A 72,089-nucleotide genomic window follows, 5' to 3' on the forward strand; every position below is an offset into this window, starting at 1 on the left:
ACAGTCATGTCAACAGCCAGGTCAAAGGTCGTTCTCATAACGTACTCCTGCTTTCTACAGCAGCCTGTAAAGGCTCCCCTCTTGGACCACTAGCCCCCCAATACACGTCAGACCTGGGTCAAATACATGTGTCAAACACTTGAGATGATTTAACTTGAGCTGGCAGTTTATGAGACTGTTCCGTTGGTTCCATTGTACAGGGCAAGCTAAGTCAAGTGCACCTCCAAAGTCTTTGACATAGGTACATCACCCAGGTCTGATATACTTTAATTGACTGCAATGCAATGTAGATTTTCCTAAAACAGAATGTTAATTTTCTACTCCTGTGTGGCCTTTTCCAAAGGCTTGTATCCAGTAGTCTCTTGTAGAAAGACACAAGTTATGTAAATACTCACTGTATAGTTGGTGTGAGCGTGTATTAAATACACGTTGTCTGTATGTCTTTGTAAACCCAATGTAAATATGAATTCTATATAGTGTCTGTATGTCTTTGTAAACCTAATGTAAATATGAATTATATATAGTGTCTTTATGTCTTTGTAAACCTAGTGTAAATATGAATTCTATATAGTGTCTGTATGTGTACTCTGGTTGTGTTTCACCCAGCCTTTTCTGTCATTATTATAATACTGTGCTTACTCATTATTTCATATTAAATATGTATTTTTTTTCTATAACTTCTGATTTGTTTGTCTTTATTCCAACCATCATGATATACTGTGTAGATAGATTGTTGGACAACAGATGATGTCCATTAGATTGACCTAAAACTGCATAACACAAGAATGGCATAACACCTTTCATATACAGTACCAGTCAAAAAATTTGGACACACCTACTCATTCAAGGGTTTTTTCTTTATTTGTACTATTTTCTACATTGTAGAATAATAGTGAAGACATCAAAACTATGAAATAACACATATGGAATCATGTAGTAACCAAAAAAGTGTTAAACAAATCAAAATATATTTTATATTTGAGATTCTTCAAAGTAGCCTCCTGAAGCTCAGTTGGTAGAGCATGGCACTTGCAACGCCAGGGTTTCAGGTTCGATTCCCACGGGGGGCCAGTATGAACTTTTTTTATGCACTCACTAACTGTAAGTCGCTCTGGATAAGAGCGTCTGGTAAATGTAAAAATGTAGCCACCCTTTGCCTTGATGACAGCTTTGCACACTCTTGGCATTCTCTCAACCAGCGTCATGAGGTAGTCACCTGGAATGCATTTCAATTAACAGGTGTGCCTAGTTAAAAGTTCAATTGTGGAATTTCTTTCCTTCTTAATGCGTTTGAGCCAATCAGTTGTGTTGTGACAAGGTAGGGGTGGTATACAGAAGATAGCACTATTTGGTAAAAGACCAAGTCCATATTATGGCAAGAACAGCTCAAATAAGCAAAGAGAAACGACAGTCCATCGTTACTTTAAGACATGAAAGGTCAGTCTTAAATGTCAGTGAAAATGTCAAGAACTTTGAAAGTTTCTTCAAGTACGGTCGCAAAAACCATCAAGCGCTATGATGAAACTGGCTCTCATGAGGACCGCCACAGGAATGGAAGACCCAGAGTTATCTCTGCTGCAGAGGTTCATTAGAGTTACCAGCCTCAGAAATTGCAGCCCAAATAAATGCTTCACAGAGTTCAAGTAACAGACACATCTCAACATCAACTGCTCAGAGGAAACTGCGTGAATCAGGCCTTCATGGTCGAATTGCTGCAAAGAAACCACTACTAAAGGACACCAACAAGAAGAAGAGACTTGCTTGGGCCAAGAAACACGATGAGTCCAAATTTGAGATGTTTGGTTCCAACTGCCGTGTCTTTGTGAGACACAGAATAGGTGAACGGATTAACTCTGCATGTGTGGTTCCCACCGTGAAGCATGGAGGAGGAGGTGTGATGGTGTGGGGGTGCTTTGCTGGTGACATTGTCTGTGATTTATTTAGAATTCAAGGCACACTTAACCAGCATGGCTACCACAGCATTCTGCAGCGATACACCATCCCATCTGGTTTGCACTTAGTGGGACTATCATTTGTTTTTCAACAGGACAATGACCCAACACACCTCCAGGCTGTGTAAGGGCTATTTGACCAAGAAGGAGAGTGATGGAGTGCTGCATCAGACGACCTGGCCTCCACAATCACCCGCCCTCAACCCAATTGAGATGGTTTGGGATTAGTTGGACCGCAGAGTGAAGGAAAGGCAGCCAACAAGTGCTCAGCATATGTGGGAACTCCTTCAAGACTGTTTGAAAAGCATTCCTCATGAAGCTGGTTGAGAGAATGCCAAGAGTGTGCAAAGCTGTCATCAAGGCAAAGGGGGGCTACTTTGAAGAATCTCAAATATAAAATATATTTTGATTTGTTTAACACTTTTTTGGTTACAACATGATTCCATATGTGTTATTTGATAGTTTTAATGTCTTCACTATTATTCTACAATGTAGAAAATAGTAAAAATAAAGAAAAACCCTTAAATGAGTAGGTGTGTCCACATTTTTGACTGGTACTGTAGGTTAATGCATAGCTTAGAGATAACCCGTCTAATGTATGTGACATAGCATGCTTTATGACCATTAGGCAGAGATTATGGTGTGCTCTAACTTCCAACACTCGTTCTTTACAAATTACTGAATGCGCAAAGCTCTCCCAGAGCTGGTGCAAAAAATCACTATCCAACAAACAGCGACACCTTGTGGAATATTTAAGAAGTGCAGCGAAGTATAAGGACACACGACTTCTATTGTTATTTCTATAAGGAGTAAAAGTCAGCCACGGCCATCACTGCAGTGTCCCTGGTCTGCAGTGTCTGGTCCTAGTGATCTGTAGAGCTAATTTGGAAAAGTACAGCACGTTACACTTCAGCTCCACTGGAAGTGTCGCGTTGCTTTGCCATCCGCGTTGTGTCAATGTGACGTTCTACCTGCTACACAGAGCGCGTTGGTTTGAGAGCAGAGAATAGCAGACGAAAAGAGAGTCTTTGTTCTATTTTCCCCTACTGGACTTTACCTTGTTAATCCATTATGCATAAGTCCAATAACTGTTGGTCCAGTTTTTCGCAAGTACTCATTCTATTGTTACTAGTGGTTGTACTAAATGATAGTCAAGTTGCTTTTGTTTACATTGTGAACCTAGCTAGTCAGTATAGCTAGCTAGCTAGTAGTAGCTTCTTGACTTTAAAAAGCTTAGTAAAATAACCAGTGGTGTATAGTCGAGGCCAAATGCAACCTTAATTAAATGTATTTCAATTCGCAAGCTAGAATGAACACGCGCATGTCAGCCATCAAGAATTGACCCACTGTGGCCTCCGGAGTGGCGCAGCGCTTGAGGCGTCACTACAGACCCGGGTTCGATCCCAGGCTGTGTCACAGCCGGCCGTGACCGGGAGACCCATGAGGCGGTGCACAATTGGCCCAGCGTCGTCCGGGTTAGGGGAGGGTTTGGCCGGCTGGGATTTCCTTTTCCCATTGCGCTCTAGCGACTCCTTGTGGCGGGCCGGGCGCCTGCAAACTGACTTCGGTCACCAGCTGGACGGTGTTTCCTCCGACACATTGGTGCTTCTGGGTTAAGCGAGCAGTGCGGCTTGGCAGGGTCGTGTTTCGGGGGACGCATGGCTCTCGACCTTCGCCTCTCCCGAGTCCGTAGGGGAGTTGCAGTGATGGGACAAGACTAACGACCAATTGGGAAGAAAAAGGGATTATTGAGCTTGGACGATGCCATTGCCCTCAACACCGGCAGTGAACTTTGATTTCAAAGGAAGCCATTAGTATGAGTGACCGTTCATAAACAGGGAGAGCTTCCCAAATAGCCCCCCTATTCCTTATATAATCACTATGGGCCTTGCTCCAAAGTAGTGCACTATGGCAACGTTTACACAGGCAGCCTAATTCTGAACTTTTTTTTCTCCACAAAATTGGTCTTTTGACCAATCAGATCACCTCTGTAAAAGATCTGATGTGATTGGTCGAAAGACCAATTAGTGGGGGGGGGGAAATATTGATCAGAATTGAGCTGCCTGTGTAAACGCTGCCTATGTAGGGGATAGGGTTCCGTTTGGGACGTACAGAGGGTGTCCAGTCATTTACCTGCATCCAGCTGGTGGAATATATTTTCTCTCGTCTCTCTCACTCAGAGATAAAGCACTGAGAAAACGACAGTATGTCATCACCGTAGTGTTGAGACAGACTGGTGTTTGCAGTGTAATCAGATATGTGGCCCATTGAATCAGACCAGATGCACGTCCTAGATTTCTTTCTCGGAAGAATCTTGTAGGTAGGCATTTCTGTAGTGTAGACTACAAGTTAGAAGCCTATCTCTTGCCATTACAGCCTGTCACTACACCCATTTACACAAACACACATTTATTGCTGAAATTAAATCTCCCAACTACAGGAACAGGCTTTTTTTGATTGATTATGTTTTTGATTTGATGATCACATCAATGCTAATATTGCTAGCATTACAGTTTTTTTTCCAACTGCTTACACACGTTTTCAAAACTATGTCTCCTTTTCTCAAAACTCTACACACAATTCCCAAAACTGCACACGCAAAATGCCTCACATCTCCTTCAAAATGTAACCCTAACATTCAAAATGCCATAAACACATGTCAGAATGAAGCATTTGCATCAAATGGCAAACACTTCCTTCATAATAGTACATTTGTGGATATACCATGTAAACACTGTTGTTCTAAATCTAAAGCTCTTTGGTCTTTCATAGGCTTATATCTACATTTCAATACAATGTTCTACAGTGAAAGTAATCTGCTGAGAGGGGTAACAAGTACACTGTAAACACCAATGCAATGTAGAAACAGAAAATATTTATTAGGCCAAACATTACTGTTGTATACAGTAGCATACAACAAAACCATAAACATATGTAAACCAAAAGTATATTCTTTAGAATACAGTAAAGAACACAATTGTGTGTGGGGTCCCATGGGGGGCAGTCCAGGAATTGGTAGGGGGGGGGGGGGGGGGGGGCAGTCACCAGTGCTAAGCTACGCTTCATCTCTTCTCCGGGCTGGGTCTGGCCACAATACTTCGTCCACATCACAAGATACGTTTTCTCTTGCCAAACATCAAGGGAAGTATCTCCTAGCATGGCGTATCCAACCTTGGACAGAGGCAACCTCTATGTCCCCACACGCGTCCTCCATTGCCTGGAGAAGCGGCATGCGGGCATAGGGTTGGCGATCATACACTTTCCAGCGCCAGGCTGAGAAGAATTCCTCTATGGGATTTAGAAAAGGTTAATATGGGGGTAGGTACAAAACTACAAATTGTGGATGGGTGGCAAACCAGTTTTGGACCAGAACAGCCCGGTGAAAACTAACATTGTCCCATATAACCACAAATCTAGCAGGCTCCTGATATGGATCAGGGACAAGCATTGTGTAAATTGCATCCAGAAAAGGGAGCATATGGCCGGTGTTGTACGGACCCAGTGTGGCATTGTGATGGAGGACCCCGTTTTGAGTGTTGGCAGCACACATAGTTATAATACCCCCACGCTGTCCAGGGACATTGGTAATTGCCCTCTGTCCTATTACATTTCCTCCGCGGCGCCTGGTTTTGGTGAGGTTGAAGCCAACCTCATCCACATAAATAAATTCATGGCGAATTACATGGGCATCCATCTCCAATACTCTCTGTAACAGACAAAAGGATATACAGATGAGTAAATATGGTATGTCTGAAGTACTGGAAGTAGTGTTGCATACATACCTCTACAAAGTCATGTCGCAGATTCTTGACTCTGACAGTTTCTCTCAAATGGCACCTTGTAAAGTTGTTTCATCGTCACTTGGTGCCGTTGGAGGATGCGTTGTATGGTCGACAGGCTTACAGCATTGATGTTGTTAAATATGGTGTCATTATTCAAGATATGCTCTCATCTCTCAAATCCTAATTGCATTGTTGGCCAAAACCATATTTATAATTGCAGTCTCTTGTACATCTGTAAACAAGCGTCCTCGTCCTCCATGATGTCTTTGCCTTTCCACTCTGTACAGAATTCAAACACAGTATGTGTTCAGCATAGGAACTGTAAACAATGTACAACAAAAATTTAGTACAGCATGATAACCAACCTCATTCATTCAATGCAGTCCAGTAAATGGATGGCTTAGAGTTACCAATGTTTATGCAATACTATGCAGTCATACGTATTTTACAGTACATTACTGCAATGCTAAAATAGTCATTAGATAGTTGCATACCTGTTCTCATTTCTGAAGGTTCGAATTATGGACGCCACTGTAAATCGACTCAAGTTGGGCTGGACTCTCAGTCCAGCCTCTCTCATGGTCAAACCGTGGTTGATCACATGATCAACAAGTGTTGCCCTAATCTCATCAGAGATGGCTCTCCTTCCTTCCTTCTCTTCTTTGCCCTCGTCCTCTTCTTCCTCTTCCTCTTCCTCCTCCAACTCTTCGTCTTTGAATTTGTCCTCGTTGTTGTCCCCTGCCTCTCCCTCCTACTCCTCTTGCTCTCTGTCCATTGTTGGCATCCATTGTTCAAAACAGGTAATCTGACCTTTGACCAAGATTTGAGTGAGAGGTTTCAAAAATCGTGTGACATGAAAATAATTTGTGTGTAAGCAGTTGGAAACAACTGTAATCAAACCAACAATGGTGAGCAGCAATGACCTCTGGACAGACGAGGTAGTACAAAAGGTTTATTGTATTGAAATATCAGGACTCTACATTAGGCATAAATAAGTTGATCACACAAGTGTCCGGTACATGTTTAAAAGGATATCAACACTACAGGTTCAGTACAGTACAGACAGAGCTTATTATTAATACTCTCAGCCATCACCAGCAAGACATTCATCAGAAACATCACACATACAACAACACACACAGCATCACATCATCAATACAAGTAACACAAATAAGGCAATTCAATTCATGCTTGTTAATCACAAAAAAAACAAAAATGGTCAGGAAATTTGTTACGTTACAGAGGAACAGAACAGCCATTAATAAACATTAGAATAATAAACGTGGTAAAACAAACACGACATATTCAAAATATACACCAGACCATCAGAGCTGTGGTGAAGACAGGGGAGGGTAGACAGACAGACAGACAGTGGTTTAGATCTCACTCTCGTACGTGTGCATGTGAGTCTTCAGTGAGAGGATTTCTGGGTAACTCCGGCTGGTCCGGCGGTAGAAGTCCAGGCCCGTGAGGATCTCTACGTCTCGGACCCGGGCCGTGTGCAGCTTCATCAGATCCTCCACCCACTTAGACTCCTCCTCAGAGCTCTGGGGGACGAAGACAACATCACACAAGACAACATCAGCTACCTGCAAGTTTGATGATGCTCTGAGATCTCTCTCTCTCTCTTTCTCTGTCGCTCTCTGTCCTCTGTCTCTCTCACTCACAATTTATCTCTGTGTTTCTGTGTGTGTGTGTGTGTGTGTGTGTCTGTGTGTGTGTCTGTGTGTGTGTGTGTGTCTGTGTGTGTGTTTGTGTGTCTGTGTGTGTCTGTGAGTGTGTGTGTGTGTGTGTGTCTGTGTGTATGTGTCTGTGTGTCTGTGTGTCTGTGAGTGTGTGTGTGTGTGTGTGTCTGTGTGTGTGTTTGTGTGTCTGTGTGTGTGTGACAATGGCACCCTATTCCCTACATAATACACTACCTTTGATCAGAGCCTTATGTAGCAGCCTTATGTAGCTGCCCTATGTAGCAGCCCTATGTAGCAGCCTTATGTAGCAGCCCTATGTAGCAGCCCTATGTAGCAGCCCTATGTAGCAGCCCTATGTAGCAGCCCTATGTAGCAGCCCCATGTAGCAGCCCTATGTAGCAGCCCTATGTAGCAGCCCTATGTAGCAGCCCTATGTAGCAGCCCTATGTAGCAGCCTTATGTAGCAGCCCTATGTAGCAGCCTTATGTAGCAGCCCTATGTAGCAGCCCTATGTAGCAGCCCCATGTAGCAGCCCTATGTAGCAGCCCTATGTAGCAGCCCTATGTAGCAGCCCTATGTAGCAGCCCTATGTAGCAGCCCTATGTAGCAGCCCTATGTAGCAGCCCTATGTAGCAGCCCTATGTAGCAGCCCTATGTAGCAGCCTTATGTAGCCGCCCTATGTAGCAGCCCTATGTAGCAGCCCCATGTAGCAGCCCTATGTAGCAGCCCTATGTAGCAGCCCTATGTAGCAGCCCTATGTAGCAGCCCTATGTAGCAGCCTTATGTAGCAGCCCCATGTAGCAGCCCTATGTAGCAGCCCTATGTAGCAGCCCTTATGTAGCAGCCCTATGTAGCAGCCCTATGTAGCAGCCCTATGTAGCAGCCCTATGTAGCAGCCCTATGTAGCAGCCTTATGTAGCAGCCCTATGTAGCAGCCCTATGTAGCAGCCCTATGTAGCAGCCCTATGCAGCAGCCCTATGTAGCAGCCCTATGTAGCAGCCCTATGTAGCAGCCCTATGTAGCAGCCCTATGTAGCAGCCTTATGTAGCAGCCCTATGTAGCCGCCCTATGTAGCAGCCCTATGTAGCAGCCCTATGTAGCAGCCCTATGTAGCAGCCTTATGTAGCAGCCCTATGTAGCAGCCCTATGTAGCCGCCTTATGTAGCAGCCCTATGTAGCAGCCTTATGTAGCAGCCCTATGTAGCAGCCCTATGTAGCCGCCTTATGTAGCAGCCCTATGTAGCAGCCCTATGTAGCAGCCCTATGTAGCAGCCTTATGGGGCTCTGGCCAAAAGTAGTGCTCTATATGGGGGTTAGGCTGCCATGTTGGACATAGCCAGGGACTCACATTGCAGCTCTCGTCGTTGTCTGAGCGGTGTGGTAGGATGAAGGCAGAGCTGCTAAGAGGTCCAGTACAGACGTCCTCAGCCTGAGTGAAGTCCAGACAACTGGTTATCACACAGTAGTAGTGGGTTGGGATAGATCCTGAACCACTTACGTACCTGTGGGAGACAGTAGAGAAACACACGTGAAGATCACCAGAGGTGGTTGAATATTTGTTCGTGGTAGACTATATGTAGCCAGAGGCCAGTCAGTAACTATGAGACAGCATAGTCCCACAGACAGAGAACACACATTCAATCACATAACGGCTCTATGTGAGGTTCAGTGACATTACGATGGTGGTGATTGAAAAGAGCCAGAAATACATATATTTGTAATGACAGATCTTAGCCACTAGGTGGCCCTAAAGCTGCATTTTACATTTAGCTGGATAATTTCTAGGACAATACACTAATTTGCCTCTTTGTGCTGAATGAGTAAAATACTAAATACAATATTGGCCTTGTGCAGGAAAGGAAAGAGAAACATTGACCGTTCCAAATCGTTAAGATGCTAAACAAGGTCGGGTTTGACTTCCCATTTACTTTCCATTGAGAAGTACAGTACTATGCAGTATTGTGGAGGCATCCCAAATGGCACCCTATTTCCTTTTGAAGTGCACTACTTTTGACCGGCCCTGGTCAAAAGTAGTGCACTATAAAGGGAATAGGGGCCCTGGTCAAAAGTAGTGCACTATAATTGTGGACTATAAATAGGGGGCTATTTGGGATACATGCAACCTGTATGTAAGTATTAGCAGTGAAGACCAAAAGCCCTTACTGTTTAATTTTCTCTGCCGAGTCTCTCAGGCCATCATAGTCGTAGTCAAATATGGGACCACAGATCAAGTTGACCCCATTTCTCTCCATGGCATACTTCTTCACAAGAGTCTTCTGGAAGTAGCTCCATATTCCTGAAGGAGAGACAGAGAAAGAGAGAGGGAGAGAGAGAGAGAAAGGCAACCTGTTACAAGAGCAGCAGGAAAACTTCACAACTTGGCAACAGACTTGATCAGCCCTTCACCCCTGTATGTTTAGGGCTGTGAGGACAGACTTGATCAGCCCTTCACCCCTGTATGTTTAGGGCTGTGAGGACAGACTTGATCAGCCCTTCACCCCTGTATGTTTAGGGCTGTGAGGACAGACTTGATCAGCCCTTCACCCCTGTATGTTTAGGGCTGTGAGGACAGACTTGATCAGCCCTTCACCCCTGTATGTTTAGGGCTGTGAGGACAGACTTGATCAGCCCTTCACCCCTGTATGTTTAGGGCTGTGAGGACAGACTTGATCTGCTCTACACCCCTGTCTTGAGGAGAGGTGGGAATATGATGCATCTTTCTTTACACTACAAGTCAGTCTCTCCTGGAATGGCCAGATCTTTCCATAGAAGAAGGTGATGACTGCTCACTGGTTGATGCTCCCACAAGCTTGATAAAGCTTTCAGTGATATCCAACAAACCTTGATAAAGCTTTCAGTGATATCCAACAAACCTTGATAAAGATTTCAGTGAGACCCAACAAACCTTGATAAAGCTTTCAGTGATAAACAACAAACCTTGATAAAGTTTTCAGTGATATCCAACAAACCTTGATAAAGCTTTCAGTGATACCCAACAAACCTTGATAAAGCTTTCAGTGATAAACAACAAACCTTGATAAAGATTTCAGTGATACCCAACAAACAACGCTTCAACAAACATTATTGGTCAGGTTTTTTGTCCAGCTGCTGTGCCAAGCTTGGATGTTGCGCAAAGAAAACCTATTTTCAGGAAGTTTCCATCTAGCACAACTAGCCTTATAGAACACAACTAGCCTTATAGAACACAACTAGCCTTATAGAACACAACTAGCCTTATAGAACACAACAAGCCTTATAGAACACAACTAGCCTTATAGAACACAACTAGCCATATAGAACACAACTAGCCTTATAGAACACAACTAGCCTTATAGAACACAACTAGCCTTATAGAACACAACTAGCCTTATAGAACACAACTAGCCTTATAGAACACAACTAGCCTTATAGAACACAACTAGCTTTATAGAACACAACTAGCCTTATAGAACACAACTAGCCTTATATAACACAACTAGCTTTATAGAACACAACTAGCCTTATAGAACACAACTAGCCTTATAGAACACAACTAGCCTTATAGAACACAACTAGCCTTATAGAACACAACTAGCCTTATAGAACACAACTAGCCTTATAGAACACAACTAGCCATATAGAACACAACTAGCCTTATAGAACACAACTAGCCTTATAGAACACAACTAGCCTTATAGAACACAACTAGCCTTATAGAACACAACTACACAACTAGCCTTATAGAACACAACTAGCTTTATAGAACACAACTAGCCTTATAGAACACAACAAGCCTTATAGAACATAACTAGCCATATATAACACAACTAGCCTTATAGAACACAACTAGCCTTATAGAACACAACTAGCTTTATAGAACACAACTAGCCATATAGAACACAACTAGCCTTATAGAACACAACTAGCCTTATAGAACACAACTAGCCATATAGAACACAACTAGCCTTATAGAACACAACTAGCCTTATAGAACACAACTAGCCTTATAGAACACAACTAGCCTTATAGAACACAACTACACAACTAGCCTTATAGAACACAACTAGCTTTATAGAACACAACTAGCCTTATAGAACACAACTAGCCTTATAGAACACAACTAGCCTTATAGAACACAACTAGCCTTATAGAACACAACTAGCCTTATAGAACACAACTAGCCTTATAGAACACAACTAGCCTTATAGAACACAACTAGCCTTATAGAACATAACTAGCCTTATAGAACACAACAAGCCTTATAGAACACAACTAGCCTTATAGAACACAACTACACAACTAGCCTTATAGAACACAACTACACAACTAGCCTTATAGAACATAACTAGCCATATAAAACACAACTAGCCTTATAGAACACAACTAGCCATATAGAACACAACTAGCCTTATAGAACACAACTAGCCTTATAGAACACAACTACACAACTAGCCTTATAGAACACAACTAGCCTTATAGAACACAACTAGCCTTATAGAACACAACTAGCCTTATAGAACACAACTAGCCTTATAGAACACAACTAGCCTTATAGAACACAACTAGCCTTATAGAACATAACTAGCCATATAGAACACAACTAGCCTTATAGAACACAACTAGCCTTATAGAACACAACTAGCCTTATAGAACACAACTAGCCTTATAGAACACAACTAGCCTTATAGAACACAACTAGCCTTATAGAACACAACTAGCCTTATAGAACACAACAAGCCTTATAGAACACAACTAGCCTTATAGAACACAACTAGCCTTATAGAACACAACTAGCTTTATAGAACACAACTAGCCTTATAGAACACAACTAGCCTTATAGAACACAACTAGCCTTATAGAACACAACTAGCCTTATAGAACACAACTACACAACTAGCCTTATAGAACATAACTAGCCATATAAAACACAACTAGCCTTATAGAACACAACTAGCCTTATAGAACACAACTAGCCTTATAGAACACAACTAGCCTTATAGAACACAACTAGCCTTATAGAACACAACTACACAACTAGCCTTATATAACACAACTAGCTTTATAGAACATAACTAGCCATATATAACAACTAGCCTTATAGAACACAACTAGCCTTATAGAACACAACTAGCCTTATAGAACACAACTAGCCTTATAGAACACAATTAGCCTTATAGAACACAACTAGCCTTATAGAACACAACTAGCCTTATAGAACACAACTAGCCTTATAGAACATAACTAGCCTTATAGAACACAACAAGCCTTATAGAACACAACTAGCCTTATAGAACACAACTACACAACTAGCCTTATAGAACACAACTACACAACTAGCCTTATAGAACATGACTAGCCATATAAAACACAACTAGCCTTATAGAACACAACTAGCCATATAGAACACAACTAGCCTTATAGAACACAACTAGCCTTATAGAACACAACTAGCCTTATAGAACACAACTAGCCTTATAGAACACAACAAGCCTTATAGAACACAACTAGCCTTATAGAACACAACTAGCCTTATAGAACACAACTAGCCATATAAAACACAACTAGCCTTATAGAACACAACTACACAACTAGCCTTATAGAACACAACTAGCTTTATAGAACACAACTAGCCTTATAGAACACAACTAGCCTTATAGAACACAACTAGCCTTATAGAACACAACTAGCCTTATAGAACACAACAAGCCTTATAGAACACAACAAGCCTTATAGAACACAACTAGCCTTATAGAACACAACTAGCCTTATAGAACACAACTAGCCTTATAGAACATAACTAGCCTTATATAACACAACTAGCCTTATAGAACACAACTAGCCTTATAGAACACAACTAGCCTTATAGAACACAACTAGCCTTATAGAACACAACTAGCCTTATAGAACACAACTAGCCTTATAGAACACAACTAGCCTTATAGAACACAACTAGCCTTATAGAACACAACTAGCCTTATAGAACACAACTAGCCTTATAGAACACAACTAGCCTTATAGAACACAACTAGCTTTATAGAACACAACTAGCCTTATAGAACACAACTAGCCTTATAGAACACAACTAGCCTTATAGAACACAACTAGCCTTATAGAACACAACAAGCCTTATAGAACACAACTAGCCTTATAGAACACAACTAGCCTTATAGAACACAACTAGCCTTATAGAACACAACTAGCCTTATAGAACACAACTAGCCTTATAGAACACAACTAGCCTTATAGAACACAACTAGCCTTATAGAACATAACTAGCCTTATATAACACAACTAGCCTTATAGAACACAACTAGCCTTATAGAACACAACTAGCCTTATAGAACACAACTAGCCTTATAGAACACAACTAGCCTTATAGAACACAACTAGCCTTATAGAACACAACTAGCCTTATAGAACACAACTAGCCTTATAGAACACAACAAGCCTTATAGAACACAACTAGCCTTATAGAACACAACTAGCCTTATAGAACACAACAAGCCTTATAGAACACAACTAGCCTTATAGAACACAACAAGCCTTATAGAACACAACTAGCCTTATAGAACACAACTACACAACTAGCCTTATAGAACACAACTACACAACTAGCCTTATAGAACACAACTAGCCTTATAGAACACAACTAGCCTTATAGAACACAACTAGCCTTATAGAACACAACAAGCCTTATAGAACACAACTAGCCTTATAGAACACAACTAGCCTTATAGAACACAACAAGCCTTATAGAACACAACTAGCCTTATAGAACACAACAAGCCTTATAGAACACAACTAGCCTTATAGAACACAACTACACAACTAGCCTTATAGAACACAACTACACAACTAGCCTTATAGAACACAACTAGCCTTATAGAACACAACTAGCCTTATAGAACATAACTAGCCTTATAGAACACAACTAGCCTTATAGAACACAACTAGCCATATAAAACACAACTAGCCTTATAGAACACAACTAGCCATATAAAACACAACTAGCCTTATAGAACACAACTAGCTTTATAGAACATAACTAGCCATATAGAACACAACTAGCCTTATAGAACACAACTAGCTTTATAGAACATAACTAGCCATATAGAACACAACTAGCCATATAGAACACAACTAGCCTTATAGAACACAACTAGCCTTATAGAACACAACTAGCCTTATAGAACACAACTAGCCTTATAGAACACAACTAGCCTTATAGAACACAACTAGCCTTATAGAACACAACTAGCCTTATAGAACACAACTAGCCTTATAGAACACAACTAGCCTTATAGAACACAACTAGCCATATAAAACACAACTAGCCTTATAGAACACAACTAGCCTTATAGAACACAACTACACAACTAGCCTTATAGAACACAACTAGCCATATAGAACACAACTAGCCTTATAGAACACAACTAGCCTTATATAACACAACTAGCCTTATAGAACACAACTACACAACTAGCCTTATAGAACACAACTAGCCTTATAGAACACAACTAGCCATATAAAACACAACTAGCCTTATAGAACACAACTACACAACTAGCCTTATAGAACACAACTAGCCATATAGAACACAACTAGCCTTATAGAACACAACTAGCCTTATAGAACACAACTAGCCTTATAGAACACAACTAGCCTTATAGAACACAACTAGCCTTATATAACACAACTAGCCTTATAGAACACAACTAGCCTTATAGAACACAACAAGCCTTATAGAACACAACTAGCCTTATAGAACACAACTAGCCTTATAGAACACAACTAGCCTTATAGAACACAACTAGCCTTATAGAACACAACTAGCCATATAAAACACAACTAGCCTTATAGAACACAACTAGCCTTATAGAACACAACTAGCTTTATAGAACACAACTAGCCTTATAGAACACAACTAGCCTTATAGAACACAACTAGCCTTATAGAACACAACTAGCCATATAAAACACAACTAGCCTTATAGAACACAACTAGCCTTATAGAACACAACTAGCTTTATAGAACACAACTAGCCTTATAGAACACAACTAGCCTTATAGAACACAACTAGCCTTATAGAACACAACTAGCCATATAAAACACAACTAGCCTTATAGAACACAACTAGCCTTATAGAACACAACTAGCTTTATAGAACACAACTAGCCTTATAGAACACAACTAGCCTTATAGAACACAACTAGCCTTATAGAACACAACTAGCCTTATAGAACACAACTAGCCTTATAGAACACAACTACACAACTAGCCTTATAGAACACAACTAGCCATATATAACACAACTAGCCTTATAGAACACAACTAGCCTTATAGAACACAACAAGCCTTATAGAACACAACTAGCCTTATAGAACACAACAAGCCTTATAAAACACAACTAGCCTTATAGAACACAACTAGCCTTATAGAACACAACTAGCCTTATAGAACACAACTAGCCTTATAGAACACAACAAGCCTTATAGAACACAACTAGCCTTATAGAACACAACTACACAACTAGCCTTATAGAACACAACTAGCCATATAGAACACAACTAGCCTTATAGAACATAACTAGCCATATAAAACACAACTAGCCTTATAGAACACAACTAGCCATATATAACACAACTAGCCTTATAGAACACAACTAGCCTTATAGAACACAACTAGCCTTATAGAACACAACTAGCCTTATAGAACACAACTAGCCTTATAGAACACAACTAGCCTTATAGAACACAACTAGCTTTATAGAACACAACTAGCCATATAGAACACAACTAGCCTTATAGAACACAACTAGCCTTATAGAACACAACTAGCCTTATAGAACACAACTACACAACTAGCCTTATAGAACACAACTAGCCTTATAGAACACAACTAGCCTTATAGAACACAACTAGCCTTATAGAACACAACTAGCCTTATAGAACACAACTAGCCTTATAGAACACAACTAGCCTTATAGAACACAACTAGCCTTATAGAACACAACTAGCCTTATAGAACACAACTAGCCTTATAGAACACAACAAGCCTTATAGAACACAACTAGCCTTATAGAACACAACTACACAACTAGCTTTATAGAACACAACTAGCCATATAGAACACAACTAGCCTTATAGAACATAACTAGCCATATAAAACACAACTAGCCTTATAGAACACAACTAGCCATATAGAACACAACTAGCCTTATAGAACACAACTAGCCTTATAGAACACAACTAGCCTTATAGAACACAACTAGCCTTATAGAACACAACTAGCCTTATAGAACACAACTAGCCTTATAGAACACAACTAGCCTTATAGAACACAACTAGCCTTATAGAACACAACTAGCCTTATAGAACACAACTAGCCTTATAGAACACAACTAGCCTTATAGAACACAACTAGCCTTATAGAACACAACTAGCCTTATAGAACACAACTAGCCTTATAGAACACAACTAGCTTTATAGAACACAACTAGCCTTATAGAACACAACTAGCCTTATAGAACACAACTAGCCTTATAGAACACAACTACACAACTAGCCTTATAGAACACAACTACACAACTAGCCTTATAGAACACAACTAGCCTTATAGAACACAACTAGCCATATAGAACACAACTACACAACTAGCCTTATAGAACACAACTAGCTTTATAGAACACAACTAGCCTTATAGAACACAACAAGCCTTATAGAACACAACTAGCTTTATAGAACATAACTAGCCATATAGAACACAACTAGCCATATAGAACACAACTAGCCTTATAGAACACAACTAGCCTTATAGAACACAACTAGCCTTATAGAACACAACTAGCCTTATAGAACACAACTAGCTTTATAGAACACAACTAGCCTTATAGAACACAACTAGCCTTATAGAACACAACTAGCCTTATAGAACACAACTACACAACTAGCCTTATAGAACACAACTACACAACTAGCCTTATAGAACACAACTAGCCTTATAGAACACAACTAGCCATATAGAACACAACTACACAACTAGCCTTATAGAACACAACTAGCTTTATAGAACACAACTAGCCTTATAGAACACAACAAGCCTTATAGAACACAACTAGCTTTATAGAACATAACTAGCCATATAGAACACAACTAGCCATATAGAACACAACTAGCCTTATAGAACACAACTAGCCTTATAGAACACAACTAGCCTTATAGAACACAACTAGCCTTATAGAACACAACTACACAACTAGCCTTATAGAACACAACTAGCTTTATAGAACACAACTAGCCTTATAGAACACAACTAGCCATATAGAACACAACTACACAACTAGCCTTATAGAACACAACTAGCTTTATAGAACACAACTAGCCTTATAGAACACAACAAGCCTTATAGAACACAACTAGCTTTATAGAACATAACTAGCCATATAGAACACAACTAGCCATATAGAACACAACTAGCCTTATAGAACACAACTAGCCTTATAGAACACAACTAGCCTTATAGAACACAACTAGCCTTATAGAACACAACTAGCCTTATAGAACACAACTAGCCTTATAGAACACAACTAGCCATATAACACAACTAGCCTTATAGAACACAACTAGCCTTATAGAACACAACTAGCCTTATAGAACACAACTAGCCTTATAGAACACAACTAGCCTTATAGAACACAACTAGCCTTATAGAACACAACTAGCCTTATAGAACACAACTAGCCTTATAGAACACAACTAGCCTTATAGAACACAACTACACAACTAGCCTTATAGAACACAACTAGCCATATAGAACACAACTAGCCTTATAGAACACAACTAGCCTTATAGAACACAACTACACAACTAGCCTTATAGAACACAACAAGCCTTATAGAACACAACAAGCCTTATAGAACACAACTAGTCTTATAGAACACAACTACACAACTAGCCTTATAGAACACATAACCCTCAAAGCCTTATGTCTAGTAATGACCTCAGGAGGAAGGTAAAGATGAGATCATCTGACAGCAGCCCTTGGCACAATAATGAGTTTGTCAGTAACAAGCTGTGGGCCCTCTGCCTGCCAATCAGTGGGCTGCCTGTCTGTCTTCAAAGACCAGACTAACCTACCAGCTCCCAGGAGAGAGAGCTGTGGGCCCTCTACCTGCCAATCAGTGGGCTGCCTGTCTGTCTTCAAAGACCAGACTAACCTACCAGCTCCCAGGAGAGAGAGCTGTGGGCCCTCTACCTGCCAATCAGTGGGCTGCCTGTCTGTCTTCAAAGACCAGACTAACCTACCAGCTCCCAGGAGAGAGAGCTGTGGGCCCTCTGCCTGCCACTCAGTGGGCTGCCTGTCTGTCTTCAAAGACATTACATTTTAGTCATTTAGCAGATGCTATTATCCAGAGCGACTTACAGTTAGTGAGTGCATACATTTTCATACTGTGCCCCCGTGGGAAACTAACCCACAACCCTGGCGTTGCAAGCGCCATGCTCTACCAACTGAGCTACAGGGGACTAACCTACCAGCTCCCAGGAGAGAAAGAGAGAGAGGGAGACCAGTGACTGTTTATACAGCAACACATGATACAATGTACTGGATGTGATGTGTTGCTGTACAATCTAAGGATTTAGCTCAGTTGGTAGAGCATGGTGCTTGCAATGCCAGGATAGTGGGTTCGATTCCTGGAACTGCCCGTATATAAAATGTAAGTCGCTTTGCTGCTAAATTGCATATTATTATATTTATGATAGGTTTAGTTTATAGCTGGTTACCCACTTCCTTCTGTTTGGTTCTGAAACTAAAGTATAAAGTGTAGTGCTAGTTGTTTCTGCCTATGTGATCTACCCAGTCAGGAAAACATCCCCTAACCATGAGGAAAAAACCAAGACCATGTGATCTACCCAGTCAGAAAAACATCCCCTAACCATGAGGAAACCATGACCATGTGATCTACCCAGTCAGGAAAACATCCCAGCCCTAACCATGAAGAAACCATGACCATGTGATCTACCCAGTCAGAAAAAAATCCCCAGCCCTAACCGTGAGGAAACATTCTTCCAGTACAGAGGCAGCCCTCACACACAGTGGCCCACTTCAACATCTGAGGTCATACAACTGACCACCCCTAAACTGTCAACCCACACGCTATCCATACACACTGACTCTTTACACACACACGCACACACACACACACACACACTGACTCTCACACACACTTTAACACTCACACGCACATTCACTCTCCCAGTCTTCCTTTTAAGTCTCTCTCGTTGTTGGGTCTGCAGGTCATTAGTTAAAAGTAATTACTTCCTCAAACATTCAATTTAGACTGAGTGAAAACAGGAGTAAACCAGGACCCAATTACATCAATTCATCTTGTCAGTGTGATTTCTGTTCACTGGTGATGACATATGAATGTGGCCATCTTGTCAGTGTGATTTCTGTTCACTGGTGATGACATATGAATGTGGCCATCTTGTCAGTGTGATTTCTGTTCACTGGTGATGACATATGAATGTGGCCATCTTGTCAGTGTGATTTCTGTTCACTGGTGATGACATATGAATGTGGCCATCTTGTCAGTGTGATTTCTGTTCACTGGTGATGACATATGAATGTGGCCATCTTGTCAGTGTGATTTCTGTTCACTGGTGATGACATATGAATGTGGCCATCTTGTCAGTGTGATTTCTGTTCACTGGTGATGACATATGAATGTGGCCTATGGATTACATTTGACATGCCATGTAGTTTAAAAAAAAGTTTGACTTACTTTTGAATGCTGGGTACATGGGTACGGTGTTAGTGATGAGGACTGCATCAAATTTGCCGTCTTGGGTCGGAGCCAGCTCTATAGATGAAACGAAATGGTGGAAAATCAATGCTTGAATGTACAGTACAATTTAGATTGCCTCATGTCTTATTACTACATTGTAAACTATAGTACATGGGCCGGTTGCATCAGCTGGGCGTTCCAAAGTTAGTCTTTAAATGCTAAGCCGAATGTAGTGTTAGAATCAGGCGTACGCCAAACTGGTGCAACCAGCCACTGGTAAACAATATGAGATCTGACAGGAGATAACACTGAGGACGTACGTGGAGGGTAGAGGAAGGCGTAGGAGATCTGTTTGTCAGCCTTGTAGTTGGAGCAGGATTGGCTGAAGGCCGGAGGGATACGGATGTCAGGTCTGACACAGTTAGTCAGATGCTCTGGTAGAGGTGTTACTTCCACCTGGAAAACACAACCACAACGTTAGACCACTGTAGACTGTAGTCAACGTTAGAACACTGTAGTCAACGTTAGAACACTGTAGTCAACGTTAGAACACTGTAGTCAACATTAGAACACTGTAGTCAACGTTAGAACACTGTAGACTGTAGTCAACGTTAGAACACTGTAGTCAACGTTAGAACACTGTAGACTGTAGTCAACATTTGAACACTGTAGTCAACGTTAGAACACTGTAGTCAACGTTAGAACACTGTAGTCAACGTTAGAACACTGTAGTCAACATTAGAACACTGTAGTCAACGTTAGAACACTGTAGACTGTAGTCAACGTTTGAACACTGTAGTCAACGTTAGAACACTGTAGTCAACGTTAGAACACTGTAGTCAACGTTAGAACACTGTAGTCAACGTTAGAACACTGTAGACTGTAGTCAACGTTTGAACACTGTAGTCAACATTAGAACACTGTAGACTGTAATCAACGTTAGAACACTGTAGACTGTAGTCAACATTAGAACACTGTAGTCAACGTTAGAACACTGTAGTCAACGTTAGAACACTGTAGTCAACGTTAGAACACTGTAGTCAACATTAGAACACTGTAGTCAACGTTAGAACACTGTAGACTGTAGTCAACGTTTGAACACTGTAGTCAACGTTAGAACACTGTAGTCAACGTTAGAACACTGTAGTCAACGTTAGAACACTGTAGTCAACGTTAGAACACTGTAGACTGTAGTCAACGTTTGAACACTGTAGTCAACATTAGAACACTGTAGACTGTAATCAACGTTAGAACACTGTAGACTGTAGTCAACATTAGAACACTGTAGACTGTAGTCAACGTTAGACCACTGTAGATTGTAGTCAACGTTAGAACACTGTAGTCAACATTAGAAAACTGTAGACTGTAATCAATGTTAGAACACTGTAGACTGTAGTCAACGTTAGACCACTGTAGTCAACATTAGAACACTGTAGACTGTAGTCAACATTAGAACACTGTAGTCAACATTTGAATACTGTAGTCAACATTAGAACACTGTAGACTGTAGTCAACGTTAGAACACTGTAGTCAACGTTAGAACACTGTAGTCAACGTTAGAACACTGTAGTCAACGTTAGAACACTGTAGACTGTAGTCAACGTTAGAACACTGTAGTCAACGTTAGAACACTGTAGACTGTAGTCAACGTTTGAACACTGTAGTCAACATTAGAACACTGTAGACTGTAATCAACGTTAGAACACTGTAGACTGTAGTCAACATTAGAACACTGTAGACTGTAGTCAACGTTAGACCACTGTAGACTGTAGTCAACGTTAGAACACTGTAGTCAACATTAGAACACTGTAATCAACGTTAGAACACTGTAGACTGTAGTCAACATTAGAACACTGTAGACTGTAGTCAACGTTAGACCACTGTAGTCAACATTAGAACACCGTAGACTGTAGTCAACGTTAGAACATTGTAGTCAACGTTAGAACACTGTAGTCAACGTTAGAACACTGTAGTCAACGTTAGAACACTGTAGACTGTAGTCAACATTTGAACACTGTAGTCAACGTTAGAACACTGTAGTCAACGTTAGAACACTGTAGTCAACGTTAGAACACTGTAGTCAACATTAGAACACTGTAGTCAACGTTAGAACACTGTAGACTGTAGTCAACGTTTGAACACTGTAGTCAACGTTAGAACACTGTAGTCAACGTTAGAACACTGTAGTCAACATTAGAACACTGTAGTCAACGTTAGAACACTGTAGACTGTAGTCAACGTTTGAACACTGTAGTCAACATTAGAACACTGTAGACTGTAATCAACGTTAGAACACTGTAGACTGTAGTCAACGTTAGACCACTGTAGATTGTAGTCAACGTTAGAACACTGTAGTCAACATTAGAACACTGTAGACTGTAGTCAACATTAGAACACTGTAGTCAACATTAGAATACTGTAGTCAACATTAGAACACTGTAGACTGTAGTCAACGTTAGAACACTGTAGACTGTAGTCAACGTTAGAACACTGTAGTCAACGTTAGAACACTGTAGACTGTAGTCAACGTTAGAACACTGTAGTCAACATTAGAACACTGTAGACTGTAGTCAACGTTAGAACACTGTAGACTGTAGTCAACGTTAGAACACTGTAGTCAACATTAGAACACTGTAGACTGTAGTCAACATTAGAACACTGTAGTCAACATTAGAATACTGTAGTCAACATTAGAACACTGTAGACTGTAGTCAACGTTAGAACACTGTAGACTGTAGTCAACGTTAGAACACTGTAGTCAACGTTAGACCACTGTAGACTGTAGTCAACGTTAGAACACTGTAGTCAACATTAGAACACTGTAGACTGTAGTCAACGTTAGAACACTGTAGACTGTAGTCAACGTTAGAACACTGTAGTCAACGTTAGACCACTGTAGACTGTAGTCAACATTAGAACACTGTAGACTGTAGTCAACATTAGACCACTGTAGACTGTAGTCAACGTTAGAACACCATAGACTGTGGTCAACATTAGACCACTGTAGACTGTAGTCAACATTAGAACACTGTAGACTGTAGTCAACGTTAGAACACTGTAGTCAACATTAGACCACTGTAGACTGTAGTCAACGTTAGAACACTATAGATTGTGGTCAACATTAGACCACTGTAGACTGTAGTCAACATTAGACCACTGTAGACTGTAGTCAACATTAGACCACTGTAGACTGTAGTCAACATTAGACCACTGTAGACTGTAGTCAACATTAGACCACTGTAGTCAACATTAGAACACTGTAGACTGTAGTCAACATTAGACCACTGTAGACTGTAGTCAACATTAGACCACTGTAGACTGTAGTCAACATTAGACCACTGTAGACTGTAGTCAACATTAGACCACTATAGACTGTAGTCAACATTAGAACACTGTAGACTGTAGTCAACGTTAGAACACTGTAGTCAACATTAGACCACTGTAGACTGTGGTCAACATTAGACCACTCTAGTCAACATTAGAACACTGTAGACTGTAGTCAACATTAGACCACTGTAGTCAACATTAGAACACTGTAGACTGTAGTCAACGTTAGAACACTGTAGACTGTAGTCAACATTAGACCACTGTAGACTGTAGTCAACATTAGACCACTGTAGACTGTAGTCAACATTAGACCACTGTAGACTGTAGTCAACATTAGAACACTGTAGACTGTAGTCAACATTAGAACACTGTAGACTGTAGTCAACGTTAGAACACTGTAGACTGTAGTCAACGTTAGACCACTGTAGACTGTAGTCAACATTAGACCACTGTAGACTGTAGTCAACATTAGAACACTGTAGACTGTAGTCAACATTAGACCACTGTAGACTGTAGTCACTGACAATACACTAGAGCAGGACTCTCCAACCCTGTTCCTGGAGAGACACCCTCCTGTAGGTTTTAACTCCAACCCTGTTCCTGGAGAGACACCCTCCTGTAGGTTTTAACTCCAACCCTGTTCCTGGAGAGACACCCTCCTGTAGGTTTTAACTCTAACCCTGTTCCTGGAGAGACACCCCCCTGTAGGTTTTAACTCCAACCCTGTTCCTGGAGAGATACAGTGCATTCAGAAAGTATTCAGAATCCTTCCCCTTTTCCACATTTTGTTACGTTACAGCCTTATTCTAAAATTGATTAAATTAATTTTGTTCTTCATCAAACTACACACAATACCCCATAATGAAAAAGCGAAAACAGATTTTTTGAAATGTTTGCAAATGTATTAAAAATAAAATACATACCTTATTTACTTAACCCTAATTGCTCCTGTAAGTCGCTCTGGATAAGAGCGTCTGCTAAATGACCAATTATTTATTTATTTATTTTTATTTAAGTATTCAGACCCTTTGCTATGAGACACAAAATTGAGCTCAGGTGCATCCTGTTTCCACTGATCATCCTTGAGATGTTTCTACAACTTGATTGGAGTCCACCTATGGTAAATTCAATTGATTGGACAGGATTTGGAAAGGCTCACACCTGTCTAAATAAGGTCCCACAGTTGACAGTGCAAAAACCAAGCCATGAGGTCGAAGGAATTGTCCGTAGAGCTCCGAGATAGGATTGTGTCGAGGCACAGATCTGGGGAAGGGTACCAAAAAATGTCTGCAGCATTGAAGGTCCCCAAGAACACAGTGGCCTCCATCATTCTTAAATGGAAGAAGTTTGGAACCACCAAGACTCTTCCTAGAGCTGGCCGCCCGGCCAAAGTGAGCAATTGGGGGAGAAGGGCCTTGGTCAGGGAGGTGACCAAGAACCCGATGGTCACTCTGACAGAGCTCCAGAGTTCCTCTGTGGAGATGGGAGAACCTTCCAGAAGGACAACCATCTCTGCAACACTTTATGGTAGAGTGGCCAGACGGAAGCCACTCCTCAGTAAACAGCACATGACAGCACGCTTGGAGTTTGCCAAAAGGCACCTAAAGACTCTCAAGACCATGAGAAACAAGATTATCTGGTCTGATGAAACCAAGATTGAACTCTTTGGCCTGAACGCCAAGCGTCACGTCTGGAGGAAACCTGGCACTATCCCTACGGTGAAGCATGGTGGTGGCAGCTTCATGCTGTGGGGATGTTTTTCAGCGGCAGGGACTGGAAGACTAGTCAGGATCGAGGGAAAGATTAACAGAGCAAAGTACTGAGAGATCCTTGATGAAAACTTGCTCCAGAGTGCTCAGTACCTCAGACTGGGGCGAAGGTTCACCTTCCAACAGGACAACGACCTTAAGCACACAGCCATGACAATACAGGAGTGGCTTCGGGACAAGTCTCTGAATGTCCTTGAGTTGCCCAGCAAGAGCCCGGACTTGAACCCGATCAAATATCTCTGGAGAGACCTGAAAATAGCTGTGCAGTGAAGCTCTCCATCCAACGTGACAGAGCTTGAGAGGATCTGCAGAGAAGAATGGAAGAAACTCCCCAAATACAGGTGTGCCAAGCTTGTAGCGTCAAACCCAAGAAGACTCCAGGCTGTAATCACTGCCAAAGGTGCTTCAACAAAGTACTGAGTAAAGGGTCTGAATACTTATGTAAATGTGATATCTGTTTTTTATTTGTACGAAATGTTCAAGAATTTCTAAAAACCTGTTTTTGCTTTGTCATTATGTGGTATTGTGTGTAGATTGATGAGGGAAAAAAAACAATTTAATCAATTTTAGAATAAGGCTGTAATGTAACAAAATGTGGAAAAAGTCAAGGGGTCTGAATACTTTCCGAATGCGCTGTACATATTACCTCAATGACCTCGACTAACCGGTGCCCCCCCACATTGACTCAGTACCGGTACCCCCTGTATATCGCCTCACTACTGTTATTATTATTATTATTATTATTATTATTATTATTATTATCATCATCATACTTTAAAAAAATATATTTTCTCTTAACACTTATTTTTCTTAAAACGTCATTGTTGGTTAAGGGCTTGTAAGTAAGCATTTCACGGTAAGGTCTACACCTGTTGTATTCTGCGCATGTGACAAATCAAATTTGATTTGATTGGATTTGAGTGAAAACCTACAGGGCGGTAAGCTCTCCAGGAACAGGATTGGAGTTAAAAACCTACAGGACGGTATCTCTCCAGGAACAGGGTTGGTTTTAAAACCTACAGGACGGTATCTCTCCAGGAACAGGGTTGGTGTTAAAACCTACAGGACGGTTTCTCTCCAGGAACAGGGTTGGAGAGCCCTACTCTAGACTATAATTAGACCACTGTTCAACTTAGTAGTCAACATAAAGTATTGACGATGTATGTACCAGTCCATGGGCTTATCTTGAGAGGATTCTTGAATTAGCTATTTTCCCTTGCATTCAAGTCAAAAGTCAAGTTATAAACTCAAGTGTGCAGTAAATAGCATATAGCTAATATCAACATAAACAATGTATGAAACTTGTAAGCTATGTCCTGTATGACATACCTGTTTGGAGACAGTATAGGACGTCCATAGGGGCATAGAGAGTGATTCACTGTACCCACTGATATAGTCACTGTGGTGTAGAATGCTATATTTAGCACGGAACAGAAGTGCAGGTCGACCATGAGGGAGGTTCTTGCTGTCTGGAGGAGAAGAGGACAACCCCAGAAGCTTGTAACAACACTCTGAAGATGATATTCAATAGTAATATGAGAAATAGGTCACGTTTCAACCCCTATGTAATAACATGTTAATAACAACATTGTTAGTGCAGTAATTACAGATTATTACACAGGTGTTAGCATTACTACTACTCAGGCATAAGACCAACGATATGGACCAGAGAGAGACGTACCATCAACAGCTTGCCTCAGTCTCTGATTAAGCTCTTCCACTTGGTTCTGCAAGAAACAGAGCCACAGTGACTCCAGGTTATAGCCTCTTACAAGGGGGACTTTCAAAGCTCTCTGCCCCCTATTTTTTGAACGTAACTGCAAAAGATTGAAGGTGAAAATCTCTTGCAAGAGATCTATAATCCTTGCAGAAGCAAGACGACTTCACAGACAGAAGTAAGAAGAAGAGGAATCAAACAAACAAGCATGAGAATGAATAGCAGCAGCTATTGATTAGAGACAACAATCAGTCCCAGACAAGCATGAGAATGAATAGCAGTAGCTATTGATTAGAGACAACAATCAGTCCCAGACACAGAAACCAGTTTAACACATTAAATTACAACATGGAGTAATGCCTAGTGCAACAGATATCAGTCAGATCATAGGTCAAACACACATGTAGTCTATTTCTTGATATGCAGAAATCAATCTGATTTATTTTATTGAAGCATATACAGTGGGGGAAAAAATTATTTAGTCAAATCAAATCATTTTTTTTGGGCCACACGCGCCGAATACAACAGGTGCAGACATTACAGTGAAATGCTTACTTACAGCCCTTAACCAACAGTGCATTTCTTTTTAACAAAAAAGTAAACATAAAACAACAACAAAAAAAGTGTTGAGAAAAAAAAGAGCAGAAGTAAAATAAAATAACAGTAGGGAGGCTATATATACAGGGGGGTACCGGTGCAGAGTCAATGTGCGGGGGCACCAGCTAGTTGAGGTAGTTGAAGTAATATGTACATGTGGGTAGAGTTAAAGTGACTATGCATAAATAATTAACAGAGTAGCAGCAGCGTAAAAGGATGGGGTGGGGGGGCAGTGCAAATAGTCCGGGTAGCCATGATTAGCTGTTCAGGAGTCTTATGGCTTGGGGGTAGAAGCTGTTGAGTCTTTTGGACCTAGACTTGGCACTCCGGTACCGCTTGCCGTGCGGTAGCAGAGAGAACAGTCTATGACTAGGGTGGCTGGAGTATTTGACAATTTTGAGGGCCTTCCTCTGACACCGCCTGGTATAGAGGTCCTGGATGGCAGGAAGCTTGGCCCCAGTGATGTACTGGGCCGTACGCACTACCCTCTGTCAGCCACCAATTGTGCAAGTTCTCCCACTTAAAAAGATGAGAGAGGCCTGTAATTTTCATCATAGGTACACGTCAACTATGACAGACAAAATGAGAAAAAAAAATCCAGAAAATCACATTGTAGGATTTTTAATGAATTTATTTGCAAATGATGGTGGAAAATAAGTATTTGGTCAATAACAAAAGTTTCTCAATACTTTGTTATATACCCTTTGTTGGCAATGATACAGGTCAAACGTTTTCTGTAAGTCTTCACAAGGTTTTCACACACTGTTGCTGGTATTTTGGCCCATTCCTCCATGCAGATCTCCTCTAGAGCAGTGATGTTTTGGGGCTGTCGCTGGGCAACACAGACTTTCAACTCCCTCCAAAGATTTTCTATGGGGTTGAGATCTGGAGACTGGCTAGGCCACTCCAGGACCTTGAAATGCTTCTTACGAAGCCACTCCTTCGTTGCTCCTTTACATGGATCAGACGTCCTGGTCCCTTTGCAGAAAAACAGCCCCAAAGCATGATGTTTCCACCCCCATGCTTCACAGTAGGTATGGTGTTCTTTGTATGCAACTCAGCATTCTTTGTCCTCCAAACACGATAAGTTGAGTTTTTACCAAAAAGTTCTATTTTGGTTTCATCTGACCATATGACATTCTCCCAATCCTCTTCTGGATCATCCAAATGCACTCTAGCAAACTTCAGACAGGCCTGGACATGTACTGGCTTAAGCAGGGGGACACATCTGGCACTGCAGGATTTGAGTCCCTGGCGGCGTAGTGTGTTACTGATGATAGGCTTTGTTACTTTGATCCCAGCTCTCTGCAGGTCATTCACTAGGTCCCCCCGTGTGGTTCTGGGATTTTTGCTCACCGTTCTTGTGATCATTTTGACCCCACGGGGTGAGATCTTGCGTGGAGCCCCAGATCGAGGGAGATTATCAGTGGTCTTGTATGTCTTCCATTTCCTAATAATTGCTCCCACAGTTGATTTCTTCAAACCAAGCTGCTTACCTATTGCAGATTCAGTCTTCCCAGCCTGGTGCAGGTCTACAATTTTGTTTCTGGTGTCCTTTGACAGCTCTTTGGTCTTGGCCATAGTGGAGTTTGGAGTGTGACTGTTTGAGGTTGTGGACAGGTGTCTTTTATACTGATAACAAGTTCAAACAGGTGCCATTAATACAGGTAATGAGTGGAGGACAGAGGAGCCTCTTAAAGAAGAAGTTACAGGTCTGTGAGAGCCAGAAATCTTGCTTGTTTGTAGGTGACCAAATAATTATTTTCCACCATAATTGCAAATAAATTCATTAAAAATCCTACAATGTGATTTTCTGGATTTTTCTTTCCCCAATTTGTCTGTCATAGTTGACGTGTACCTATGATGAAAATTACAGGCCTCTCTCATCTTTTTAAGTGGGAGAACTTGCACAATTGGTGGCTGACTAAATACTTTTTCCCCCCACTGTATCAAGTTGATATAAAATCAAAAGCCTCAATATCCGTCGGTCTACGGCTGTGAAAGCCATATAAATACATTCTCATTCTAGTTCTGTGGTGAGAGCAATAGAGATACATACAATATCTACATTATCTATCTCTACAGTGATACAGTATCTATATCTACAGTGATACAGTATCTATCTCTATTGTGATACAGTATCTATCTCTATAGTGATACAGTAACTATCTCTACAGTGATACAGTATCTATCTCTACAGTGATACAGTATCTATCTCTACAGTGATACAGTATATAACTATAGTGATACAGTATCTATCTCTACAGTGATACAGTATCTATCTCTACAGTGATACAGTATCTATCTCTACAGTGATACAGTATCTATCTCTACAGTGATACAGTATCTATCTCTACAGTGATACAGTATCTATCTCTACAGTGATACAGTATATAACTATAGTGATACAGTATCTATCTCTACAGTGATACAGTATATAACTACAGTGATACAGTATCTATCTCTACAGTGATACAGTATCTATCTCTACAGTGATACAGTATCTATCTCTACAGTGATACAGTATCTATCTCTACAGTGATACAGTATCTATCTCTACAGTGATACAGTATCTATCTCTACAGTGATACAGTATCTATCTCTATAGTGATACAGTATCTATCTCTATGGCTATAAGAGCTGTGGTGTTCTGTAGCTGACCTTGTCATCACAGCTGCAGCCTAAGTCATCGGTCAGAGTAATGATGGGACCTGAGGGAGTGGGTCTAGACACCTCCTCTGGCATTGTGGGTTTGTGGACCGGGCTTTTCAACAGGTGGTTCAGACTGCCATGAGTCCCGTTGTTAGGGGCAGGCTTCAGGCCAAGCAGATCTGTTCCATGAAAACGGACAATAAAGTATTTTATCGTATCATATCACATTGTACGACTACAGTAAAGATCTCAAGTCAATTCAATGCAACTTCACTGTCCATAACGTCTGAGTATGGGGTGACGAATGCTGTGCCTCCCTCAAGTAAAAAAAAGTATACATGGAAAAGATGCCTTACCACACATGACATTGTAAAGTTCAATGTTTTCAAAAACTGGCACTTTGGTCTTGAATTTAAACATAGGTCCATATCCCAAGAAAATTGTCTAAAGAACAAGAACAGGATAAGTTCATGATTAATAATTAATTGTTATAAATCACTTGTTGATAAATCAAGATGAGGATAAAACTAGCATACCTGCATGCTGTTTATCTTGTTGTCATAACCGTGATCTCCTGCAAAACCACATTTCCCAGGGTGCCTCTTTCCTCCTTCTGGATACTTCCTGTGACAGACAGCGTTATGCATTCATAAAAAAAAAAAAAAGGCTTTGAAGTTACATGAAGACAAGCAACCATGATGCAAAAAAGAACTTTTACAACATCAGACAGTTGAAGGTTTAAATAATTTGAACTATCTACATTTCCTCACCGAGGATGAAGACAATGTGCAGCCTAGATAAACATTCAAGGAAATTGTGTCTGATTTTCATAACATTGATTTGATTACAACCAGACCACACAGATACAGCCCTACATCACACAGTAACACACTGAAATCCTTATAGACCCAAGTTAAAGGATTCAGTTCGGCCAAAGGCCAACCCCACACCACCACATTCCCCTCAAAAGCCCTGTAATTGAAAATACAGACACTTTTTTATTAAGCGTGCATTAAGCACTACAGTCAGTGGTGTCTGTGTAAGGGAAAATCACCAACGGCAGGGAAAACGGCTAACAAATATTGCACTTCATTTGGGTATTTAATTTAAAAGACTGTTTTACTCTGCTAGCTAGCTGCAAAGCTGCAGGAGGGTAGGAATGTCTCACTCAGAAAGCATTAAGTTCACAACTCATGGTGCCAGCGATTAAACGAGTCTATATCTTAGCAGGCAGGAGGAGGGATCTCAAAGAGCTCTTTCATTTAGCTCTGTGGCGTGCCAACTCAAAGAGGGTGACATCCCCATGGAGCAGGCTTATTCTTAACCATCCCTCTCCTCTCCGTCCCTCTCCGTCTTTCAACCATTGATTTGTTTTCAGTTGTTGTCCGCGACAGACAGACAGACAGACAGACAGACAGACAGACAGACAGACATTACCTCATGGGTTTACACTAGGAGTGAGAACCTTCCACTGGGTCTGACCAACACTGGGACTGATGATGACAAACATACAGAGTCTGTCCAGGTATAGGACACCGCCAATAGGACACCGCCAATAGGACACCACCAATAGGACACCGCCAATAGGACACCGCCAATAGGACACCACCAATAGGACACCGCCAATAGGACACCGCCAATAGGACACCACCAATAGGACACCGCCAATAGGACACCGCCAATAGGACACCACCAATAGGACACCACCAATAGGACACCGCCAATAGGACACCACCAATAGGACACCACCAATAGGACACCGCCAATAGGACACCGCCAATAGGACACCACCAATAGGACACCACCAATAGGACACCACCAATAGGACACCGCCAATAGGACACCGCCAATAGGACACCACCAATAGGACACCGCCAATAGGACACCGCCAATAGGACACCACCAATAGGACACCACCAATAGGACACCACCAATAGGACACCCCAATAGGACACCGCCAATAGGACACCGCCAATAGGACACCGCCAATAGGACACACCAATAGGACACCGCCAATAGGACACCGCCAATAGGACACCGCCAATAGGACACACCAATAGGACACCGCCAATAGGACACCACCAATAGGACACACCAATAGAACACCGCCAATAGGACACCCCAATAGGACACCGCCAATAGGACACCGCCAATAGGACACCGCCAATAGGACAGAGAGAGAGAGGGAGAGAAGAGGAGAGGAGAGGAGAGGAGAGAGAGGGAGAGAGAGAGAGAGAGAGAGAGAGGAGAGAGGGAGAGAGAGGAGAGGGAGAGAGAGAGAGAGAGAGAGAGGGGTATAACCTTGCGATGTGCCACTTTCTCTCCACTAACAGATGGATATCCTCTATTCTCCTGTTGTTGGTGTAGTGAAGGCGCTTGGGGAGATGCTGCTTCAGATAGGGCTTGAAGTGCTGGTCCGTTTTTTTACACTGAGGGAGCAGAAGAACATGATTCCAGGTGCTCAGTAGTAGAACTCTGTCACCACTATTTCATCAACTATCATTCAGGATTTTTCACCTTAACCTTCTGACACGACAACACAGATATGAATATTGGTCAGAACAATGACTTAGAGAAGACAATGTGCATGGAAATACAATGTGTATAATACTCACCGTAAGATTTGCAACAACCGATTTTGCATCATCTGAAAAAAGACAAAGTGTTCTAATTTACTGTCGACTGTTAGGAAATGTGCCTCGTTCGACTGTACTGAGGACGGAGTTTATAACTGGATCAGTAGGGACACATCAACCTAGTCTGGGGAGGAGGCGTGCTCTTCAGAGCAGAAAGATACACGGTAAAGTTATGTTATTGTTGCCTTGCCTGACCTGGCCATGTGACCCAGTCCAAGGATCAGGCCAGGGTCACTGAGATACAGTACTCTGTCTTTCACTGCAGACTTTCCAGTAACTGGAGGAATTGGTCTGCCTGTCTAAATGCAGCCTATGAGGACCACAATGGAAATAGGACTCTGAATTTAGTTGGGAATTTGTAGTTGGTTAGTTGGGTAATCCTCAATGATTTTATTAATGCGTGTTCTTCAAAACAGTATTGTGTTTTTAAATGGTCAGTCAATCAATCTATCAATCAATCAATCAATACACCATTCAAACAAACAAACCAACGCTCACATTTGGGGTTGTTGGGGTACCTGGAGCGGATCCTGCCCAGGGAGCCGGGGATCAGGATGATGTCATCAACAGTGGACGGCATGTATGAGCTGAGGAACTCTGTCCTGTCACAGTGAGCCTCCTCCATACCTGAGGAACACATGTTCAGAACAGACTTTAAATCACTCCAGAACGAAGAAGAAGAAGAAGGTGACTTGATTGTCCATAGTCAGAAAGAAATGGACGTTGTCTAGAGCACGTGTCAAACTCATTCCGTGGAGGACCGAGTGTCTGAGGGTTTTTCGGTCCTGCCTTGTACTTGATTGATGAATTGAGGTCACTAATTAGTAAAGAACTCCCCTCACCTGGTTGTCTAGGTCTTTAATTGAAAGGAAAAAACACTCGGCCCTCCATGGAATGAGTTTGACACCCCTGGTCTAGAGGTCAGCAGAGGATTGATCTATTTATCCCTCTCCCGCCCATAGCATTTTATATATCACACGTGCCCACACCCGCTGGCTTTCTGTCCGACCCCCAACCCGCTAACGCAAGAACTGGTCCCGAACCCAACCGCAGTCCTGCAATGTTATTCTAGGCGTATGTGACAAACACAGCTCACTTGTCAGCCAAAGCAAAGCAGAAAGAAAACCATTTCCAAATCAGCTGTGGGACAACAAAAAATATTTTCATCCTAAAGCTGTCTGTCTGACTGACTGCCCGCTCCCAACAGCTGCATGAACAAGGCCGACCGGGCCGCGATGATCTCCGTCAGGACCTGCAGCTCCTGCAGGATGCCCTCTACACCAGGCTTCTACATTATCCCAACCCTCCGAAACACAGAGTTAGAACAGGTTTCATATTGGGGAAAGGTTGAGTAGTATTGATTAAAAAACACAGCTGGTAGAGTTGGTGTGTATGGAGGAGGCATAGTTATGGTGTGTATTGAGGAGGCATAGTTATGGTGTGTATAGAGTAGGTAGAGTTGGTGTGTGTAGAGTAGGTAGAGTTGGTGTGTATAGAGTAGGTAGAGTTGGTGTGTATAGAGTAGGTAGTGTTGGTGTGTATAGAGTAGGTAGAGTTGGTGTGTATAGAGTAGGTAGAGTTATGGTGTGTATAGAGGAGGCATAGTTATGGTGTGTATTGAGGAGGCATAGTTATGGTGTGTATAGAGGAGGCATAGTTATGGTGTGTATAGAGGAGGCATAGTTATGGTGTGTATTGAGGAGGCATAGTTATGGTGTGTATTGAGGAGGCATAGTTATGGTGTGTATTGAGGAGGCATAGTTATGGTGTGTATAGAGGAGGCATAGTTATGGTGTGTATTGAGGAGGCATAGTTATGGTGTGTATTGAGGAGGCATAGTTATGGTGTGTATTGAGGAGGCATAGTTATGGTGTGTATTGAGGAGGCATAGTTATGGTGTGTATTGAGGAGGCATAGTTATGGTGTGTATTGAGGAGGCATAGTTATGGTGTGTATTGAGGAGGCATAGTTATGGTGTGTATTGAGGAGGCATAGTTATGGTGTGTATTGAGGAGGCATAGTTATGGTGTGTATAGAGGAGGCATAGTTATGGTGTGTATAGAGGAGGCATAGTTATGGTGTGTATAGAGGAGGCATAGTTATGGTGTGTATAGAGGAGGCATAGTTATGGTGTGTATAGAGGAGGCATAGTTATGGTGTGTATAGAGGAGGCATAGTTATGGTGTGTATAGAGTAGGTAGAGTTGGTGTGTATAGAGTAGGTAGTGTTGGTGTGTATAGAGTAGGTAGAGTTATGGTGTGTATAGAGGAGGTAGTGTTGGTGTGTATAGAGGAGGCATAGTTATGGTGTGTATAGAGGAGGCATAGTTATGGTGTGTATAGAGGAGGCATAGTTATGGTGTGTATAGAGGAGGCATAGTTATGGTGTGTATAGAGGAGGCATAGTTATGGTGTGTATTGAGGAGGCATAGTTATGGTGTGTATTGAGGAGGCATAGTTATGGTGTGTATAGAGGAGGCATAGTTATGGTGTGTATAGAGGAGGCATAGTTATGGTGTGTATTGAGGAGGCATAGTTATGGTGTGTATTGAGGAGGCATAGTTATGGTGTGTATAGAGGAGGCATAGTTATGGTGTGTATAGAGGAGGCATAGTTATGGTGTGTATAGAGGAGGCATAGTTATGGTGTGTATAGAGGAGGCATAGTTATGGTGTGTATAGAGTAGGTAGAGTTGGTGTGTATAGAGTAGGTAGTGTTGGTGTGTATAGAGTAGGTAGAGTTATGGTGTGTATAGAGGAGGCATAGTTATGGTGTGTATTGAGGAGGCATAGTTATGGTGTGTATAGAGGAGGCATAGTTATGGTGTGTATAGAGGAGGCATAGTTATGGTGTGTATAGAGGAGGCATAGTTATGGTGTGTATAGAGGAGGCATAGTTATGGTGTGTATAGAGTAGGTAGAGTTGGTGTGTATAGAGTAGGTAGTGTTGGTGTGTATAGAGTAGGTAGAGTTATGGTGTGTATAGAGGAGGCATAGTTATGGTGTGTATTGAGGAGGCATAGTTATGGTGTGTATTGAGGAGGCATAGTTATGGTGTGTATTGAGGAGGCATAGTTATGGTGTGTATTGAGGAGGCATAGTTATGGTGTGTATAGAGGAGGCATAGTTATGGTGTGTATAGAGGAGGCATAGTTATGGTGTGTATAGAGGAGGCATAGTTATGGTGTGTATAGAGGAGGCATAGTTATGGTGTGTATTGAGGAGGCATAGTTATGGTGTGTATTGAGGAGGCATAGTTATGGTGTGTATAGAGGAGGCATAGTTATGGTGTGTATAGAGGAGGCATAGTTATGGTGTGTATAGAGGAGGCATAGTTATGGTGTGTATTGAGGAGGCATAGTTATGGTGTGTATTGAGGAGGCATAGTTATGGTGTGTATTGAGAAGGTAGAGTTGGTGTGTATTGAGTAGGTAGAGTTGGTGTGTGTAGAGTAGGTAGAGTTGGTGTGTGTAGAGTAGGTAGAGTTGGTGTGTATAGAGTAGGTAGAGTTGGTGTGTATAGAGTAGGTAGAGTTGGTGTGTATAGAGTAGGTAGAGTTGGTGTGTATAGAGTAGGTAGAGTTGGTGTGTATAGAGTAGGTAGAGTTGGTGTGTTGAGTAGGTAGAGTTGGTGTGTATAGAGTAGGTAGAGTTGGTGTGTATAGAGTAGGTAGAGTTGGTGTGTATAGAGTAGGTAGAGTTGGTGTGTATAGAGTAGGTAGAGTTGGTGTGTGTAGAGTAGGTAGTGTTGGTGTGTATAGAGTAGGTAGTGTTGGTGTGTATAGAGTAGGTAGAGTTGGTGTGTATAGAGTAGGTAGAGTTGGTGTGTATAGAGTAGGTAGAGTTGGTGTGTATAGAGTAGGTAGAGTTGGTGTGTATAGAGTAGGTAGAGTTGGTGTGTATAGAGTAGGTAGAGTTGGTGTGTATAGAGTAGGTAGAGTTGGTGTGTATAGAGTAGGTAGAGTTGGTGTGTATAGAGTAGGTAGAGTTGGTGTGTATAGAGTAGGTAGAGTTGGTGTGTATAGAGTAGGTAGAGTTGGTGTGTATAGAGTAGGTAGAGTTGGTGTGTATAGAGTAGGTAGAGTTGGTGTGTATAGAGTAGGTAGAGTTGGTGTGTATAGAGTAGGTAGAGTTGGTGTGTATAGAGTAGGTAGAGTTGGTGTGTATAGAGTAGGTAGAGTTGGTGTGTATAGAGTAGGTAGTGTTGGTGTGTATAGAGTAGGTAGAGTTGGTGTGTATAGAGTAGGTAGAGTTGGTGTGTATAGAGTAGGTAGAGTTGGTGTGTATAGAGTAGGTAGAGTTGGTGTGTATAGAGTAGGTAGTGTTGGTGTGTTGAGAAGGTAGAGTTGGTGTGTATAGAGTAGGTAGAGTTGGTGTGTATAGAGTAGGTAGAGTTGGTGTGTATAGAGTAGGTAGAGTTGGTGTGTATAGAGTAGGTAGAGTTGGTGTGTATAGAGAAGGTAGAGTTGGTGTGTATAGAGTAGGTAGAGTTGGTGTGTGTTGAGTAGGTAGAGTTGGTGTGTATAGAGTAGGTAGAGTTGGTGTGTTGAGTAGGTAGAGTTGGTGTGTATAGAGTAGGTAGAGTTGGTGTGTATAGAGTAGGTAGAGTTGGTGTGTTGAGTAGGTAGAGTTGGTGTGTATAGAGTAGGTAGAGTTGGTGTGTTGAGTAGGTAGAGTTGGTGTGTTGAGTAGGTAGAGTTGGTGTGTTGAGTAGGTAGAGTTGGTGTGTATAGAGTAGGTAGAGTTGGTGTGTTGAGTAGGTAGAGTTGGTGTGTATAGAGTAGGTAGAGTTGGTGTGTATAGAGTAGGTAGAGTTGGTGTGTATAGAGTAGGTAGAGTTGGTGTGTATAGAGTAGGTAGTGTTGGTGTGTATAGAGTAGGTAGAGTTGGTGTGTATAGAGTAGGTAGAGTTGGTGTGTATAGAGTAGGTAGAGTTGGTGTGTATAGAGTAGGTAGAGTTGGTGTGTATAGAGTAGGTAGTGTTGGTGTGTTGAGAAGGTAGAGTTGGTGTGTATAGAGTAGGTAGAGTTGGTGTGTATAGAGTAGGTAGAGTTGGTGTGTATAGAGTAGGTAGAGTTGGTGTGTATAGAGTAGGTAGAGTTGGTGTGTATAGAGTAGATAGAGTTGGTGTGTATAGAGTAGGTAGAGTTGGTGTGTATAGAGTAGGTAGAGTTTGGTGTGTATAGAGTAGGTAGAGTTGGTGTGTATAGAGTAGGTAGTGTTGGTGTGTATAGAGTAGGTAGAGTTGGTGTGTATAGAGTAGGTAGAGTTGGTGTGTTGAGTAGGTAGAGTTGGTGTGTATAGAGTAGGTAGAGTTGGTGTGTTGAGTAGGTAGAGTTGGTGTGTTGAGTAGGTAGAGTTGGTGTGTTGAGTAGGTAGAGTTGGTGTGTATAGAGTAGGTAGAGTTGGTGTGTTGAGTAGGTAGAGTTGGTGTGTATAGAGTAGGTAGAGTTGGTGTGTTGAGTAGGTAGAGTTGGTGTGTATAGAGTAGGTAGAGTTGGTGTGTATAGAGTATGTAGAGTTGGTGTGTATAGAGTAGGTAGAGTTGGTGTGTATAGATTAGGTAGTGTTGGTGTGTATAGAGTAGGTAGAGTTGGTGTGTATAGAGTAGGTAGAGTTGGTGTGTATAGAGTAGGTAGAGTTGGTGTGTATAGAGTAGGTAGAGTTGGTGTGTGTTGAGTAGGTAGAGTTGGTGTGTATAGAGTAGGTAGAGTTGGTGTGTTGAGTAGGTAGAGTTGGTGTGTATAGAGTAGGTAGAGTTGGTGTGTATAGAGTAGGTAGAGTTGGTGTGTATAGAGTAGGTAGAGTTGGTGTGTATAGAGTAGGTAGAGTTGGTGTGTTGAGTAGGTAGAGTTGGTGTGTATAGAGTAGGTAGAGTTGGTGTGTTGAGTAGGTAGAGTTGGTGTGTATAGAGTAGGTAGAGTTGGTGTGTTGAGTAGGTAGAGTTGGTGTGTTGAGTAGGTAGAGTTGGTGTGTATAGAGTAGGTAGAGTTGGTGTGTTGAGTAGGTAGAGTTGGTGTGTATAGAGTAGGTAGAGTTGGTGTGTTGAGTAGGTAGAGTTGGTGTGTATAGAGTAGGTAGAGTTGGTGTGTATAGAGTAGGTAGAGTTGGTGTGTATAGATTAGGTAGTGTTGGTGTGTATAGAGTAGGTAGAGTTGGTGTGTATAGAGTAGGTAGAGTTGGTGTGTATAGAGGAGGTAGAGTTGGTGTGTGTTGAGTAGGTAGAGTTGGTGTGTATAGAGTAGGTAGAGTTGGTGTGTATAGAGTAGGTAGAGTTGGTGTGTATTGAGTAGGTAGAGTTGGTGTGTATAGAGTAGGTAGAGTTGGTGTGTATAGAGTAGGTAGAGTTGGTGTGTATAGAGGAGGTAGAGTTGGTGTGTATAGAGTAGGTAGAGTTGGTGTGCATAGAGTAGGTAGAGTTGGTGTGTATAGAGTAGGTAGAGTTGGTGTGTTGAGTAGGTAGAGTTGGTGTGTATAGAGTAGGTAGAGTTGGTGTGTATAGAGTAGGTAGAGTTGGTGTGTATAGAGTAGGTAGAGTTGGTGTGTATAGAGTAGGTAGAGTTGGTGTGTTGAGTAGGTAGAGTTGGTGTGTTGAGTAGGTAGAGTTGGTGTGTATAGAGTAGGTAGAGTTGGTGTGCATAGAGTAGGTAGAGTTGGTGTGTATAGAGTAGGTAGAGTTGGTGTGTTGAGTAGGTAGAGTTGGTGTGTATAGAGTAGGTAGAGTTGGTGTGTTGAGTAGGTAGAGTTGGTGTGTATAGAGTAGGTAGAGTTGGTGTGTTGAGTAGGTAGAGTTGGTGTGTTGAGTAGGTAGAGTTGGTGTGTATAGAGTAGGTAGAGTTGGTGTGTTGAGTAGGTAGAGTTGGTGTGTATAGAGTAGGTAGAGTTGGTGTGTTGAGTAGGTAGAGTTGGTGTGTATAGAGTAGGTAGAGTTGGTGTGTATAGAGTAGGTAGAGTTGGTGTGTATAGAGTAGGTAGAGTTGGTGTGTATAGATTAGGTAGTGTTGGTGTGTATAGAGTAGGTAGAGTTGGTGTGTATAGAGTAGGTAGAGTTGGTGTGTATAGAGTAGGTAGAGTTGGTGTGTATAGAGTAGGTAGAGTTGGTGTGTATAGAGTAGGTAGAGTTGGTGTGTATAGAGGAGGTAAAGTTGGTGTGTGTTGAGTAGGTAGAGTTGGTGTGTATAGAGTAGGTAGAGTTGGTGTGTATAGAGTAGGTAGAGTTGGTGTGTATAGAGGAGGTAGAGTTGGTGTGTGTTGAGTAGGTAGAGTTGGTGTGTATAGAGTAGGTAGAGTTGGTGTGTATAGAGTAGGTAGAGTTGGTGTGTATTGAGTAGGTAGAGTTGGTGTGTATAGAGTAGGTAGAGTTGGTGTGTATAGAGTAGGTAGAGTTGGTGTGTATAGAGGAGGTAGAGTTGGTGTGTGTTGAGTAGGTAGAGTTGGTGTGTATAGAGTAGGTAGTGTTGGTGTGTATAGAGTAGGTAGAGTTGGTGTGTATAGAGTAGGTAGAGTTGGTGTGTATAGAGTAGGTAGAGTTGGTGTGTATAGAGTAGGTAGAGTTGGTGTATAGAGTAGGTAGAGTTGGTGTGTATAGAGTAGGTAGAGTTGGTGTGTATAGAGTAGGTAGAGTTGGTGTGTATAGAGTAGGTAGTGTTGGTGTGTATAGAGTAGGTAGAGTTGGTGTGTATAGAGTAGGTAGAGTTGGTGTGTATAGAGTAGGTAGAGTTGGTGTGTATAGAGTAGGTAGAGTTGGTGTGTATAGAGTAGGTAGAGTTGGTGTGTATAGAGTAGGTAGAGTTGGTGTGTATAGAGTAGGTAGAGTTGGTGTGTATAGAGTAGGTAGAGTTGGTGTGTATAGAGTAGGTAGAGTTGGTGTGTATAGAGTAGGTAGAGTTGGTGTGTATAGAGTAGGTAGAGTTGGTGTGTATAGAGTAGGTAGAGTTGGTGTGTATAGAGTAGGTAGAGTTGGTGTGTATAGAGTAGGTAGAGTTGGTGTGTGTAGAGTAGGTAGTGTTGGTGTGTATAGAGTAGGTAGAGTTGGTGTGTATAGAGTAGGTAGAGTTGGTGTGTGTAGAGTAGGTAGTGTTGGTGTGTATAGAGTAGGTAGAGTTGGTGTATATAGAGTAGGTAGAGTTGGTGTGTGTAGAGTAGGTAGTGTTGGTGTGTATAGAGTAGGTAGAGTTGGTGTGTATAGAGTAGGTAGAGTTGGTGTGTGTAGAGTAGGTAGTGTTGGTGTGTATAGAGTAGGTAGAGTTGGTGTGTATAGAGTAGGTAGAGTTGGTGTGTATAGAGTAGGTAGAGTTGGTGTGTATAGAGTAGGTAGGGTTGGTGTGTATAGAGTAGATAGAGTTGGTGTGTTGAGAAGGTAGAGTTGGTGTGTATAGAGTAGGTAGAGTTGGTGTGTATAGAGTAGGTAGAGTTGGTGTGTATAGAGTAGGTAGAGTAGGTGTGTATAGAGTAGGTAGAGTTGGTGTGTATTGAGTAGGTAGAGTTGGTGTGTATAGAGTAGGTAGAGTTGGTGTGTATAGAGTAGGTAGAGTTGGTGTGTATAGAGTAGGTAGAGTTGGTGTGTATAGAGTAGGTAGAGTTGGTGTGTGTATAGAGTAGGTAGAGTTGGTGTGTTGAGTAGGTAGAGTAGGTGTGTATAGAGTAGGTAGAGTTGGTGTGTATAGAGCAGGTAGAGTTGGTGTGTATAGAGTAGGTAGAGTTGGTGTGTATAGAGAAGGTAGAGTTGGTGTGTATAGAGTAGGTAGAGTAGGTGTGTATAGAGTAGGTAGAGTTGGTGTGTATAGAGTAGGTAGAGTTGGTGTGTATAGAGTAGGTAGAGTTGGTGTGTATAGAGTAGGTAGAGTTGGTGTGTTGAGTAGGTAGAGTAGGTGTGTATAGAGTAGGTAGAGTTGGTGTGTATAGAGTAGGTAGAGTTGGTGTGTATAGAGTAGGTAGAGTTGGTGTGTATAGAGAAGGTAGAGTTGGTGTGTATAGAGTAGGTAGAGTTGGTGTGTATAGAGTAGGTAGAGTTGGTGTGTATAGAGTAGGTAGAGTAGGTGTGTATAGAGTAGGTAGAGTTGGTGTGTATAGAGTAGGTAGAGTTGGTGTATAGAGTAGGTAGAGTTGGTGTGTATAGAGTAGGTAGAGTTGGTGTATAGAGTAGGTAGAGTTGGTGTGTATAGAGTAGGTAGAGTTGGTGTGTATAGAGTAGGTAGAGTTGGTGTGTATAGAGTAGGTAGAGTTGGTGTGTATAGAGTAGGTAGAGTTGGTGTGTATAGAGTAGGTAGAGTTGGTGTGTATAGAGTAGGTAGAGTTGGTGTGTATAGAGTAGGTAGAGTTGGTGTGTATAGAGTAGGTAGAGATGGTGTGTATAGAGTAGGTTGAGTTGGTGTGTATAGAGTAGGTAGAGTTGGTGTGTATAGAGTAGGTAGTGTTGGTGTGTATAGAGTAGGTAGTGTTGGTGTGTTGAGTAGGTAGAGTTGGTGTGTGTTGAGAAGGTGCACGGCGGTTGTGCAGCAGTACCGTGATCTCCCACCATGATGATGTTGACACATCGGTGGAGTTTCATCTGTTTCAGGCCGTCCATCAGCTGACCAACGATCTTATCAATCTCCTTCAGAGGGTTGTTCAGCTGCAGCACAGAATATACACTGATCAATATTCACATAGCAATCACAACGATCAGGGAATATCGTAGAAGTATTGATCCCTGTACGGATCATCAAAATACCTAATCATTATTAGACAATTAACAGAACACAATCACAATCTCTAGAAAATGCTTCATCAATTCCACCCTGTACTGGTCATGCATGTACATGCCTGGGTTAGTTTGGGGCTGTCCTAGGGCTGGACAGGTGAAACAGAATGACAGTGTTTGTGCTACAGTGTTCTGTATGTAACTAGCTACATCTGTAGTGAGTGCTGCTGTAGTGAGCGCTGCTGTAGTGAGCGCTGATGTAGTGAGCGCTGCTGTAGTGAGTGCTGCTGTAGTGAGTCCTGCTGTAGTGAGTGCTGCTGTAGTGAGTGCTGCTGTAGTGAGCGCTGCTGTAGTGAGTGCTGCTGTAGTGAGCGCCGCTGTAGTGAGTGCTGCTGTAGTGAGCCCTGCTGTAGTGAGTCCTGCTGTAGTGAGTCCTGCTGTAGTGAGTGCTGCTGTAGTGAGCGCTGCTGTAGTGAGCGCTGCTGTAGTGAGCGCTGCTGTAGTGAGCGCAGATGTAGTGAGCGCTGCTGTAGTGAGTGCTGCTGTAGTGAGCGCTGCTGTAGTGAGTGCTGCTGTAGTGAGCGCTGCTGTAGTGAGTGCTGCTGTAGTGAGTCCTGCTGTAGTGAGCGCTGCTTAACACATGCTCAGGTCCCGGTAGTCTGGACCACAACCACAACCGTCTCTCCCCCAGACCCAGTCTCAGCCCCAGACCCAGACCCAGACCCAGACCCAGCCCCAGCTCACCTCAGTGCTCATGGGCCCCAGCTTGTGGCCAAACGTATCCGGCTGTTCAGAGTGCATGGCATACACATATGGCCTGAAACAAAACAGGTGGAAGGGAAGCTTAGATTGGCCTTGTGTACTAGACTGCCCCCAGGTCTCAACACAGGGCTAGGATATGGGAGCAAAGTCACAACTTACTTACTTACTTACAAAGTCAGATGGAGATTGCTAAGCATAGAACGGATATATTGCATTCATGTAAAGAATGGGATTTACTGCTGATATATCACTGCAGATGGCAACAGCTGATTTACCTCTCTCCGTCTGGCAGGTGAAGCCATTGCAGCATGGTCAGGACTCTCCTCTCCAATGGGATGGAACTGGGAAGACACATCAGCTGAGGTCATTATGTGGAGGACAAAATGTAATTCACTAACAATGTCTGGGGTGCTGTGTATCAATGCTTTACTGTGTCTGGGGTGCTGTGTATCAATGCTTTACTGTGTCTGGGGTGCTGTGTATCAATGCTTTACTGTGTCTGGGGTGCTGTGTATCAATGATTTACTGTGTCTGGGGTGCTGTGTATCAATGATTTACTGTGTCTGGGGTGCTGTGTATCAATGATTTACTGTGTCTGGGGTGCCGAGTATCAATGATTTACTGTGTCTGGGATGCTGTGTATCAATGATTTACTGTGTCTGGGGTGCCGAGTATCAATGATTTACTGTGTCTGGGATGCTGTGTATCAATGATTTACTGTGTCTGGGGTGCTGTGTATCAATGATTTACTGTGTCTGGGGTGCTGTGTATCAATGATTTACTGTGTCTGGGGTGCTGTGTATCAATGATTTACTGTTTTCTGGGGTGCTGTGTATCAATGATTTACTGTGTCTGGGGTGCTGTGTATCAATGATTTACTGTGTCTGGGGTGCTGTGTATCAATGATTTACTGTGTCTGGGATGCTGTGTATCAATGATTTACTGTGTCTGGGATGCTGTGTATCAATGCTTTACTGTGTCTGGGGTGCCGAGTATCAATGATTTACTGTGTCTGGGGTGCTGTGTATCAATGATTTACTGTGTCTGGGGTGCTGTGTATCAATGATTTACTGTGTCTGGGGTGCTGTGTATCAATGATTTACTGTGTCTGGGGTGCTGTGTATCAATGATTTACTGTGTCTGGGATGCCGTGTATCAATGATTTACTGTGTCTGGGATGCTGTGTATCAATGATTTACTGTGTCTGGGGTGCTGTGTATCAATGATTTACTGTGTCTGGGATGCTGTGTATCAATGATTTACTGTGTCTGGGGTGCCGAGTATCAATGATTTACTGTGTCTGGGGTGCTGTGTATCAATGATTTACTGTGTCTGGGGTGCTGTGTATCAATGATTTACTGTGTCTGGGATGCTGTGTATCAATGATTTACTGTGTCTGGGGTGCTGTGTATCAATTATTTACTGTGTCTGGGATGCTGTGTATCAATGATTTACTGTGTCTGGGGTGCTGTGTATCAATGATTTACTGTGTCTGGGATGCCGTGTATCAATGATTTACTGTGTCTGGGATGCCGTGTATCAATGATTTACTGTGTCTGGGGTGCTGTGTATCAATGATTTACTGTGTCTGGGGTGCTGTGTATCAATGATTGACTGTTTTCTGGGGTGCTGTGTATCAATGATTTACTGTGTCTGGGGTGCTGTGTATCAATGATTTACTGTTATCTGGGGTGCTGTGTATCAATGATGTACTGTGTCTGGGATGCTGTGTATCAATGATTTACTGTGTCTGGGGTGCTGTGTATCAATGCTTTACTGTGTCTGGGGTGCTGTGTATCAATGCTTTACTGTGTCTGGGGTGCTGCGTATCAATGATTTACTGTGTCTGGGGTGCTGTGTATCAATGTTTTACTGTGTCTGGGGTGCTGTGTATCAATGCTTTACTGTGTCTGGGGTGCCGAGTATCAATGATTTACTGTGTCTGGGGTGCTGTGTATCAATGATTTACTGTGTCTGGGGTGCTGTGTATCAATGATTTACTGTGTCTGGGGTGCTGTGTATCAATGATTTACTGTGTCTGGGGTGCTGTGTATCAATGATTTACTGTGTCTGGGATGCTGTGTATCAATGATTTACTGTGTCTGGGGTGCCGTGTATCAATGATTTACTGTGTCTGGGATGCCGTGTATCAATGATTTACTGTGTCTGGGATGCTGTGTATCAATGATTTACTGTGTCTGGGGTGCTGTGTATCAATGATTTACTGTGTCTGGGGTGCTGTGTATCAATGCTTTACTGTGTCTGGGGTGCTGTGTATCAATGCTTTACTGTGTCTGGGGTGCTGTGTATCAATGCTTTACTGTGTCTGGGGTGCTGCGTATCAATGATTTACTGTGTCTGGGGTGCTGTGTATCAATGTTTTACTGTGTCTGGGGTGCTGTGTATCAATGATTTACTGTGTCTGGGGTGCTGTGTATCAATGCTTTACTGTGTCTGGGGTGCTGTGTATCAATGCTTTACTGTGTCTGGGGTGCTGTGTATCAATGCTTTACTGTGTCTGGGGTGCTGCGTATCAATGATTTACTGTGTCTGGGGTGCTGTGTATCAATGATTTACTGTGTCTGGGGTGCTGTGTATCAATGCTTTACTGTGTCTGGGGTGCTGTGTATCAATGCTTTACTGTGTCTGGGGTGCTGTGTATCAATGCTTTACTGTGTCTGGGGTGCTGTGTATCAATGCTTTACTGTGTCTGGGGTGCTGCGTATCAATGATTTACTGTGTCTGGGGTGCTGTGTATCAATGTTTTACTGTGTCTGGGGTGCTGCGTATCAATGATTTACTGTGTCTGGGGTGCTGTGTATCAATGCTTTACTGTGTCTGGGGTGCTGTGTATCAATGCTTTACTGTGTCTGGGGTGCTGTGTATCAATGCTTTACTGTGTCTGGGGTGCTGTGTATCAATGCTTTACTGTGTCTGGGGTGCTGTGTATCAATGCTTTACTGTGTCTGGGGTGCTGTGTATCAATGCTTTACTGTGTCTGGGGTGCTGTGTATCAATGATTTACTATGTCTGGGATGCTGTGTATCAATGATTTACTATGTATTACAACACCTCATTTGATCCTCTCTGTTTGCATCCAGGAAAGCTGCCAGATTAGAACCATTAAATACATTATAATCGGCCTATAAAGTCGGAGGATACAACACTCTCCTTCCCCCCTGTAAGCCTTTGAACCGCAAAGCCTCCCCTCCTGTTCTTGTCCTGTAGAGCGGTGGGCCACCTACAGATCTCCATCCTCCAGCCCACCAGGCACAGCTGCCAACCATCAACCCCATGGTTTGCCTCTCTAACTGGGGCTTGTGGGGGAGCTGGGGGGTGCCTAGGGGTATGGAAGGGGGTAGACCGTATCCCACTAACTTCTCTTCTTCTCGACCCCTCTGGTGTTGGTTAAGACCTCCCTGGAGTTGGTCTTAACAGAGACCTCCACAAAGCTACAATCACAACTCCCCGTCACCTCCTCTCCTCCAGACCTCAATGGTTAAATAATACAGTCTTATACTGTACTGTAAAGTTAAACCCCCCCCCCCCCCCCCGTGCCCTGGGCCTACCACAGGAAGTGCACCTTGAAATGCACTTTGGTACTGCTATGTTTTGAAGGAGTCCCCCAGCTGGCCAAGTTCACAGGCAGGCACCCCACTTTATGTTAATAGGCCAATGTGAGTAAATTGCTAAGCAAAACAGTTAGGGCTCTATGCCTCCGAACTGAAGTCTGTCTCAAAGGCCTCTGTGTCTTTATGAATGTGTGAGGCATTGTTGTTTTTTTAGCTGCCTGCATGCGTTGGGTTAGCCAGAGTACAACTAAACATGAACATGCCCACATAGTTTCCAGCCACCTGAAATCCACAACGGTGTTATGACAATATAATAGCAGCAGTTTCTGTTGTTGTTTTGTCTTGAGAGTGGTGCTGAGCGACTAGTGCTTTTCTAGGTCGATTCCGGTTTGATAAAAAAAAAATATATATTCTACGATTTCGTTTTCGATACAAATAAATATATAAGAAAATGCATTATGAAATAATGACATTACAATTATTTTTTTGCTTTTTAATGGAAATTCCCAAGCCAAAAATGGTAAACATTCAATTGCCAAAACTTTGGAATATTCAAATAGTTTCTGTCAGGTCCACATTGGGTAGACGTCAAAAAAAAAAAAAAAGGAAATTACTATGAAATAATACAATATTCGTATATTACTTAGTATTTTTAATTCCTTAAAGTCATCATCTCATCTCTGCTCAGGCAGTAGCGGCCAAACAAACAGACCATCTAATCAGGCAGTAGCAGACAGACCATCTAATGTTATCTCTATCCCTCTCGTTCTCTTTGTGCTGTGTACATTCCTCTCTCATGCGGTCTGTGGGTATCTTACCTAATGTAGCAGGGGTAAAAGTGTATCCATCTCTGCCTGACCCCGGGAAAAACCAGGCGCAATGGATTATGGTCAATGTAGTTAATTACCACGTTTCTGTGCTGAACTAGGTTGAATATTTGCTCAATGAAAACTACAACTCCCTTCTACCCAGCGTCCCACATAGCTCTTGACTTAATTTCTCCCATGAATGATTTTGATTTATTTATTTTTTAGATTTTAGATTTAACCTTTATTTAACTAGGCAAGTCAGTTAAGAACAAATTCTTATTTACAATGACGGCCTACACCGGCCAAACCCGGACGACGCTGGGCCAATTGTGCGCCGCCCTGTGGGACTCCCAATCACGGCCGGTTGTGATACAGCGGGTCTGTACTGAGATGCAGTGCCTTAGACCACTGCGATGCAGTGTCTTAGACCGCTGAGATGCAGTGCCTTAGACCGCTGAGATGCAGTGCCTTAGACCGCTGAGATGCAGTGCCTTAAACCACTGCGATGCTGTGCCTTAGACCACTGCGATGCTGTGCCTTAGACCACTGCGATGCTGTGCCTTAGACAGCTGAGATGCAGTGCCTTAGACCACTGCGATGCTGTGCCTTAGACCACTGCGATGCAGTGCCTTAGACCGCTGAGATGCAGTGCCTTAGACCACTGAGATGCAGTGCCTTAGACCACTGAGATGCAGTGCCTTAGACCACTGAGATGCAGTGCCTTAGACCGCTGAGATGCAGTGCCTTAGACCACTGAGATGCAGTGCCTTAGACCACTGAGATGCAGTGCCTTAGACCACTGAGATGCAGTGCCTTAGACCACTGAGATGCAGTGCCTTAGACCACTGAGATGCAGTGCCTTAGACCACTGAGATGCAGTGCCTTAAGACCACTGAGATGCAGTGCCTTAGACCGCTGAGATGCAGTGCCTTAGACCACTGAGATGCAGTGCCTTAAGACCACTGAGATGCAGTGCCTTAGACCACTGAGATGCAGTGCCTTAGACCGCTGAGATGCAGTGCCTTAGACCACTGAGATGCAGTGCCTTAGACCACTGAGATGCAGTGCCTTAAGACCACTGAGATGCAGTGCCTTAGACCGCTGAGATGCAATGCCTTAGACCGCTGAGATGCAATGCCTTAGACCGCTGAGATGCAGTGCCTTAAGACCGCTGAGATGCAGTGCCTTAAGACCGCTGAGATGCAGTGCCTTAGACCACTGAGATGCAGTGCCTTAGACCGCTGAGATGCAGTGCCTTAGACCGCTGAGACGCAGTGCCTTAGACCGCTGAGACGCAGGGCCTTAGACCGCTGAGACGCAGGGCCTTAGACCACTGAGACGCAGTGCCTTAGACCGCTGAGATGCAGTGCCTTAGACCGCTGAGATGCAGTGCCTTAGACCGCTGCACCACTCTGGAGCTCTAGAGAAACGGTGTGTTGGGCTCACAAAAAAAAATACTAAATGGAATATAAGAAATTGTACCGACGTTGATCAATTAGTTGTTTAATAACCTAAAAAATTTACGAAATGTCAGTTAAATCGCTCAGCACTACTTGAGAGTTCTGAGGAGAATATTGACAGGCTATGAGCTGTGAGGTGATAAAGCACGTGGGACATATTTTCTTTGCATTGAGAAGGGGGGAATATGATACAAATGGCCTTGAACAGACATTTTTCAGATGTGGTTTAGAGAGAGAGAGAAGGGGAGAGAGAGAGAGAGAGGTAGACAGAGAGAGAGAGAGAGGGGGTGGAGGGTAGGGAGAGAGAGAGGGGGGGATAGAGAGGTAGACAGAGAGAGAGGGGGGGTGGAGAGGTAGACAGAGAGAGGGGGGGGGTGGAGAGGTAGACAGAGAGAGGGGGGGGTGGGGGGTAGGGGGAGAGAGAGAGAGAGAGAGAGAGAGAGAGAGAGAGAGAGAGAGAGAGAGAGAGAGAGAGAGAGAGAGAGAGAGAGAGAGAGAGAGAGAGAGAGAGAGAGAGAGAGAGAGAGAGAGAGAGAGAGAGAGATTGGAAATTATTAACAAAAACACTGAGCAAACTAGAATGCTATTTGGCCCTAAACAGAGAGTACACAGTGGCAGAATACCTGACCACTGTGACTGACCCAAAATTAAGGAAAGCTTTGACTATGTACAGACTCAGTGAGCATAGCCTTGCTATTGAGAAAGGTCGCCGTAGGCAGACCTGACTCTCAAGAGAAGACAGGCTATGTGCACACTGCCCACAAAATGAGGTGGAAACTGAGCTGCACTTCCTAACCTCCTGCCAAATGTATGACCATATTAGAGACACATATTTCCCTCAGATTAGACAGACCCACAAATAATTTGAAAACAAATCCAATTTTGATAAACTCCCATTTCTACTGGGTGAAATACCACAGTGTGCAATCACAGCAGCAAGACTTGTGACCTGATGCCACAAGAAAAGGGCAACCAGTGAAGAACAAACACCATTGTAAATACAACCCATATTTATGTTTATTTATTTTACTTGAACTCTTTTGCACATTGTTACAACACTGTATATATACATAATATGACATTTTAAATGTATTTATTATTTTGGAACTTGTGTGAGTGTAATATTTACTGTTAAATTTTTATTGTCTATTTCACTTTTCTTTATCCATTTCACTTGCTTTGGCAATATAAACATATGTTTCCCATGCCAATAAAGCCCCTTGAATTGAATTGAATTGAGGGAGAGAGAGAGAGAGAGAGAGAGACTTACACAGGCCAGAAGAAAGTGCCAGCCTTCACCCCCTGCTTCACTGCTGTAATCCAGATCTAGAACAAGAATAAAAGTGAATATAACCACTGTAAATTATTATTAAACTGTGATATAAGACAATATAATTTGTAGTGTAATGGCATATAACACTTTTTGGGAAAATGTGTTCGTTTTTCGTCAACAAAGGTCCTTCAAAAGCATTTGTGACCTTAAACCACTACATTACACTTGCAAGGCTGACGCCATTTTCAATCCAATGTCTCAACTTGAAATGGACAGTTATTAAATTGAAACACTACTCACTAGTTTTATAACATTCATGCTCAAAGCCAAGTTAAACAGTCTCATATGAAAGGAGAGAGAGAGACAAACCTGGCCAGCTGTAAGGCCATTACTGTGCAAATAGAACACAGATGCAGGCCTTCTAGAATGGGAGGGGGGGCTTCTAGAATGGGAGGGAGGGCTTCTAGAATGGGAGGGAGGCCTTCTAGAATGGGAGGGAGGGCTTCTAGAATGGGAGGGAGGCCTTCTAGAATGGGAGTGAGGCCTTCTAGAATGGGAGTGAGGCCTTCTAGAATGGGAGGGAGGGCTTCTAGAATGGGAGGGAGGCCTTCTAGAATGGGAGGGGGGGCTTCTAGAATGGGAGGGGGGGCTTCTAGAATGGGAGGGGGGGCTTCTAGAATGGGAGGGGGGGCTTCTAGAATGGGAGGGAGGCCTTCTAGAATGGGAGGGGGGGCTTCTAGAATGGGAGGGGGGGCTTCTAGAATGGGAGGGAGGCCTTCTAGAATGGGAGGGAGGGCTTCTAGAATGGGAGGGAGGCCTTCTAGAATGGGAGGGGGGGCTTCTAGAATGGGAGGGAGGCCTTCTAGAATGGGAGGGAGGCCTTCTAGAATGGGAGGGGGGGCTTCTAGAATGGGAGGGGGGGCTTCTAGAATGGGAGGGAGGCCTTCTAGAATGGGAGGGAGGCCTTCTAGAATGGGAGGGAGGGCTTCTAGAATGGGAGGGAGGGCTTCTAGAATGGGAGGGAGGGCTTCTAGAATGGGAGGGAGGCCTTCTAGAATGGGAGGGAGGGCTTCTAGAATGGGAGGGAGGGCTTCTAGAATGGGAGGGAGGGCTTCTAGAATGGGAGGGAGGCCTTCTAGAATGGGAGGGAGGGCTTCTAGAATGGGAGGGAGGGCTTCTAGAATGGGAGGGAGGCCTTCTAGAATGGGAGGGAGGGCTTCTAGAATGGGAGGGAGGGCTTCTAGAATGGGAGGGAGGGCTTCTAGAATGGGAGGGAGGGCTTCTAGAATGGGAGGGAGGGCTTCTAGAATGGGAGGGAGGGCTTCTAGAATGGGAGGGAGGGCTTCTAGAATGGGAGGGAGGGCTTCTAGAATGGGAGGGAGGGCTTCTAGAATGGGAGGGAGGGCTTCTAGAATGGGAGGGAGGGCTTCTAGAATGGGAGGGAGGGCTTCTAGTATGGGAGGGAGGGCTTCTAGAATGGGAGGGCATCTAGAGTGACTTACATTGCCTTTAGAAGGTATTCATACCCCTTGACTTATTCCACATTTTGTTGTGTTATAGCCTGAATTCTTTTTTTTTTTTGGTAATCAATCTACACACAATATCCCATAATGACAAAGTGAAAACATGTTTTTAGACATTTTATCAAATGTATTGAAAATGAAATACAGAAAGTATTCATACCCCTGAGTCAATACATGTTAGGCAGCGATTACAGCTGTGTTTCTTTCTGGGTAAGTCTCTAAGAGCTTTGCACACCTGGATTGTACAATATTTGCACTTTTCTTTTTTTTTTTTATACTTCAAGCTCTGTCAAGTTGGTTGTTGATCATTGCTAGACAGCCATTTTCTTGTCAAGTCTTGCCATAGATTTTCAAGCCGATTTAAGTCGAAACGGTAACTAGGCCACTCAGGAACATTCAATGTCATCTTGGTGAGCAACTCCAGTGTATATTTTGCCTTGTGTTTTAGGTTATTGTCCTGCTGAAAGGTGAATTTGACACCCAGTGTCTGTTAGAAAGCAGACTGAACCATGTTTTCCTCTAGGATTTTTGCCTGTGCTTAGCTGTATTCTGTTTATTTGATCCTAAATAACTCCCTAGTCCTTGCCGATGACAAGCACACCCATAACATGATGCAGCCACCACCATGCTTGAACATATGGAGATTGGTACTCAGTAATGTTTTGTACTGAATTTGCCCCAAACATAAAGCTTTGTATTCAGGATATGAAGTTCATTTCTTTACCACATGTTTTGCAGTTTTACTTTAGTGCCTCATTGCAAACAGGATACATGTTTTGGAATATTTTTTATTATGTACAGGCTTCCTTCTTTTCACTCTGTTATTTAGGTTAGTTTTGTGGAGTAACTACAATGTTGTTGAGCCGTCCTCAGTTTTCTCCTATCACAGCCATTAAACTCTCTAACTGTTTTAAAGTCACCATTGGCCTCATGGTGAAATCCCTGAGCGGTTTCCTTCCGCTCCGGCAACTGAGTTGGGAAGGACGCCTGTATCTTTGTGGTGACTGGGTGTGTTGATACACCATCCAAAGTGTAATTAATAACTTCACCATGCTCAAAGGGATATTTAATGTCTGTTTGCTTATTTAATTTTTTTTACCCATCTACCAATAGGTGCCCTTCTTTGTGAGGCATTGGAAAACCTCCCTGGTCTTTGTGGTTGAATCTGTGTTTAAAAGTCACTGCTCGACTGAGGGACCTTACAGATAATTGTATGTGTGGGTTACAGAGATGAGGGAGTCATTCAAAAATCATGTTAAACATTATTATTGCACAAAGAGTAAGTCCATGCAACTTATTATGTGACTTGTTAAGCACATTTTTACTCCTGAACTTATTTAGTTTAGTTGAATATTTGATTACTTATTGACAGCTTTTCATTTTTTATTAATTTGTAAACATTTCTAAAAACATAATTCCACTTTGACATTATGGGGTATTGTGTGTAGGTCAGTGACACAAAATCTCAATTGAATCCATTTTAAATTCAGGCTGTAACACAACAAAATGTGTAACAAGTCAAGGGGTGTGAATACTTTCTGAAGGCACTGTATGTCTCAACCACAGAACAGAACAGAGAGAGTAGGACTCACCGGCTGACCTCCCCACCAACGATGATTCAGCTTCTCTCGACCCCGCAGGTTAAAGTTGGCATCAAACACAGGGTCATGCATGGAGTTGCCAACTATGCCATGGGACTCAGGGTACAGGCCCTACAGAAGGTCAGAGCTGAGGCGTTAACCCTTCTGGGGTGGATGTTACATTACATAACGGCAAAATTGAAGCTAAAATGTTCAGTTGAGTTCAGCGAGGAAGACGGGCCAAGAAAAAGGATGATTGACCAGTACATACCGTTGCAAGAGTGTACAGATTGGGGAACGTTTTAGTGGGGTACATCGGTCTCATGTAAGGAGCATGGGTACCACATGCTCCTAGAGGTAAAAAGGCACAAAACAGATACGATGCAATGGAAACAATTTTTACACAAATTTGAATGCAGTAAGTAGACCCAGTCAAATGTGTATTCAAGCCCTGTTATGGATGATTCAGAATGTCTTACTGAGTTTCTCGATGTTGGGGATCACTGTGCTTCCCCTCTTCATGTAGGAGGCTCTGAAACCATCCACTGACACCATGATGAGAGGGGGACGGACAAACCTGGGGAGAAAAGTCCATTAGACTATCTCCAAGGTTCTCACGTTTTGTGAATCGCGGTGAAATAGTTGTGAAAGGTAAAAAAGGTATCTTACCCAGCAGGACATTCATGGGTTCTAATGTCTTCACACTCATCCTGCAACCAAGTAGTGTCCCCTTCCAAAGAAAGTGGTCCAATTTAGAGTTAATGTGAGGGTTCAATAAACCTTCCACTACCACTGTGTAGTATACAGCCAGATATGTACAGTGGGGAAAAAAAGTATTTAGTCAGCCACCAATTGTGCAAGTTCTCCCACTTAAAAATATGAGAGAGGCCTGTAATTTTCATCATAGGTACACGTCAACTATGACAGACAAATTGAGAGAAAGAAAATCCAGAAAATCACATTGTAGGATTTTTTATGAATTTATTTGCAAATTATGGTGGAAAATAAGTATTTGGTCACCTACAAACAAGCAAGATTTCTGGCTCTCACAGACCTGTAACTTCTTCTTTAAGAGGCTCCTCTGTCCTCCACTCGTTACCTGTATTAATGGCACCTGTTTGAACTTGTTATCAGTATAAAAAGACACCTGTCCACAACCTCAAACAGTCACACTACAAACTCCACTATGGCCAAGACCAAAGAGCTGTCAAAGGACACCAGAAACAAAAGTGTAGACCTGCACCAGGCTGGGAAGACTGAATCTGCAATAGGTAAGTAACTTGGTTTGAAGAAATCAACTGTGGGAGCAATTATTAGGAAATGGAAGACATACAAGACCACTGATAATCTCCCTCGATCTGGGGCTCCACGCAAGATCTCACCCCGTGGGGTCAAAATGATCACAAGAACGGTGAGCAAAAATCCCAGAACCACACGGGGGGACCTAGTGAATGACCTGCAGAGAGCTGGGACCAAAGTAACAAAGACTACCATCAGTAACACACTACGCCGCCAGGGACTCAAATCCTGCAGTGCCAGACGTGTCCCCCTGCTTAAGCCAGTACATGTCCAGGCCCGTCTGAAGTTTGCTAGAGTGCATTTGGATGATCCAGAAGAGGATTGGGAGAATGTCATATGGTCAGATGAAACCAAAATATAACTTTTTGGTAAAAACTCAACTCGTCGGGTTTGGAGGACAAAGAATGCCGAGTTGCATCCAAAGAACACCATACCTACTGTGAAGCATGGGGGTGGAAACATCATGCTTTGGGGCTGTTTTTCTGCAAAGGAATCAGGACGACTGATCCGTGTAAAGGAAAGAATGAATGGGGCCATGTATCGTGAGATTTTGAGTGAAAACCTCCTTCCATCAGCAAGGGCATTGAAGATGAAACGTGGCTGGGTCTTTCAGCATGACAATGATCCCAAACACACCGCCCGGGCAACGAATGAGTGGCTTCGCGTAAGAAGCATTTCAATGTCCTGGAGTGGCCTAGCCAGTCTCCAGGTCTCAACACCATAGAAAATCTTTGGAGGGAGTTGAAAGTCTGTGTTGCCCAGCGACAGCCCCAAAACATCACTGCTCTAGAGGAGATCTGCATGGAGGAATGGGCCAAAATACCAGCAACAGTGTGTGAAAACCTTGTGAAGACTTACAGAAAACATTTGACCTGTGTCATTGCCAACAAAGGGTATATAACAACGTATTGAGAAACTTTTGTTATTGACCAAATACTTATTTTCCACCATAATTTGCAAATAAATTCATTAAAAATCCTACAATGTGATTGTCTGGATTTTTTTTTCTCATTTTGTCTGTCATAGTTGACGTGTACCTATGATGAAAATTACAGGCCTCTCTCAACTTTTTAAGTGGGAGAACTTGCACAATTGGTGGCTGACTAAATACTTTTTTTTCCCCCCACTGTGTGTTATGACAACAACAGTCAGAAGGGGTTGGCTAAAGCACACACAGAATCAGCTTGAGAGACATCTAGTATCACGGTCTAACCTTTACAGAGTGTTTTGTAGTTGGTGCAGCAGTCTCCTTTGGCCAGACAGTCCTCAGAACAGTGACAGGCATGCTGGTCATTCCTGCTCTCACCACAGCGCTCCTTACTGCAGTCAAAACCGCCCTCTGGACACAATCAATCAATCAATCAATCAATTAATGAGAGAGGATGTTACATAGCTAATAACGACCCATTAAAACTGCATCAGGGTGTCCCATTCAGCAATGAGTCAAGTTACCATAAGGTCATATACATGAGGTAGAAACTGACAGAGATGGTGATGGTGATTAAGTATGTAGTAAAGTGTGTGTTCATTTTGAACCCTACATTGGATGCAATACAACATACTGAACATTCCGGAACATGTTCAACTTGGACTGAGAGAGGGGTTGAATTTGTTGAGGGAACATGAAAGGGAGCAGGGGACCACCAACCCAGACAGACAGGCAGGCAGGCTTCAGACTTACCTGTTCTCAAGCAGTGCTCATCAAAATCTTGGCAGCAGCTGTTATAAGTTTTACATAAGTTGTCACAGCGGCAGTTGGGAGGTTCAGCCTCGTCCAATTCAAAGCATCTGTTCTTGCAGGATCCTGACGTGCTGATCCACGGGGAGTCTGAGGGAGCTGGCAGGGAGAGAGAGAGAGACAACCGCTAACATCTACTGAGGGAGCTGGCAGGGAGAGAGAGAGAAAAAAAGGGGTTCTCAAAGGGTTCCGTAGGACCCTTCATGGTTCTACTTCTAGGTTGCACCTTTTTTCTGAGAGTGTATTGCAATAGTAGCTTGGAATACACTCTGAATCCATGCTCTGTTTCACTATTGAAAAGGGAGCATGGATTCAGTCACTATGGATCCGAAGCTGCTACTAAGACAGTTGCATTTGGGTTAAAAAAAACATCTCTACTACCCAACACTTCCCTGAGGTTGAGGAGAGGAACACTTCCCTGAGGTTGGGGAGAGGAACTCTTCCCTGAGGTTGGGGAGAGGAACACTTCCCTGAGGTTGGGGAGAGGGACTCTTCCCCGAGGTTGGGGAGAGGAACACTTCCCTGAGGTTGGGGAGAGGAACACTTCCCTGAGGTTGGGGAGAGGCACTCTTCCCTGAGGTTGGGGAGAGGGAGTCTTCCCTGAGGTTGGGGAGAGGCACACCTCCCTGAGGTTGGGGAGAGGCACTCTTCCCTGAGGTTGGGGAGAGGAACACCTCCCTGAGGTTGGGGAGAGGAACACTTCCCTGAGGTTGGGGAGAGGAACACCTCCCTGAGGTTGGGGAGAGGAACACCTCCCTGAGGTTGGGGAGAGGAACACTTCCCTGAAGTTGGGGAGAGGAACACTTCCCTGAGGTTGGGGAGAGGGACTCTTCCCTGAGGTTGGGGAGAGGAACACCTCCCTGAGGTTGGGGAGAGGAACACCTCCCTGAGGTTGGGGAGAGGAACACTTCCCTGAGGTTGGGGAGAGGAACACTTCCCTGAGGTTGGGGAGAGGAACACTTCCCTGAGGTTGGGGAGAGGAACACTTCCCTGAGGTTGGGGAGAGGAACACTTCCCTGAGGTTGGGGAGAGGAACACTTCCCTGAGGTTGGGGAGAGGAACACTTCCCTGAGGTTGGGGAGAATAACACTTCCCTGAGGTTGGGGAGAGGAACACTTCCCTAAGGGTGGGGAGAGGTACACTTCCCTGAGGTTGGGGAGAGGGAGTCTTCCCTGAAGGTTGCGAAGAGGAACAGAGGGGACCAAGCCTGTGTAACATACAGTACATAACAAGATGTTCCTTGTGCATTCAGGAAAAAACCTCAAGCAGGAAAACCCGGGCAACACCAGGAGAAGCACATGGAAGAATTCTGTGAAGATTCAAACTCAGTTTACTGCACAGGAGTTAAGGCATATAACAAATACTTTACTTGATGTCAAACCCATTCCAGACACAATGAATGAACTGAATAAAAGGAAACAAACTACCTGTGAAAGAAAGATTACCATTTCCTTTCACAGCTGTGCAGTGGGAAACGTTGCCAAGTTTCCCTACAGTATATTCAAACCTCAAGTTTTTACCGGGTCAGAAAATGTGGAGCAGCAACGGCTGAAAAACTCTCTTGATATTGACACAAGGTAGAGCTGAGCAAACAAACTCCAAATATACACGAACAGGCCGATCACTAGAGAAAAGGACAGCAGTAATCGTTTGTTACATTTAAATGCTTTTGCTTATTAGTTTTGTGTGCACAGGCAGACACATCTGATAGAAAATAATCTGCAAATAAACTGAATTTTGAATTCCAATCGCTACAGTTACCTAAGAGAACAGAGTAAGTAAGTAAGTTCCATATAATGCATGTTACTCATGTTTAAAGCAATGATCATTTAGATGGTAAATGGATTCCATGTCAGTCAACAGATTGTTGAATGATTGATTGCTTTGCCCCCAAGTCAGTTTAAGATTGAGTTTAATGCCTCTGGAATCAAAGACAGCTTTTTTTGTCTGACTTGTTTAAAATTGCAAAAGGAAAGTTGGCTTTATATACATTTACAGCCAATATACATAAAGGCGTTTCCAAAATAAACTGTAAAGCTTATTTTGGGAACTAAATTACAGAGAAAATGATTCTGCTGTGCTTGCAGTATTCCATGCACAATGTTAGTGCAGAACAACTTGTCCCAATACGTCATTATAAAAAATAAAAATAAATGAACAATGCACTCACTGTAATAAACTACAATAACACCCATCTACTATTGTCCAAGAGTGAGAGAGAGAGAGAGAGATGGTAGTCCCCCCGCAAAAGATCTATATTTTATTCAAAATAGTTTGTCCAATCTTGCTTACTGTCTGTCCTTGATGAAGCAGCCTCCTCTACAGACCTTTTAGGACGGTCATGAACATACCCCGAGCAGATATCCGAACCACAGACGATGGAGAGGACACAGAACATCTTTGGAAAATGAACGAAACAACAGATAAATGATACAATTCTACACATGATTGTCACTTAAAATTAAAACGTGAAAGATATGAGGCGATGACGACAGTCTCCCACAATAAATATAACGGAGCATGCCAGAACAATCCATCATTACCCAGGTATTGTCGCATGAACATCCTACATTGTAATATCACAGAGTTTCTAAACCATATTTGGTAATATCGATCATACCTGTTTAAATGATAAATTATATTTCCCCATTATGTCAGCTCAGTCCTACAGAATTCATGTGTTTATCTCAGTAGTTCCTATTCTGTCCGTGACTGTGCGTCCCGACGATCACCAAGACTGAGCGCAGAGCGGTGTGGTGGCCAAGTTTTGTGATTTCAGATTAACACCTGTTCACCGTGCCAAAGGGAGATTCCTTCCAGCTCTCAATCCAATAAATCAAGTAAAAGTGCGTATGCTGCTGTTTGATTTTTACTGCGCGGTAGGCTACGGCTGCCTACTAAATAATGAATGCAAGTGGAGACCACCCCGGTGAATGCATAACAATCCCCTTTGATACTTTTCAAATGGGTCGCCACTTTGAAATGATCATCATCCCCCTTGTACTACAAATGACAACGTTAATGATTTTAGAAAACAAAACAGATAGTAAACCTCCCTGAAAACTTCTGAGAACCAGTAAATAACGCGTAATAGCCACGGTAGCCTACTGGCAAAAACATATAACAAGTTCTCATTGTAAACGGAAAGGGACACATGCAGACGCACACAATGCATTTGCATGAATCTTAAAAACCTTGCACGAGCTGTCTTACTGGACCAGATTCCAAAAGACACATGATCCTCTGCCGAGTGCTGCCTGCACCTAGTCCTCTCGACTGGAGTGAGTTAAACCCTAACTAACCCGGGAGTGTGTTAAACCCTAACTAACCCGGGAGTGTGTTAAACCCTAACTAACCCGGGAGTGTGTTAAACCCTAACTAACCCGGGAGTGTGTTAATCCCTAACTAACCCTGGAGTGTGTTAAACCCTAACTAACCCGGGAGTGTGTTAAACCCTAACTAACCCGGGAGTGTGTTAAACCCTAACTAACCCGGGAGTGTGTTAAACCCTAACTAACCCGGGAGTGTGTTAAACCCTAACTAATCCTGGAGTGTGTTAAACCCTAACTAACCCGGGAGTGTGTTAAACCCTAACTAATCCTGGAGTGTGTTAAACCCTAACTAACCCGGGAGTGTGTTAAACCCTAACTAACCCGGGAGTGTGTTAAACCCTAACTAACCCGGGAGTGTGTTAAACCCCTAACTAATCCTGGAGTGTGTTAAACCCTAACTAACCCGGGAGTGTGTTAAACCCTAACTAACCCGGGAGTGTGTTAAACCCTAACTAACCCGGGAGTGTGTTAAACCCCTAACTAATCCTGGAGTGTGTTAAACCCTAACTAACCCGGGAGTGTGTTAAACCCCTAACTAATCCTGGAGTGTGTTAAACCCTAACTAACCCGGGAGTGTGTTAAACCCCTAACTAATCCTGGAGTGTGTTAAACCCTAACTAACCCGGGAGTGTGTTAAACCCTAACTAACCCGGGAGTGTGTTAAACCCCTAACTAATCCTGGAGTGTGTTAAACCCTAACTAACCCGGGAGTGTGTTAAACCCTAACTAACCCGGGAGTGTGTTAAACCCCTAACTAATCCTGGAGTGTGTTAAACCCTAACTAACCCGGGAGTGTGTTAAACCCTAACTAACCCGGGAGTGTGTTAAACCCTAACTAACCCGGGAGTGTGTTAAACCCCTAACTAATCCTGGAGTGTGTTAAACCCTAACTAACCCGGGAGTGTGTTAAACCCCTAACTAACCCGGGAGTGTGTTAAACCCTAACTAACCCGGGAGTGTGTTAAACCCTAACTAACCCTGGTGCTTTCTGACACAGGGTTTAGCAGAGTGAGTGGAGGACAGCAGTGCCATTGGTTTGTTGCCAGTGGAGGACAGCAGTGCCATTGGTTTGTTGCCAGTGGAGGACAGCAGTGCCATTGGTTTGTTGCCAGTGGAGGACAGCAGTGCCATTGGTTTGTTGCCAGTGGAGGACAGCAGTGCCATTGGTTTGTTGCCAGTGGAGGACAGCAGTGCCATTGGTTTGTTGCCAGTGGAGGACAGCAGTGCCATTGGTTTGTTGCCAGTGGAGGACAGCAGTGCCATTGGTTTGTTGCCCAATGCAGATATTTGTTTTGCCATCCAGGGTTTGATGAGGGATACAATCAAAAAATATAAATATATTGTTGCAGATATGGGAACATGCCATACAGTAGACTATGCTCAATCTGGCAAGAATATGATTACTGAGTTCAAATGGAAAATGTTGCAAACATGACAAGAAACTCACCAATAGGGAAATGTTTTAAACGTTTAGAATTACCATTTGTTGCTGCTTAAATGCATAACTCCCCCCCCAAAAACACCCCATCAATGTGGTCCAAATTCAACAGTGAGGAGGCCAAGCCAGGTCACAGTGAGGAGATTAGGTAAAGAACCAGAGCACTGAAAGTTGTCACTGGGCTGGAGGTGAGGAAGTTGTCACTGGGCTGGAGGTAGGGAAGTTGTTACTGGGATGGAGGTGAGGAAGTTGTTACTGGGCTGGAGGTGAGGAAGTTGTTACTGGGCTGGAGGTAGGGAAATTGTTACTGGGCTGGAGGTAGGGAAATTGTTACTGGGCTGGAGGTGAGGAAGTTGTTACTGCCGGCAACGAGGAAGTTGTTACTGGGCTGGAGGTGAAGAAGTTGTTACTGGGCTGGAGGTGAGGAAGTTGTTACTGGGCTGGAGGTGAGGAAGTTGTTACTGGGCTGGAGGTAGGGAAATTGTTACTGGGCTGGAGGTGAAGAAGTTGTTACTGGGCTGGAGGTTAGGAAGTTGTTACTGCCGGCAACGAGGAAGTTGTTACTGGGCTGGAGGTGAAGAAGTTGTTACTGGGCTGGAGGTGAAGAAGTTGTCACTGGGCTGGAGATGAGGAAGTTGTTACTGGGCTGGAGGTAAAGAAGTTGTCACTGGGCTGGAGGTGAAGAAGTTGTCACTGGGCTGGAGGTGAAGAAGTTGTTACTGGACTGGAGGTGAGGAAGTTGTTACTGGGCTGGAGGTGAGGAAGTTGTCACTGGGCTGGAGGTGAAGAAGTTGTCACTGGGCTGGAGGTGAAGAAGTTGTCACTGGGCTGGAGGTAAAGAAGTTGTCACTGGGCTGGAGGTAAAGAAGTTGTCACTGGGCTGGAGGTAAAGAAGTTGTCACTGGGCTGGAGGTGAAGAAGTTGTCACTGGGCTGGAGGTGAAGAAGTTGTCACTGGGCTGGAGGTGAGGAAGTTGTTACTGGGCTGGAGGTGAGGAAGTTGTTACTGGGCTGGAGGTTAGGGAAGTTGTTACTGGGCTGGAGGTGAGGAAGTTGTTACTGGGCCGGAGGTGAAGAAGTTGTTACTGGGCTGGAGGTGAGGAAGTTGTTACTGGGCTGAGGTGAGGAAGTTGTTACTGCTGGCAACAAGGAAGTTGTTACTGCCGGCAACGAGGAAGTTGTTACTGCCGGCAACGAGGAAGTTGTTACTGCCGGCAACGAGGAAGTTGTTACTGCCGGCAACGAGGAAGTTGTTACTGGGCTGGCGGTGAGGAAGTTGTTACTGCCGGCAATGAGGCAGTTGTTACTGCCGGCAATGAGGAAGTTGTTACTGCCAGCAATGAGGATGTTGTTACTGGGCTGGCGGTGAGGAAGTTGTTACTGCCAGCAACGAGGAAGTTGTTACTGCCGGCAACGAGGAAGTTGTTTCTGCCGGCAATGAGGCAGTTGTTACTGCCGGCAATGAGGAAGTTGTTACTGCCGGCAATGAGGCAGTTGTTACTGCCGGCAATGAGGCAGTTGTTACTGCCGGCAATGAGGCAGTTGTTACTGCTGGCAATGAGGCAGTTGTTACTGCCGGCAATGAGGAAGTTGTTACTGCTGGCAATGAGGAAGTTGTTACTGCTGGCAATGAGGCAGTTGTTACTGCCGGCAATGAGGCAGTTGTTACTGCCGGCAATGAGGAAGTTGTAAGGGTAAATGTCCATCTGCCTTTTGTGGTGGGTGCAATTATTAAAAGTTTATGCTCTTGGTTATTACATTCTTGGTATACAAAATTTAAACATTTCAAAGCTTTATTGGTATTATATATTGAGCGTTATTGAAGAAAAGTTCAACGAATAAAAACACATTCTTGATTTCAGAAGCTTTATTTTCCAACATCTTTATGATAATGTAGTCCTATCCTACAAAAAAATACAATGTTCTAACAAAACTGCAGTACATCATGAATATATAGAACAGATACTGATTGGGTCAGGTACAAGGAGGCCACAAGCTAGTCACTGATTGGGTCAGGGACAAGGAGGCCACAAGCTAGTCACTGATTGGGTCAGGGACAAGGAGGCCACAAGCTAGTCACTGATTGGGTCAGGTACAAGGAGGCCACAAGCTAGTCACTGATTGGGTCAGGTACAAGGAGGCCACAAGCTAGTCACTGATTGGGTCAGGGACAAGGAGGCCACAAGCTAGTCACTGATTGGGTCAGGGACAAGGAGGCCACAAGCTAGTCACTGATTGGGTCAGGGACAAGGAGGCCACAAGCTAGTCACTGATTGGGTCAGGGACAAGGAGGCCACAAGCTAGTCACTGATTGGGTCAGGGACAAGGAGACCACAAGCTAGTCACTGATTGGGTCAGGGACAAGGAGGCCACACTCTAAATGACTTAACAATAAAAACATGAACAGTTAAAACATGCATGGTTAGAAACAGGTAAAAACCCAATGACTCTTCAGTACGGTCATGTCATACAGGACAGCAATGAGGGTATTAGTCATGGCCGCATCCAAAACTGCACCCTATTCCCAATAAAGTGCACTACTTTTTGACCAGAGCCGTATGGGACCTGGTGAAAAGTAGTGCACTAGAAAGGAATAGGGTACTGTTCACAACGCAGACAGCCATGGTCTACTGCAGGTCAGCCTAATTACACAATTTACATTTTGCTATAAAATCTACATCCTAAATGGTTATCATTCTTGATTCTTCCACCTTTGAATTGATTGGCTCTCTGAACGAGAGTGGAATTTCCCCTCTTAGTTTGATAGCAGGGTTAATTACAGTAAACCTGTAATTCAATGTCCAGGGTGACGTTATAAAAACCTGGGGAAAGACTAGTGGCAGTCCGAGAGACCGGTTACGTCCTCAACAGGCTGAAGACGTTCCCATGTGAGCCCAGCCACTAACTGAACATGTTGTTGATGATGGTAGGAGACAGATTGGCTCAGGCATAGCCAGAAGAGTGTGTGTGTGTGTGTGTGTGTGTGTGTGGTGAGGGTGATGGGAGACTTTTAAAACTAAAAGGGCTCCTTCTGGAGAGGCCCACAGGTCTGCCTCTCTGTGTGGTTAACGATGACGTCACAGAATGTAGGTTAGGCTACACGTTTCCCCCCCCCTCCACCTCCACTGACTAGCCTTGAATCCACACTGAATATTGCTCCATTTTCCAAATCCAACCTTAAATATAGCTCCGATACAAACAGTGAAACAGAACAATATTTAGTGTGGATTCCAGGCTAGCCGACTGAAGTGCGCTGACATGCAGCAAACCAGTGAGCTCTATTCAGAGGAGTTGGAACACTGACTGACAGCTGGAGGCTGTAGTCTTGAGGGTGATGTTTTACAGCTCAGTCTCTCTTGTGATACTGTGTTTCATAGCTCTGGACCAACCAGGAGGCAGCGCTGTGTTCTAGTCAGACATGGATGGAGACCTCGTGGAGCGTCCACTAGCAGGGCCGTTACTGAAGAACCAACCAGGAGGCAGCGCTGTGTTCTAGTCAGACATGGATGGAGACCTCGTGGAGCGTCCACTAGCAGGGCCGTTACTGAAGAACCAACCAGGAGGCAGCGCTGTGTTCTAGTCAGACATGGATGGAGACCTCGTGGAGCGTCCACTAGCAGGGCCGTTACTGAAGAACCAACCAGGAGGCAGCGCTGTGTTCTAGTCAGACATGGATGGAGACCTCGTGGAGCGTCCACTAGCAGGGCCGTTACTGAAGAACCAACCAGGAGGCAGCGCTGTGTTCTAGTCAGACGTGGATGGAGACCTCGTGGAGCGTCCACTAGCAGGGCCGTTACTGAAGAACCAACCAGGAGGCAGCGCTGTGTTCTAGTCAGACATGGATGGAGACCTCGTGGAGCGTCCACTAGCAGGGCCGTTACTGAAGAACCAACCAGGAGGCAGCGCTGTGTTCTAGTCAGACGTGGATGGAGACCTCATGGAGCGTCCACTAGCAGGGCCGTTACTGAAGAACCAACCAGGAGGCGGCGCTGTGTTCTAGTCAGACATGGATAGAGACCTCATGGAGCGTCCACTAGCAGGGCCGTTACTGAAGAACCAACCAGGAGGCAGCGCTGTGTTCTAGTCAGACATGGATGGAGACCTCATGGAGCGTCCACTAGCAGGGCTGTTACTGAAGGCATGGGAGTCCCTCTCCTTGTCCTTGTCTTTACTGTCGTGCTTGTGCTTGTGTTTGTGCTTGTGCTTCTTCCTCTTCTTCTTCTTGTGCTCGTGGTGGTGGTGGTGGTGGTGGTGGTGGTCAGTGCTGTGTTTGGAGGAAGAGGTGGACTCTTTGCTGAAGGAAGGTAAGGGGGTGACAGGCAGGGAGAGGATGGCCTGGTCCACGACTGGAGGTTCCTTACCTGAGGAGGGGGGAGAGGAGACCGGAAGAGACAGATTTAAAATACTTAATGCAAATAATCTAGAATTCTGTTATGTTCTTCAAAAATGAATCATTTCTTAGGATTGTCTGAAAGCATGAATCAACCCCAGTTGTGAACAAGTATGATAATTGCAGGACAATGATTGACGGGGTGCTGACCTGGTGTGGAAGGCCTCTCCAGGATGTTGAGGTGGTGGTGGATGAACGCCTGACTGTCATGGGGACTCTCCATGTCAATCTCATCCTCCTCCATGGTGTTGAACTGAAACAACATCATCATCATCATCAGTCATAACCATCTGATCTGATTCTCCTCCATGGAGTTGAACTGAAACATCATCCAACACCCTCACAAGATTGCGCAATTACAGTGATTCACGTTAACTCAAATACGATCAGCAATGTGATTGCACCAGTTAGACTGTGATTGCACCAGTTAGATTGTGATTGCACCAGTTAGATTGTGATTGCACCAGTTAGATTGTGATTGCACCAGTTAGACTGTGATTGCACCAGTTAGACTGTGATTGCACCAGTTAGATTGTGATTGCACCAGTTAGATTGTGATTGCACCAGTTAGATTGTGATTGCACCAGTTAGATTGTGATTACACCAGTTAGACTGTGATTGCACCAGTTAGATTGTGATTGCACCAGTTAGATTGTGATTACACCAGTTAGATTGTGATTGCACCAGTTAGATTGTGATTGCACCAGTTAGACTGTATCAGTTTAAAACAGAGAGCTAGATTAAGCCAGACACACTAGAGTCGATAGTGGCACTGCTTCAGTCCTCAGGGGAGCCTGAAATGGTTCACACACACATTATTGGTGAAAGCCTGTAGTGAAAGCCCAGACAAGTATAAGCGCATCCCCCCAGCCTCCCCACGGCGCTCCAGATCCTTACTCTGATCTTGAATTTTTTACTGCTGTCCTCTTCCTGCAGTACCTGGCCTGGCTCCGGTGGAGAGGAGCCCAGTGGTCCAACTCCACTGTCCAACTTTCTCTTCAGACCCTGAGGAAGTGGGGCGACACCACTGGACATAGACACGCTGGACACTGTCTCCATGGTGATCAGGCCTTCATCCAGCTAGAGGGGGGAAGGGGAGAGAGAGGGAGGGAAGAGATGGAGGGGGAGAGAGGGAGAGGGAAGAGATGGAGGGGGAGAGAGGGAGAGGGAAGAGGGAAGAGATGGAGGGGAAGAGATGGAGGGGGAGAGAGAGGGAGGGAAGAGATGGAGGGGGAGAGAGGGAGAGGGAAGAGATGGAGGGGGAGAGAGAGGGAGGGAAGAGAGAGGGGGAGGGAAGAGATGGAGGGGGAGAGAGGGAGGGAAGAGATGGAGGGGGAGAGAGGGAGAGGGAAGAGATGGAGGGGGAGAGAGGGAGAGGGAAGAGATGGAGGGGGAGAGAGAGGGAGGGAAGAGAGAGGGAGAGGGAAGAGATGGAGGGAGAGAGGGGGAGGGAAGAGATGGAGGGGGAGAGAGGGGGAGGGAAGAGATGGAGGGGGAGAAAGGGAGAGGGAAGAGATGGAGGGAGAGAGGGGGAGAGAGGGAGAGGGAAGAGATGGAGGGGGAGAGGGGGAGGGAAGAGATGGAGGGGGAGAGAGGGAGAGGGAAGAGATGGAGGGGGAGAGAAGAGATGGAGGGGGAGAGATGGAGGGGGAGAGAGAGAGAGGGAAGAGATGGAGGGGGAGAGAGAGAGCAGGAAGAGATGTAGGGGGAGGGAGGGAAGAGATGGAGGGGGAGAGAGGGAGAGGGAAGAGATGGAGGGGGAGAGGGAGAGGGAAGAGATGGAGGGGGAGAGGGAGAGGGAAGAGATGGAGGGGGAGAGGGAGAGGGAAGAGATGGAGGGGGAGAGAGGAGAGGGAAGAGATGGAGGGGGAGAGGGAGAGGGAAGAGATGGAGGGGGAGAGAGGAGAGGGAAGAGATGGAGGGGGAGAGAGAGAGGGAAGAGATGGAGGGGGAGAGAGAGAGAGGGAAGAGATGGAGGGGGAGAGAGGGAGAGAGAAGAGATGGAGGGGGAGAGGGGGAGGGAAGAGATGGAGGGGGAGAGGGGGAGGGAAGAGATGGAGGGGGAGAGAGGGAGAGGGAAAATATGGAGGGTGAGAGGGAAGAGATGGAGGGGGAGAGAGGGGGAGGGAAGAGGGGGAGGGAAGAGATGGAGGGGTAGAGAGGGGGAGGGAAGAGATGGAGGGGTAGAGAGGGGGAGGGAAGAGAGAGGGAGAGGGAAGAGATGGAGGGGGAGAGAGGGAGAGGGAAGAGATGGAGGGGGAGAGAGGGAGAGGGAAGAGATGGAGGGGGAGAGAGGGAGAGGGAAGAGATGGAGGGGGAGAGAGGGAGAGGGAAGAGATGGAGGGGGAGAGAGGGAGAGGGAAGAGATGGAGGGGGAGAGAGTGGGAGGGAAGAGATGGAGGGGGAGAGAGAGGGAGGGAAGAGATGGAGGAGGAGAGAGAGAGAGAAGAGATGGAGGGGGAGAGAGGGAAGAGATGGAGGGGGAGAGAGGGAGAGGGAAGAGATGGAGGGGGAGAGAGTGGGAGGGAAGAGATGGAGGGGAGAGAAGAGATGGAGGGGGAGAGAGGGGGAGGGAAGAGATGGAGGGGAGAGAAGAGATGGAGGGGGAGAGAGGGGGAGGGAAGAGGGGGAGGGAAGAGGGGGAGGGAAGAGGGGGAGGGAAGAGGGGGAGGGGTAGAGAGGGGGAGGGAAGAGAGAGGGAGAGGGAAGAGATGGAGGGGGAGAGAGGGAGAGGGAAGAGATGGAGGGGGAGAGAGGGAGAGGGAAGAGATGGAGGGGGAGAGAGGGAAGAGATGGAGGGGGAGAGAGGGAGAGGGAAGAGATGGAGGGGGAGAGAGGGAGAGGGAAGAGATGGAGGGGGAGAGAGGGAAGAGATGGAGGGGGAGAGAGGGAGAGGGAAGAGATGGAGGGGGAGAGAGGGAGAGGGAAGAGATGGAGGGGGAGAGAGGGAGAGGGAAGAGATGGAGGGGGAGAGAGGGAAGAGATGGAGGGGGAGAGAGGGAGAGGGAAGAGATGGAGGGGGAGAGAGTGGGAGGGAAGAGATGGAGGGGAGAGAAGAGATGGAGGGGGAGAGAGGGGGAGGGAAGAGATGGAGGGGGAGAGAGAGAGGGAAGAGATGGAGGGGGAGAGAGAGAAATGAGTGTTATAACAAAGTTCAGATGAGGTTGACAAAAAATATTCTTAGTGAGGATTTACTAAGACACAAGAAGGCCCAAGTCCCAACTAAAATATATTATTATCAGCATCAGGGGGTCCTTACACTGCTAGTGAAGCCCATGACGGGGATGTGAACCCCCATGGTGTTGCCAGTTATCTCTGTGGTGCCTGGCCCCTGTTCAGGCTTGATGGTGGGGTTGAGGACGGCCTTCTTCTCCTTGAGGTTGAGCACCAGGCCCAGCTCGGGCAGGGGCAGGCAGGAGGGGCGCGTCAGACCAAACAGAGTGTAGTAAAGGTTCACCGCATCACACCGCAATCGCCAGTCATGAGACGTACCTGGGGGAACAGTGAAACGAGAGGGTCTAAAACACACTCAGCTTTACAGATGGACAAAAGTCATGTTCAGATCATTGGAAAGTTTCACAATTGTTTTCTAAGCATGAATGTAATCACTGATACTGTGTCAAATTAAACCCATAAACACTCAGAGGAAAGGGGTTTAGGAATAGGGTCTTAGTTTGTCTTAGAAAAGTTTTGAGAAAACTAGAAATGCCATTGTGCATAAAGCTACAGTATGTTATTCAGTGTCCAGTCATAGTTAAGTAATAATATAATATAATATGCCATTTAGCAGACGCTTTTATCCAAAGCGACTTACAGTCATGCGTGCATACATTTTTGTGTATGGGTGGTCCCGGGGATTGAACCCACTACCCTGGCGTTACAAGCGCCTTGCTCTACCAGCTGAGCTACAGAGGACCACGAGTGTTATCATAACACTCGTGGTGTTATCATGTACATAACATCTGATAAAATAGAGATTAACTGACATTAACGGGTTTGAATTTAACATAATAGATCAATCGCAAATACTTTCTCAATTGTTTTCCAAGCCAAGCCAGTGATAATAAGTGGCGTTGAACGTAACCGCTGATGTTATGTTGCATGGAATAATAAAAGAACAGATTATGAACCGTTTATTACTGCGAGTCATAAACTGGGTTGGCAACGAGGGTGGCGTTACACTGCCAAAAGTCACAGCCAACCTCAAGAGCACAGAAGTACACTCAAACATATGAAATATTATGCTTCACAATGAGAAACAGAACAAGTGTTCAGTCTCCTCACATCTACAACCCCCAGCAGCCCATTAAAATATAAACCTTGTTTCAAAAGGTGCCAATTCTTCCAAGTCTTTCAAATAACAGATTTCTGTTGGGGGCGCAGCTTACCACTCAAACTGGATTGATGCAACAACAACACATAATATGTCCATTGTCCACACTGTCTGTCTGTCTCAGACTCAACAATCCCTGGGAGAGAAACAGATGTTTACGACTGTTAGAGAAATCGGCTCTCTCTTTGAAAGACTTTCACAACGTTTGGCACCTTTTGAAACAAGGTTTAAATAAGACTGCTGCGGTTTGTAAATGTAACGTGATGAAGCAGAACACTTGTTCCTAGTTTCTTCATGTAGTGTAATATTGAGTCAGAGACCGACAGTTGAAGTTAGGACCGTGGACATAATGTAATACAGGGAGGTCCAAAAGTATTGGGACAGTGACACATTTTCTGTTGTTTTAGCTCTGTTCTCCAGCACTTTGGATTTGAAATGATACAATAACTATGAGGTTACGGTGCAAACATCGAATTAGACAGTTGTGCAACTCTTACCATCACAAACATTGATACATGACTGTTGGGGTTAGCTAGTTACACATATGGATTTGATTCGTGAACAGTGCTCCGTCTCTGGCAGTATCTCCGTCTCTTGTCTGTCTGTCCCTAGCAGTAACTCTGTCCCTAGCTGGATATCACACCAGCGCCAGATGGGGGTTTGACTAGCCAGGCCTGAGTGGATATCACACCAGTTCCAGGTGGGGGTTTGACTAGCCAGGCCTGAGTGGATATCACACCAGCGCCAGATGGGGGTTTGACTAGCCAGGCCTGAGTGGATATCACACCAGTTCCAGATGGGGGTTTGACTAGCCAGGCCTGAGTGGATATCACACCAGTTCCAGATGGGGGTTTGACTAGCCAGGCCTGAGTGGATATCACACCAGTTCCAGATGGGGGTTTGACTAGCCAGGCCTGAGTGGATATCACACCAGTTCCAGATGGGGGTTTGACTAGCCAGGCCTGAGTGGATATCACACCAGTTCCAGGTGGGGGTTTGACTAGCCAGGCCTGAGTGGATATCACACCAGTTCCAGATGGGGGTTTGACTAGCCAGGCCTGAGTGGATATCACACCAGTTCCAGATGGGGGTTTGACTAGCCAGGCCTGAGTGGATATCACACCAGTTCCAGGTGGGGGTTTGACTAGCCAGGCCTGAGTGGATATCACACCAGTTCCAGGTGGGGGTTTGACTAGCCAGGCCTGAGTGGATATCACACCAGTTCCAGATGGGGGTTTGACTAGCCAGGCCTGAGTGGATATCACACCAGTTCCAGATGGGGGTTTGACTAGCCAGGCCTGAGTGGATATCACACCAGTTCCAGGTGGGGGTTTGACTAGCCAGGCCTGAGTGGATATCACACCAGCGCCAGGTGGGGGTTTGACTAGCCAGGCCTGAGTGGATATCACACCAGCGCCAGATGGGGGTTTGACTAGCCAGGCCTGAGTGGATATCACACCAGTTCCAGATGGGGGTTTGACTAGCCAGGCCTGAGTGGATATCACACCAGTTCCAGATGGGGGTTTGACTAGCCAGGCCTGAGTGGATATCACACCAGTTCCAGGTGGGGGTTTGACTAGCCAGGCCTGAGTGGATATCACACCAGTTCCAGATGGGGGTTTGACTAGCCAGGCCTGAGTGGATATCACACCAGTTCCAGATGGGGGTTTGACTAGCCAGGCCTGAGTGGATATCACACCAGCTCCAGATGGGGGTTTGACTAGCCAGGCCTGAGTGGATATCACACCAGTTCCAGATGGGGGTTTGACTAGCCAGGCCTGAGTGGATATCACACCAGCGCCAGATGGGGGTTTGACTAGCCAGGCCTGAGTGGATATCACACCAGTTCCAGATGGGGGTTTGACTAGCCAGGCCTGAGTGGATATCACACCAGTTCCAGGTGGGGGTTTGACTAGCCAGGCCTGAGTGGATATCACACCAGTTCCAGGTGGGGGTTTGACTAGCCAGGCCTGGGGTTCTCTGTCTGTACTGTGTCTCATCAGGTTTCATTAGTTATGTC

General features: G+C 44.1%; 1 protein-coding gene and 1 pseudogene across 2 annotated transcripts in view; both read right to left on the reverse strand.

Moving 5' to 3' along the window:
* Positions 1-6,726: 6,726 nt before the first annotated feature.
* LOC311139754 (autotaxin-like) lies at positions 6,727-59,290 on the reverse strand. Its single transcript, XM_084174696.1, has 25 exons — positions 59,198-59,290; positions 58,870-58,975; positions 56,521-56,676; positions 56,053-56,178; positions 54,210-54,270; positions 54,020-54,117; positions 53,812-53,891; positions 53,553-53,672; positions 50,435-50,490; positions 43,599-43,664; positions 43,306-43,378; positions 42,384-42,492; positions 33,381-33,509; positions 32,862-32,893; positions 32,548-32,675; positions 30,783-30,870; positions 30,603-30,690; positions 30,256-30,425; positions 26,962-27,007; positions 26,610-26,749; positions 20,505-20,640; positions 20,182-20,259; positions 9,585-9,717; positions 8,770-8,923; positions 6,727-7,281 (listed from the first exon to the last, which is right to left on the reverse strand). The coding sequence occupies exons 1-25, from the start codon at positions 59,225-59,227 to the stop codon at positions 7,111-7,113; spliced, it is 2,574 nt and encodes an 857-aa protein (XP_084030822.1). The 5' UTR covers positions 59,228-59,290; the 3' UTR covers positions 6,727-7,110.
* Positions 59,291-63,200: 3,910 nt separating this feature from the next.
* LOC311139271 (transcription initiation factor TFIID subunit 2-like) overlaps positions 63,201-72,089 on the reverse strand; it is a 36,234-nt pseudogene continuing 27,345 nt past the window's right edge. The window contains exons 24-27 of the transcript XR_014615478.1: positions 68,996-69,228; positions 66,634-66,816; positions 65,887-65,989; positions 63,201-65,707 (exon numbers count right to left, since the gene is read on the reverse strand). The product of XR_014615478.1 is annotated as a transcription initiation factor TFIID subunit 2-like (transcript). The remainder of the gene's footprint in view (positions 65,708-65,886; positions 65,990-66,633; positions 66,817-68,995; positions 69,229-72,089) is intronic.

This window comes from Coregonus lavaretus (genome assembly GCF_964263955.1).
Source record: "Coregonus lavaretus genome assembly, chromosome: 13".
In the NCBI taxonomy this organism is placed as follows: Eukaryota; Metazoa; Chordata; class Actinopteri; order Salmoniformes; family Salmonidae; genus Coregonus; species Coregonus lavaretus.

Bases quoted from the DNA above. Each gene is read 5' to 3' on its own strand.
- LOC311139754 (XM_084174696.1), bottom strand. From the start codon at position 59,227: ATGGGGAAATATAATTTATCATTTAAACAG. The intron at 43,665-50,434 runs GTAAGTCTCTCT...GTGTCTTCCCAG, and splicing joins GGCACTTTCTTCTGGCCTGT to TTCCATCCCATTGGAGAGGA. The intron at 30,871-32,547 runs GTTATACCCCTC...TGTCTGTCACAG, and splicing joins AGAAAGTGGCACATCGCAAG to GAAGTATCCAGAAGGAGGAA.